The sequence below is a fragment of the Opisthocomus hoazin genome, chromosome 1, assembly GCF_030867145.1.
Source record: "Opisthocomus hoazin isolate bOpiHoa1 chromosome 1, bOpiHoa1.hap1, whole genome shotgun sequence".
Classification (NCBI taxonomy): Eukaryota; Metazoa; Chordata; class Aves; order Opisthocomiformes; family Opisthocomidae; genus Opisthocomus; species Opisthocomus hoazin.
The window spans coordinates 76,208,037-76,263,604 of record NC_134414.1 but is presented as its reverse complement, the minus strand read 5'-3'; the positions used below and the strand labels follow the sequence as shown (position 1 = coordinate 76,263,604).

At 43.9% G+C, this 55,568-nt stretch overlaps 3 protein-coding genes and 1 non-coding gene across 8 annotated transcripts in view; 1 reads left to right on the top strand and 3 right to left on the bottom strand.

Annotated features, from left to right (window-relative positions):
• The window catches only part of CNOT11 (CCR4-NOT transcription complex subunit 11), a 14,393-nt gene extending 10,176 nt beyond the window's left edge, over positions 1 to 4,217 (top strand). Inside the window, exons 6-7 of the mRNA XM_075426592.1 lie at positions 1,102 to 1,198; positions 3,833 to 4,217. Coding sequence (XP_075282707.1) covers positions 1,102 to 1,198; positions 3,833 to 4,030 — 295 coding nt within the window. The 3' untranslated portion in view covers positions 4,031 to 4,217. The remainder of the gene's footprint in view (positions 1 to 1,101; positions 1,199 to 3,832) is intronic.
• Positions 4,218 to 6,438: 2,221 nt separating this feature from the next.
• On the bottom strand, positions 6,439 to 30,274 carry RNF149 (ring finger protein 149). 2 transcript variants are annotated; one of them, XM_075426574.1, is made up of 9 exons: positions 29,724 to 30,258; positions 22,171 to 22,421; positions 19,217 to 19,285; positions 16,278 to 16,360; positions 15,684 to 15,780; positions 15,126 to 15,155; positions 12,749 to 12,944; positions 10,291 to 12,362; positions 6,439 to 7,053 (listed from the first exon to the last, which is right to left on the bottom strand). In XM_075426574.1, the coding sequence occupies exons 1-8, from the start codon at positions 30,181 to 30,183 to the stop codon at positions 12,304 to 12,306; spliced, it is 1,245 nt and encodes a 414-aa protein (XP_075282689.1). In that variant the 5' UTR covers positions 30,184 to 30,258; the 3' UTR covers positions 6,439 to 7,053; positions 10,291 to 12,303. The 2 variants fall into 2 exon arrangements, with proteins under 2 accessions (XP_075282689.1, XP_075282695.1); XM_075426580.1 differs by lacking the exon at positions 15,126 to 15,155 and having other exon boundaries at positions 29,724 to 30,274.
• LOC142364380 (small nucleolar RNA SNORD89) lies at positions 9,837 to 9,952 on the bottom strand. The gene has a single exon (XR_012766270.1). It is a non-coding gene; the product is annotated as a small nucleolar RNA SNORD89 (small nucleolar RNA).
• A 2,988-nt stretch (positions 30,275 to 33,262) lies between the features above and the next one.
• On the bottom strand, positions 33,263 to 53,504 carry CREG2 (cellular repressor of E1A stimulated genes 2). Of its 4 annotated transcripts, none has more exons than XM_075426562.1 (5): positions 53,066 to 53,504; positions 50,813 to 50,982; positions 39,123 to 39,236; positions 36,324 to 36,396; positions 33,263 to 34,119 (listed from the first exon to the last, which is right to left on the bottom strand). In XM_075426562.1, exons 1-4 carry the CDS (start codon positions 53,471 to 53,473, stop codon positions 36,327 to 36,329), a joined length of 762 nt encoding a protein of 253 aa, XP_075282677.1. In that variant the 5' UTR covers positions 53,474 to 53,504; the 3' UTR covers positions 33,263 to 34,119; positions 36,324 to 36,326. The 4 variants fall into 4 exon arrangements, with proteins under 4 accessions (XP_075282677.1, XP_075282652.1, XP_075282668.1 ...); XM_075426546.1 differs by lacking the exon at positions 33,263 to 34,119 and adding an exon at positions 36,730 to 36,893 and having other exon boundaries at positions 36,323 to 36,396; XM_075426537.1 differs by having other exon boundaries at positions 33,263 to 36,893.
• Between the last annotated feature and the right edge of the window lie 2,064 nt (positions 53,505 to 55,568).

Here is a 55,568-nt window from a genome sequence, read left to right as displayed (position 1 = left end):
CCCTGAAGCTGGGCTGATGATCACAACATGGAGAAACAGTGCTAAGAGAAGAGCTTTTACTCCTGTCCGGGATAGCTACGCTGCCAGTCAGGCATGCTGGTTTTCCCACAGTGTAACTACTGTAGGAACAACTTCTCTCAAACTGCAAAATGACTGTCAGCACAAACAGCGAGACACTGATTTTTAAGTGAAATGAGAGAAAAACTTGGAACTGAAATGTCTAAAACATGCACTGGTTTCTCTATTGTCCCCCCTTTCGCTACTTGAGATAGGACTGCAGTTAGTTACTTTGGTGAAATTCTGTTGTAACTTTATAGCAGTTCTACATTTAGCATATGTTTTTATCTGAGAGCTGTATTGCTTTTTGAATTAACAAACAGTGGCAGCTAAAATACTTTAGCAGTCAGTATTGTTAAACCACAAATAGGTGTGCTTTGTTAACCCTTAAAAATACACTAATACCATTCTTTGATCCGATAGTTCTCCAATTCTTCTGTAGTAAGAAGCTTCTGGGATTATTGCACATCATTAATCTCTAGTTACTGTTTTCATCTAGTCAGGGTCTCTTTTGAGCTGTAGAGGTTCGTATTACTACAGTTCCCAGGACTAAAATTTGGATCCGAAGCAACTAAGGAAAGTGATCTTTTGCCCTAATAAAGGAGTTATTCCGGTTTTATACTTAAGGAAGGAGTTCATCATCTAGATTAAGTACCTGAAATTCAAATACTAATGAGCAAAATTGTATTGCAGTGCTTATTGCAGAAGAATCTCGGTACTTGGACAGCTTGGGGGCTTCATCATAAATTAGAAACTGGTATCATTGACTTGTTTGTGTAATATAGCAAATGTTTGTAGGTGTGTCAGATACACTAGAAACCAGTCTGACTCGGCTTCTGTACTGTGTCAGAGTTCACTAAGAGTCCAAAACTTTTTTCAAGAAATTTTAAATTATTAGAAATACGTCTGTGGAAGCTGTCAGAAGTCACCTCTGTATGACGTGACTGGGAATAAACTAATATCACATGTCTAACTCATCTGTTTTGCAGTGGAATCACTAGATTTATGGTTTCATAAACCACTGGATATTTTTAATTTGAACAGGCTTACTACTGCAGTTGATCTCCCACCTGAATTTATTCATCTTTATATCTCCAATTGTATCTCCACCTGTGAACAGATTAAAGACAAATATATGCAGGTGAGTACTTCTGTAAATTGGTTAGGGAAAACATCTATTGCTCTGTGTAATATATGCTGAAATTTTATAAGGCTGATAGCATTAAGTTATTCTTTCTTACCACTTCTTCATTTCAAAGGCACGTTTGGGGTTTTTTTCCCTAACACGCTATGCAGTTCTTCATAGTGTTGAACAGATGTTCCCTATTTTTCTGTAGACCTAATAGACTTCTCCCTGTCAAAACTGCAGTTTTATGTGACTGAGGTCATTGCATGCAAAAGGTTTATCTGTTGCTGAGTGCGCCTTTTCACTCCCAGTATTAGTTGTTTGCCCTCTGCTTAGTTTTAAGTTTCAAGTTTGTTCTTTGTGCAAGTGTGCCCACCACTTCCAGACCTGTGAGGTGATGCTACAAAACTCACTTGGAGGTCTTGCCCTTCAATAGGGACTATTACTGACCTACAACAGCTTGCACATCTCCTCAAAGACCTAAAAAACTTGAGTTTTCTGTCTTCCTAACACTACACTCTCTGCTTCCCAAGCCCATCGTACTTCCTCAGTACCAGCATGCAAGTTGTAGCCACTTCAAGGATCTTTACACCCAGGGGAGGTTTCCATGCCTTTGGCACGCAAGGTTGTCTGTGCTGTGTGAGGTACTTCCTTCTATCCTAAAACCATCTGTTGGTTTCACCAAGTGCCCAGCAGAACTTGTTTTCTTGGGTACGTCATTGGTGAAAAACAGTTCCCTATCTTCAGTTTACGCAAGGCTTCGTGAATGTTGACCAAGTCCTGCCTCGGCGTTTTCCTCTCAGTACTGAAGGACTGCAACCTCTGTAGTCTTTTGCAACAAGGCAGCTGTTCCTTTCCCTGAAGCTTTTTGGGTGTCCTTCTGTAGTGCCTTCTCTAGCTCTGCGATGCCCTTAAGCTGCAGAGAGGAAAATGGCGTGCAGTACACAGGGTATGGTTGCAGTGTGGTTTTAGGTAGCAGCAAAAACCCCTCTGTCGTCTTCTCAGCACCCTTCCAGACAATGACTAACCATTTGTTACCTTTCGGTGGCTGCTGATGTTTTGGGACGATGCCAGGCACACATGGGTGGCTTCATCTGTGTGACCTGCTGAAAAGCTGTGCCTGTTACATCGGGTAGCAGAACAGGGCAGTAGCAGCAGGCCTGGGCTGCAGCCGAGTATGGGCCCACGGAGTGGGGCCCTGCGTGCAGAGGGGCTGCTGAGAGCCTGCAGCAGCTGTGCTTCAGGCACACGGGGACAAAAAGAAACAGAGGGTTGGGGAACACATACTGCTCACCAAGTAGCACGCGAAGCCTGCGAGACCTAACATCTGTTAACACTGCGTGTGAGGCCTCACAGCAGCTGAGACGCGAGATGCTTTGTTTGAAAAGCACGGTGCAAAGCCGCTCCTACTGGAAGCGAGAGAGGCACGATCCTCAGAGACTGGGAGTCAGCCAGCATCTTGCCTTTGTACTGCTGTTCTGAGTTTCACGTTCCTCAATTATTAATGTTACTCTAACTTCATTTGTGTTGCAGAGAAAACGTGATTGATGCCTTTTCATTGCGGTAAAGGAAATAATGTGTTCAGTTTCTGAATTCTCTTGGTATAGGCAGCAAATTTTGCAGTAGTAAGCTCAGTTCCTGTAAAAATAGTTGGTACCTTATTTTCAGTGTCAAATAATCTAAAATACTTTGGACATGTAATCTATCGAGTCCCCTCAGTTCTGTCTGATAAACATCGTTCATGTGTGTAGTTGCTTTTAGAGAAAGGTTTGGTCTCAGCTCCTTCTCACAATGTGAACTATGACACCGCTTTATCATTAAAGTGAAGATCTGCTTTTGTCCTTGAAAAATGTACTCTGTAAAGCAGATGGTTAGTGACTGGATCTCCATGTGACAAACTGTAGGTGCCAGTTCCTAGGTGTCCACTGCCCAGCTCCCACCATGCTCTACAAGGTATTACCTAAGCAGCCCTTAGGAAGGGGAGACATTCTGAGATCCTGTCTTTTCACTGGAGCAGGCGGAAAACCACAGCTCACAGGCGTGAGCTCTGAAGTGTCTTCTTGGATTAGGTGTCCCTGGTACTGTCTTTCCTTCTGAGGTAGAGCAAGAGGGTCGCGTGTGCATTCAGCGATGGGGCGCTTCCCACAAAGCAGCTTTGGGATCAGTTCTGCTGCTGTCACTTCCCTGCTGGAGCACCTTAATCATGTGGCGACTGGCGACTTTGGAGATGTGAAGCTTGTTCACTTTTCTTTATGGTGTTATTGTAGAAAATAAGACTAAGCAAGAGGGGGTGACCCTACTGATGACATCATCTTGGGCTACGACACCTTCTCTCTTATTCAGAGATTGCATAATGAAGACATTAACTACAGTGTGTATGTAGATCTGGTGCTTCATTTGGGCACAGGATTAATCTTGAGAAAGCTCCTGTATCCAAAAGTGAAGTACTACAAAGCAGAGGAGTCGGGTTGTTTAAATACAGTAGCAGTATGGGAAGTGGAGCATGTACAAAGCTTGGGAACAAGATTACTGGTGAAGCTACATTGCTCCTGAAATTCCTCAGTGGTACTGCTGAGGGCCAACAGTCCTTTAACTGACTTGGTTGCCAGCGTTTATTTGGATTACGAAACCGTATCTCTTCTGTTTCAGAACCGCCTGGTACGTCTCGTTTGTGTCTTTCTTCAGTCTTTAATCAGAAACAAAATTATTAATGTACAGGACTTGTTTATAGAAGTGCAAGCATTCTGCATTGAGTTCAGTCGGATACGAGAAGCAGCTGGCCTCTTCAGATTGCTGAAGACACTAGACACTGGGGAAAATCCATCAGAGGCAAAGACATCAAAATAAAACCACTGTGTCACTGGGGGGGGGGAAAAAAACAACAAACAAAAAACCAAAAAAAACCACCAAACCCTGCCATTGTTCTATACCAATTACTTGTATATTTTAAACTTAAATCACTGGACTAATGGTGTAATACATTATAAATAGCATTTTATGCATTTAAACAATAAATAATGTTTTTTCTGATACATATGCTTGAGTTTGTGAAATGTGTTAGGCCTTACACTATTTTTGACTATGGGTTAAGTTCTGTATGTCATACGGGTTCTAATTCTAGCAGGGGTGTAAGTGATACTTGCCCTTTCGCAGCAAATGAACCTGGCACTCCTTGTCTTTGTGTCCAAAAGTCAACTTGTATCAAGGTAAGTAACTTCAATTCCCGTTTGCCCTTTGTTTACCATGTGAGACCTAGAAGCTGGATACAGCTTCTAAAGATGCCTGCTGGTTTCAGTGAGTAAGGGAAAGTCTGTCTTGATGTCTAGGAAGAGCTACAGGCTCATCTTTACACGGCAGAAATAAAGGGTTGGGTGCTGCAGGCTCAGAGTGGTGTTCTCTCTCAAGACCACTGAATTTGTCCAGAATACTGGCCCCATCTATCAGTGGTTGAAGTACTGCACCTATTTCATGCTTGCAAGAATGTTTCACTGAGGAAAGATAGTCCCGTTTCTTCCATAAAAATCCAAGTAATGAGCTGCTTCTCACTTCAAAACTTGTGCAGGCAGTTACTCTGTGGCTACCAAAATCTAAGCCCTGCTAAAGTCTGTAGTTGGTACCATTCAGGTGTTAGAGGCCAGGTGTTGGGGAAACTGGGGTAGGTACCTATTAAACTATTATTCTAAGCTGATAGCAGAATAGCTGCTGCTGTTTAAGCCCTGACACTGAAAAGGAAAAGAACTTGAAAAGCTAGCTACTCCTAGTTTAATGCTGCTTGATAAATGAAAGCTGTTTTAAATCTGCATCTGCTTCTCAAATTTTTATGAGGTGCAAGATCAATAATGCAAGGCCAAGGCTGTCTTTTGGCTTTTTCTTTCCAAGTAATTTGAAGTTGATAAATTGCTTGGATTGAAAATCCAATTGATCTCATCTCATGCAGTATAGTCTTTTGGTAAGAAGTCCTGTGAGCAGTGTTCTCTGGTCATTAGGGGTTAGACTTGTATAGCTTCCCAAAGTTTAGATGTATTAGGCCAACTAAAGTAGCATTTATTTAAGGTCTGTTCCAGTTCTAGACATTCCTTCTGAAGCCCAAGACAGTTGCTGTAAGTTACTGTTAGCAGCAACAGTTAACCTGGCTTGGGCACTGGATTTGTACCTTAATGCTTTACATCTAATAAAAGTTGAAGTACAATCTGAGTATCTTCTATGTACTAATAACACTTTTCAAAACCACGGTTAAAAAACCCCCACTTTATATACAGGCTTTTGTTTGGAGCTTGTAGACAAAGTAATAGGCTCCATCAAAAAAAATGATTACCACTGCTTCAAGGCATTGCAATGTACCCGATGATTTATAGAATTACTTTAATAGAGTTTAGTCCTTGCCAAAAAAGAGGTTGCTACTATGATGCTATAGCAAAAGCCTAGCTGCTCTGCCTCTTCCCAGTATTTGCTTGAGTTGTACTAACATACATAAATCCCTACTCCGTGGATTTGTCCTGTAACTGAAAAAAATTATCAAGAAACAGTCTTACAATTTTTATCACAGGTACTTCTGTAATGTATTTCTGTACTGGGGAGATAGGCACAGTGCATTACTGAAAACACTCACACTTGTTGTTACTGGATCTGCTGTATGCTTCTGCTGGGCTTGCTTGGCAGGAGGGAAGGGGGGGGTTCAGGGTGGCCTTCTGGGAAACAGCAGCCCCTGGGAGGGACCCCACACTGGAGCAGGGGAATAGTGGGAGGAGGGATCAGCGGAAACCAAACGTTGTGCATTGACCCCCAGCTCTCCTTCACCAGCCCCCTGCCACCACACACAGCACAGGGAGGCAGGAGAGGAGGAATAAAGGTGAGCCTAGGGAGACTGGGGGAAAGAAAGGCGGTTTCAGTTTTGTCCTTGTTCTCACCATGCTACTCTATTTTTAAATGGTAATAAATCAAAGTCTTCATCAAGTCTCTTTTGCCTGCAGTAACTGTTTATCTTGACCCATGAGTTCTTCCATCTTATTTTCTCCCCCTGTCCTACAGCAGCAGGGGAGTGAGAGCAGCTGGGTGGGCATGTAGCAGCCAGGCAAGGCTAACCCACCGTACCCAGCTGTGGGTTACACGGAGAAACTCTACCGCATGCAGACAGGGTCTCCCCCTTTGTGACCCAGCATGAAGCTAAGCTTGCTTTGTGCTGTGCTATGCGAGTGGCTCAGATCCATTTACACAAGCATAGCAGAGAAAACAAAACCCTCAAGCTTCTCAGACACTGCTTTTTAAAATGGCTGTATAATTTATTATGGAATTTGGGCTTTTAGCCATTAAGTTACAACAATGCATAACTTGACATTCTTACAGTTGTACATACACAATGGAAAAGACATAGCCCAGTGCTTAATCCAAACAATGCAACCAAGTCAGTATAAGGTTACCATAAAAGACAGTCAATTGTGGATAGTGTTGACAGACTAGCAAGTTCAAATGGTTCTCTGCAGTTATGTTTACACAGGAAGTAACTGGCATCAAAGTTTTGGACTTAAGCTTCAGAGTAACAAAACAATGGAAACTCAAATTATTTTGCTCTTCTGAATTAAATAGGATATGCTCATTTTAAAATGCACTATCATCACTATGTTTCAGATGGTGAAAAGTAGCTTCAGGTCCCATGGGAAGTACAGTGGACATTTTCCAGGCAATGCATTCTTCACACAAACACATGCAATTATAAAGACATTCTACTTTTAAAACTTTCTCAAATCAAGTTTTGCAATACAGCAGGATATGAGGAGAGACATCAGGACCCATACTGAACAAAATCAAAAGCCTTCAGCTTGATTTGTGCATGTTTAATCTAAAATTCCAATTCCCAAATCTTCACACACCACCTATGAGAGAAAAGAACACATCTAGTAAAGGTCACTCTCCAGGACAGAAGAGATGTTACAATTTTTACAACCGTTCTGGTAAAAAAAAAACCAATATACTGCTGCTGTCTTCCATTTCAGGAATTGTAATTCACCATGGCCCTATTTTAAAACTGCATCTCTTCAGCTTACCCAAGGGGAGAGTCTTGCTCTTCCCTCTTCCACCCTACCTCCTCATCCCCTTAGCCCAGCTCCAAAACTCAGCCAATTGCACAGGAAGGATATTCAGTTTCCCAGCTCGTCAAAACACAGCTTTGATAGATTTCATTTTCTGCCACTTCAGCTGAATTAGATTATCCAATACTCTTAATCTGAATGTGAGACAGAGCCAAGTAAATGGAGCAGAGAAGGAAACCAGTAAGGCCTTCTCTCTCTCTCTCTCTCCTTGTAGCAGCAAGGTATTAAGCTGGTCCAAGCCATTGTGCGAAGTCTCGCCCAGCGCAGCGGCTGAAGGGAGATGTACAGAAGAGAATGGTCTCTTGTCAAGCTGCCAACACTGTTTGATTCACCCAGCAGCTCACACTAAGAACTCCCTTTCCTCCAGGTTAACACAACGAGATATTGCCAGCTGACTCCCTAAATAGGTTTCAGCACATTCTTACAGATCTCAGTATCTTCATCCAGCACAAACACTGCATTCAGTGCTGAGCGCTGAAAATCAAACCAATGAAAACTACACATGCAACCTCTCCACTCAAAAAAGCCACCCCACAAAAAAGCCCAACAAAACCAAAACAACCCTCCCCCCAGACACACAAAAAGCGAACAAAACACCTTAGCACCCACCTAACCACCACCACAGTATCACCGTTACTGGCTTGATTCAGGGTGCTGAAGACTCTGTTGAGCAAGAGTTCCCAGTTTTATCAAACACTTGGGATGCTGATGTGTAACAAAACCGTATCTTTATTACACTTTGTGGCAACAACTGAAAAATATTCCACAAATTCAGAATGCCATTCTTAACCTACTGGTGTATACTTCAAAGTACAGTTGGCATTGCTGACAGCAGTTGCCTGTCCAGACTTGTCTAGACAGAAGTCTGTTCTTACAGGGCAGCTAAATAATCAGCCCAACCTGTTGTGTCCTATCTGTTGCCATCATAATGTAAACCCAACACCTTTCGCTTCTGATCGAGCTCATCAGAACCTGCAAGCGTAGGTACCGTCTCTGCCCCAGATGCCCTCTGAGCCACAGGGCAGAGGAAGAGGAGTCACCATCGCTACACCCTTACTGGGCTCCTCTCCACACAACTACGACTGGCTACTCATAGCAAAAGCTTAGCAGGCCAGGCACAAGACCAGGAGAACCACTCCTGAAGCAAGAAGTTATTAATAAAAAAAGCCTTTGCATGTTTGATAAAGTTGTTGCACTGGTGTTTCTCTGTGCCAGTTACAGCCTGGCACAGGACTGGAATTCCCAAAGTATAACAGGCCAGCTTTGGCAGGAATATGCCAGTGCCCAATTTATTAAGTCAGCATGGATTAAAAGCATTCCCACTCACTGTAGTTAAATTATCCTACAACTCCTCTGGCACACCTCCAGAATTCAGCACTAATTACTGGCAACAGGTTACTGGACTACATTCACATGCTCAGGGGATAAGGGGCAGGGGGAAGAAGTTACTGCTATCTAATCAAAATTCCCTAGTACATGCAAAGAATCTCTTCCAAGTATTGCCTAGAGCCAAAGAAGAATCTGGTCTAGGGGTAGTTAACAAAAAAATCCAAATTTTCTAGTTAAACTGGTACTGCGGGTAATTAAGCTCACTATTAACATGCATCTAAACCCAAAATGTCTACGGTCCATTTTTGCTTGCTATCCAGTCTGAAAGCTGAAGCTAGTTTTAAAGAGTTCTTTACTCTCAAATTTATTCCCCAATTTGGCATTTGTAGACTATTATTAATAAACTAAGATTTCTGAACAAAGAGGGCCTCTAGCTTCACTTTAAACACCCATCCATTTTGACATGTTCATAGCTCCTTTTCAAAGTCACTTGAGCTTTACAAATGTCTTCCCTAACAGCAGAGCTAACAAAGCCACAGCGCTGAAGACAATACTCACAAAACTCATTCTACAACATCCCCCAGCCCTGGCTAGAGATCTCCCCCATCTGATTTATTCAGTGTCACCACCGGTGGGCTGTCTGGTTGATGTGGGCACGGGGCCTCAGCTCTGTGCGACCGCACCGCAGGAACACCACCAGTAAGAAGCCCTCTGCCCGATTCCAGCGCAGCTGACAGACAGAGGGCTCGGACAAGCTCCGGCGCATTTTATGCGACACGCGCAGCTAGGAACAGCCAGAGATGGGGCTGAGGGGGTTGGGCAGAAGGAACCCCTGCATTAGGCAGGGCACAGCCTAAACAGAAGAGGCAGATTAAAGATTCTCCAAACAGCAGGGAAGGGAGTCACAAGGCACCTGTTCTGCCAAAACACTCATAGCAGGGAAAGACTCCTTGGTTCTGACCTTCATATAAACTTTGGTTAGTTTAAGTGCTAGAAACTAGAAATACCAGTTTGATCCAATATAGCAGGTCTAGCTCAGAAAAGCCTGGGAAACTCCATTTACCTATAGCTGCTTACACCCATTTACTCTGAAAGTAACTGATCCGAGTTATAACAGTAGGGGATAAGCTTCACATTTCTAATCCTCTCTTGCTACCGTTTCAAGCTCCATAGATTGTCTCTTTCCTGTCCCGCACTTCTTAGCCTACAGCTTTTCACGAACACGTGCCAGCGTTCTGACTGAGGTCAGACTAGTGATTCGCTTCGGAAGATTTTTGTCATGGTGCTCCCAAGGAGAGCAAACTGCATGCTGGAGGCACTGCAATTCGGCCTTTTATTGTCATCATTCCTCAGCCCCACAGCTGGCCTTACGAGACCTCACTCTATCAGAGACGAACTACGCGCAAGCCAGTTCGACTGAAACAACTGTAACTACGCTTGTGAAAGGCTGAAACGAAACTGGTACAGTGCCAGTGCTAGAAACATACTCCAGGCATCTTCATACTTGGGTATTTTTCTAAGTCATTACTTAAGTCATCATGTATTAAGTCATTATGTATGTACTTACACTTCAGATTCTATAAGCACACTTTTCAATCTGCAGGTTCTTAAGCTTTTCTTCCAGCTCTCAGCTCTGATTCTTAAAAAAAGCTTTTGTGTTTACAAGCATTGCGTAAAGGCCGAAGCACTTACCACATTTCTCCCCTCCAGCATGAATATTGCGCTGCAGGTATCAGCAAGACACAATCCACAGACTGACAAGACTTCTCTTGACAACGCCTTTCGGTTCCTCCTTGAGCTAGAGTTTAAACCCTCTCAACAGGTACTACATCAATGTTCAGTTTTGTGTTAAGGAAGAGGGAGAAGACTTAGATTTCAATATTGAAGAGATAGTTAGAAAGGCAGTTCTGGAAGTGTTGATAAGCTTCTTTCGAAGACATAAATGTCCCTATCCATTGTTTGGTTTAGATGTGGGTTGTTTTTTCAGTTGTTCCGTTTTGGAGATGGTTGACCAGTCATATTCCAATCTCATGTGCTTCTTGTAAGATAAAGGCATCACAAAAACTTGCACCTGCTGGTGACATCAGAACTACAACCTGACAATTTTCCAGTAAACCTAAAAGTTACACGCCTACAGGGAAGAGGCAGACTTTTTTTTTTTTAAAGTAGGCATTAATAGGAATATTTTGCAGGAAATTTAGGTGAAACACCTGCTCTGCAAAGTAGAAGTTCAGATATATTTCCCCAGCTGAAACCTCTGTCATTTCTGGAACATTCATTCTAAAATTAAAAAAAGTTATTGCTTCTATTGAAGCTCAATATAAGTTAGAAAAAGAATTGCATATTTTCTTAAAAACATTCCAAATATACATTTTAAAAACAAAATGCACTCTAAAACAAATGTCTAGTAAAAGACACTGTTTTAAGCAACCTGTAATAACAGCTTTACAAAAGAAAATTGAGGAATATAGCATATTATTTATAACATGACAATGCTAAAATCCTAAACAATTCACTTAACACTCTTAATAAGTAGTGTTTTAAATATACATATTTCTTTACAAAACAGTTTAGCAATTCCTTATACCACTTACAGTATATAAATATTTGAATAAGAGGTCATAATGGGAGATGCCAGGGTTTATATTCACTCTCAGATGCTTCAGGTTTCTTAAGTGTTTTACTATAAGGCACAATACTGCTAATCTAAAAGAAAGGAATAAGAGCTAATGGCAAACCCAGCCAAAACGCCTAATGTGGAATAACCAAGAGAAGAATTCCAGCATCTCTATGCAAAGGAGAAGAAAAAAAACAAAACCAGACTTTGTAGATCTTAAGAAACAGTTTCAATTTGTACATAACAAAGTGGGACAGCACGGGAGCAGGACTAAGAAGGAATTAAGTAAATTCTTATAAATAGACTAATAAATACATTTTAGCCATAATTAGCCCTTTACCTCTGTTCTACTGAGTTTAAGATTGAACGAGGTAACCAGTGTGCATATACCTAAATAAGTCTACATGCTCAGCACGTGAAGACCACCTAGCACAACCTATTACTGCCAAATTCAGTATAAAAACTAGCGAGATGGAGGAAGTCGCCTTTTCTCTCAGCATCCACTCTGAGTAGAACACATTACAAGATCAAATCAGTATTCGTTACATGTAAGGAAAGTTACAACTAGCAATTTTTTCATCACACAAAAAAGGATATGCAACATATCCATTAAGTTATTTGGTTCCTTCAAGGTTAGATTTTGTCTTTCCTAAGAACATCCATCTCCAATTACAATAGATCCAGAACATTTTAATACTTGTAGTCTTGTAAGTGTTCTCCATGTGTACATACTGAATGTAAATAGTGCATCCAAAACATTTATCCGTTAGACATTCTACATTGTTTTCACTGCCTAGTCTTCATCTTTGTTACAGCCCTCTGGAACACAACGACATTGTAACAACGCTTACAGAAAAAGGGTTATTGCATCTTTTTTCAGGATGAGACATCCAGAGGAGATTTTATGAAATCCTCCTGCGTACAAAATTCTTAGTTATTAGCCCTTTTGGAACACCAGCTAGAAAAGTTTGAAAGGTAAAATAATTTACATTGTTATTTTTTCTATTAACTAGATGAAAGTCCATACTAATTAAATAAAAAATAACAGTTCTTCAACAGTCTATTCAACATCTCTTCCACGAAGCATTTCAGTGGGAACTTCCATTAGACAGATGTTCTCCATGCCGGTTATTACTGACAGCCACATCTAGAAGCCAGGAATTAGAAAAAAAAATTGCTTGTTGATTTACCAGTTTAATATATTTTATCCGTTCCATTAATCCAAACTTGGGCAACAAATTTCATATCCATATATACCTAAGGTTCTCAAGATTCTCTGTGTAAGTAATCCTCCTAAGACACTGTTTACATCTTTTTTTTTTCTCCCCCCCCATCTCAAGACCAATTTTCTCCAGCTCAACAGAATTCTCTCAAAATCTACCTGCTTGTATTTTCTGAACATCAGTAGTGACACGGCTCGGTCTGGTCCGTAGTGCAATACTAACACCAGTAACATCACTTAGAAAACGGCTTCTTCTAATGCAATGAATGGTGCTAAGGATGGTCAAGTGATAAAACTACAATGTTACTCACCAAGTAATGCTGTGGTTTCACCTGCGTCCTCTTTTAAACTGGTACACTGCAATACAGATTCATTAGTGGAGGAAGCTGACAATTCGCTTACTTCATTTCTGTCATCATCTTGTAAAACGATACTCAGACTTCCGACTGAAACACTGCCACTTATTGATTCAGGTATCGGAACTTCAAGTACATCTTCAGGGTCCCCCTTCAAAATTAAATATATTTAACTGACACTTTTGTCTACCATTAGGCATCAACGCTCCTCCATGTCACCACTTTGCAACCTCACCTCATTGGAAAAGACCATTTCTCTGGCCTGTTGTCCATGCGCTCATGGGTACATCGCTGAGCAGTGTCTACTTTCAGTGTTACTGGCTGACTGCAACCAACCAAAGCCAAGCAAGAGAAAAGCCACTTTTCCAAAGCCACTCCAAAGCCAAGAGCAGCAATGGCAGGAGTCAAACCAGCCAGCCTTTTGGATCGAATATGTCGACACTGAAGCAACAGCACTGCTGCAGCCTGGTTAGGAGCAGGCTTGGCACGCACAAAGTCGTCGCTGAGCAAACCTACTGATCCTTTATGAATTTGTGGAAGCCACTGGTTTTCATGGTAGGGTTGGGCAAGCTTAGACTTTTTCTTTTTTTTACTGGGGTGAACAAACATTTGACATTGGAACAAATGTCCCTCCTCCTCTACCTCCAGCCTAACTAAGTCTGTTCCAAAAATGCAAATCTGCTGGCTTGTCACTTTGCAGGAACAAAACATCTGCAGCAGGCACAGGCATTTATTTCACCTATTGTATAGCATGAGCTATTTCTGATCCGTTCTGTAAGTTAATTACAATTCCTACATGCACAATTCTGTTCCTAAAATTAAACAGACTGCCTTCATTATGCTACTGCCATTGATATACTGACATTATTTATAGGTAAGCAAGTATCCTGCAGTACAAGTGGCTGTTCTGTGGGCTTCATAACAAGTATTCTTCACCTCAAACAATTAGCAAAGGCCCATCTTAAGATTTAAGAGATTCCAGGCTGGTAACCTTTCTTTAGCACCAGAGCAGTATATTTTAAAATGTACTGAATTTTAATAAGCTGTAGAACCCCTACCATCGAACACAAGTTAAGACACATGTGATAATAATCTCTAGGTATGCGGGTGGGGGGAATTAATGATTTTGATTTCCAGAACTTAGGCAGTTAAATAAGCACTAAAACTACAAGATTCAACAATGCTCTAAATCAGTCAGACATGCTGAACTGCAGTTCTTTTCTTGTAATGAGTAGCATAAGGCAGAACCAGACAGCTGAAGTCCACTCTTTACAAGACAAAAGCCAGGTGACAGAACTCAGTGCCTTCCTTCTACTTGGAGCCTTCCAAAATTTTGAAGCACCTGAAGTATTTGTTCTCCATAAAACTGAACTGAGCCTTCAGCCTCGCTGCAGAAGGTTTCGCAGATTTCTGTAACAAGGCTGCATGTTCTCGCCTGCAGTTACGTCACTCAGCAAGCACACTGCTGAAAGGAGCTGCCTTGCTCTTTGCGTTTGTCTTCCTTCACGTCAGCAAAAAATTCACGCTATCACTCTACGAACTAGATTGGGCAACCTGGATCAGGCTGAAAACTAAGCTAGGAAAAAAAAGTACTGAATGATTTTCCACACTACTAACTTCAGTGGGACTTGAATGATTGATGCCTAAGCAAGACACATTTCCCCCATTCCATTAGAAAAAAGAACCAGGCTTCTGTATTTAATATAATCCCTTTCAACCTGCCTTCCAACATTCATTTTGCCTAATAAGCAGAGGAGGTATTACTCTTCCCAGTTAGGCTTGGTGTCAGTATCCTCTGCAACAGCACAAATTCAGGGAATAAAACTGTTGTGAAGGTTCTAGTATTTCAGTTTTCAGACTGCATATAAAAGGATATATCCTTCTGCACGTAACACAAGTTACATCAATGCCAAGAATTGAAAGTGAGCAAAAAATAAGCTGCTAAGATAAAAACATTACAGTAATACTAGCTATTTCACATGACAAAAAGATTGCAACTCTTGAGTAAAGTCTGACTTAATACACAGAAGCACCACACTCTGATGTGTATAAATATATTACACAGCAAGAGTATTGTCACCTCTGACAGAACAAAAAAATAGCTCATAAAAGTCTTCCATAGATCTGCTAAGTCTCTGCAACAAAATAAGATGAAAGTAAGACAAAAGCTAATCAAAGCACAGACCTAGTCTATGAAAGGAAGGTGCCTGAAACCAAGGAACAGCCCTATTTTCTGAAGATCTCGGTAGTTCAGTAGAAGAGAAGTACATTCATGCCTATGCCATCTTAGTGGAACTCAAGGCTATTTATCAACAGTGACCAAGCAACCTACCGCATGTGTCTTCATCTCTCTTTTCTGGTGCTGTCAGAAAGAAATGAGAGCACATCATTTTCTCTACTTAACCAATTTCTGGTGAATGTCTCTAGGAAGGTTCTAAGTACTGGTTTATTTACAGGGATAAAACACTGGGCGTATGTGGAAGTACACAAACACTCAAGATAGAAAAACTGTAATTTCTTCCTTTGAATCACAGTTCTCAACAAGACCAAATATATGCTCTAGATCTACTGAATTTAGTTCTATTTTTGCAGCTTGGGCAAATTGCCTCACCTCTGCTTCAGTTTCCTTACTATCAACAGCTGGAGATAGAAAAAAAATGGTTATCACAGAAGAGTACACAGAGGATTCATAAGCTGCTCAATACACTGTTTAAGCTCTTACCCATAAAATTCCCTTATTTTTCTGGTTCTCACTCAGCTACTCTTGCATCTTTGCCCAGCTTCTTCAGTCTCGTCAAGTAACAACTGTTCTCATTCTGAACAGTTACATGAAGTCTTGCCTCCTGCACTGTACTTCTAACTTGAAGATTAAAGTAAGTGTGCAACATACCCAGTATCCCAAAGCTTTGATAACATCTAGTTTACACATTGGACAAGTACGGTGGTCCAAAAGCCAAGGGTCAATGCACGTTCTATGGAAGATGTGCCTAAAGGAAAGAAATGCCCTTTAGAACTTCTCATGAAAGCGAAACACTATTCCTTCAAATGATGTGCACGTTACTACACTGAAAAATAAACCCATTACTTTATAACCTTGACAATTAGGTACTGCTTAATTTACTAGGACAGACATAGTTCTGGAAGCATTTTCTTTCAAGCTAGCTTTCTTTTTTCATGCTAGCTTTCTGAAATAAGAGATATTACTAGCCACGAGGACACCACGAAGCTACCATTTCAACAGGGTACAGTTCTAACTTAACATTAAGAAAGCTCTACCTCACTCCTACACTTCTCCCAGTTGCTCCTTTTTCGTGCACAGATATGAAGCGCTGCATGGTCTCCCAGTGCCCTTCAACATGTAACAGGCTATACAAATAGCACAGCCCCAGATCTGCCACCAGAGTTTCAGAAATTTCTAGAAAGCTCATGATGTATTTATTAGGGAAAACATGCTAAAGAGGAAAGAATAATTATAGCTACTTACTTGCATGGCAGAATTCGGACAGTGTCTTTCAGTTTATAGTTCTCAATGCACACAGCACAGTTTTCCACATCAACATCTAAACCCTAAAGATGACAACACATTTAAATGCATTACATCCATATTTCATTACAGAATGAGCTTTGTATAATAGCTAGCTTTACAGAATGTAAAATGCATTAACTGGTTCAGCAAATAAAAGCATCTCCCTCATTTAATTCAAGATTACATCAAGAGTTGATTTGATCAAGTGATACCAAATATTAAAAGCAGTCAAACTCAGATTTTCTAATTTAAATAGCTATACACAGTACCTTAAGTAATTTAAGCTTGAAACACGGGCTTTGCTCATGGAAGCACAGTAAAATTTCAGTTTCAAGTAACTATAACACAAAGACATTTTAAAAAAGATCAGCTTAGGTGAAAGCACACAATCTAATTCTTAACGGATGGTCCCAAAGACTTGCAAGTGCTTAAGTACGACAGGATTCTTGGGGCTGAATCCTTCAAAACCCTTCTCCACTTTTTTTTTTTAATACCACATCCTAGCAGATATCCGTTGGTAGCTAGAAGAGAACTGAAGTAAGCAACTTGGGATCGTTTTTAAGACTTCTCTCCAAGCTCACATCAGAGATAAAGTCAACATGCAGTATTTCCCTACCTCCATTTGTTTCTTTCTAAGGGTTAAGTATCTTTCCTAACGAGTCTTACTGCCTTTTTGAAGCCATGCTTATAGTCACAGTGCAAATGTCATGGATATCTCCAGATAGAAGGGAAATAATTCAATGTTAACTGGGTTGTATAAAACGTTAAGTATTAGAAGAACAGACAGTCGGCCAACTTCTTCCCTTTCACCCCCCACAAAATAAATATTTTGTGTTTACTGCTTACTGAAGCAGTTCAATTTCATTACCACAAACACTCAAATGGATTAGCTCTGCAAGCAAACTTTCAAGTTCAAGGCAAGTTTTTCTGTCCTTTGCATGCTACCAATTTACATCATACCTTAACTTCTCAAGTAAACCAAATTAAGACTGTTTTTTTACATAAGCAAAGTTAAGACAAGTATTTATTCTATAACAAATATTTTTTATTCTGTACAAGAGGCAAAGTCCAAGCATACCATATGTAGCACATACCCAAATGAGTGTCCATTTTACAATAATCCCATAAGCTTCTCAGGAAAGATCTACATGACAGCAAATGCACTTTTAAAATATTGACCTATTTTTAGTTAAATACCTCAACCCCAAGTGAAGTGACAATGAAAGACTGTACTGTGCTACAAGAGAAATATACTCCTTCAATCTTAACAGCTGAAAAGTAATAAAGAAAAAAATGCACATTTACAGAGTAGACAGAACTATTTCCAGATAAATTTGCATTAGTTCATGAAAGTACCTCTGCATCAAGTTATATAAAATGTGATAGCAGGCCGATTCAAGTCAAATCAGAAGACATGATTCACCAAGCAGAAAACCTCTATTTTAAAAAAGAGATTTGATCTCATCTCATTCTCCTTCGCTTAACTAACATGTCATTCGTAGTTACAGCCAACATACTACACAATTTAAATTCCCCCATTTTATTTATTTTAGTCAAGGATATATTGACAGGAAGGAACTACCTGCTACGCTACAAAAATCTCATCATACAAATCCTTTCTAGAGGTTTACTGAACATCAACTTAAAAGCGGTTAACAGCTTCCTTGCGGTTCTCACCATAGGTTCCACCATGACCCTATAACATCCATTTCTTCCTATGCTGATACTATGCTTTGATACGGCTTTACACAAGTTTTGGTTTAATTCCATCTTTCTTGATCTCTGATCTCACCCTTGTATGAACAGAAGCATGAACATCCCTCTGTTCACAGCTTGAAATAGATTACTTTTTGATGGAATTTAGAATATAATTAGAAGTAACAAATACTCGTAAAATGCTACTTAAAGATGCTGAATGCATAAGAGGAAAAGAGGCAAGTTCAAAGTCAGCTGGGCTTTTTTCATTTCAAAACTGATTTACTAAATGAAGGACATTCTCTGTAGCATGTGACCTGAGCTCAACAGCTTCTGTTGAACCACTGCTTTTAAAGTTCTTACACACAAATATCCTTTCTTCATGGATTGAAACACTTAATACTTCTTTTTCATCTCTGATCAAATCAGTCCTTAAGTAAAAACTAATAAAGACAGATAAATAAGGCGGGGGGAGGGGGGGGGAATACCTATGTAGAAGTCTAGTCAAACTCATTGAGCATCTGGGATCAGAGCTGCCCAAAACTCCAACTAAAATAAAATTTTCCTTGAAAACCTTGGCTTTTTTTACTTCAGCTATTCTAATACAGCTATGGCTGTATTATGCTGTCAAAGCTAACTTTTTAAAAGCTGTTTTAATTTTTAGAATAGCTTTAATACATAGAAATGTACTTCTAAAAAATTTATGCTTCAAGTAAGTCTATACAGCTCCTGAATGTATTGTATGTCAGAAGATGAAACAAGTGTTTCATTTTTCAAAGCTTTTTAGATTTCTAAGGCCTTCTGATCAATAAAAAGATGGACACTCTTTTAAGAAAAGAAAACATTACATCAGCTATAAGAATTGTGCAATCAATAGGTCCTAGGAAGTATTTTGCAATCCACTTGTTGATTTTTTCAAGTGCTGATATTAGTGTTTACTCATCTTTACAGTATCAGCCCTGTAGTCTCCTGTAACTTTCTGTATAACCAGATATTACTTGCAACAAAAGTCTCACATTTCATAAGTGGTTCAAATTTAACTCTTCAATTTTAAGCTCGGCCTTCTAAGCAAAGGTGCTAAAATGAGCCTAAAATTTGAAGAGTCATACTACAATTACACAGTGAGAATTTTAGTTTAAATTCTATACGGATGTAACAACAGTTTCTAAACCATACAGCAATAACCAGAGACACTCAATTACCTTTTCTCCACGTTTCACAGTATGCAGCTGAAGCTGGCTGATTGCTTTCTTGGTTTCTTTCCTATGCCCCTTGAATAAAGATTTTAAATGTTAACACACAAGTTAGTTTTAAGAGTTGCTTTTTAAAGCTTTGAAATACTTTCCATGTGGATTACTGCATCTTCTGAATGCATTTAAAGACTAATCTCTGGCTAGCCAATTTGCTTACACAACACTTCCAGACAGCAGATGTTGAAGAACTGCAAGTTTTTCATTCTCAGGGCAGAGCAGCAAATGTTACCCATAAGCATAGTGCTCTTACTATTGGCTCAATCCGTGCAGAACTGTGTGGACCAAGCTGGCACACATGGCCTTGTATCGTGACTGCCTGCATAAAGCGTCTTCCCGCACAAGAAAACTGTCAGTACTTTAGGCTTTAGAGGCATCAGAGCTGACGCAGCCGCTTGTCTAACCTGACCTTCTGGTTAGTCAAGCCCATGGTATGTTTGGCACAAACTGGAGAGAAGGTGGAATCCTGCCGGGCAGCCCACAGCCAGCCACCAGGTCAAAAGGCTGCTGGTGGATGCTAATGCTTCCCCACAGTTAAACACTGCCTCGCACATTATACAAAGCTTCGCACTGAAAGGACACATTATGCAAAGGAGATGACAAGAAAGGCTTAACAGACATGAGACACCATACTGGACTTCTATACAGCAACAGTTCTAATTATGCTTAGAGGAGAAGCAAGAAAAGAAAGCAGTACTGTACTCCAATACAAAGTGCTAGCTACTGCTAGAAATCGAGCAACTAAACCCTCCCAGGGAACAGATGTTGATCTGTCGAGCTGCAGCCCCCACTGATGAAATACCATAAAGGAATCAGGAAAACATAATGGCAGCTTTTCTCTGTAATGAGCATTACAATGACCTCTATAATTTTACAAACTTCTAGGATTTAAAATGGGGACTTTTAAAATTTTTTTATGGCATTAAAAATATTAGTCTGAAAGTTCTCCTGGAAATGGTCAGACAACCAGCAGTAGTCATCTATTCCATCTTCTCAGCTCAGGGTTTTCTGCACAGTCCTGTTTCATCTTCAGTTGCAAGGAGGCCTTCCAAAGTTTTACTGCTAAACTGACATTAAAATAAATGTTAAGATACCCACCTTCACTTAGCAGCTACACAGTAAATTCCTTTAAAGCATGGCATACTTAACTCCCAAGTTTTAATTGTACTGGAGTCAATAAGCCAAGCAAAATAACATTTGGGTTAGAAAAGTGGCTTTTTGTTTCCAAAATTCTTTTAAGACTTCTAATGATATATCTTGACCAAGATACTCACAACATTTTCAACCTTTACACAGCTATATAAGTTTTTGTTTTCAATGGCCGTTTTAAAAGCAGCAGCATTGAGGAAAGCAGTATAACCTTCTAATGCTACACAGTTTCATTTAATAAGCACTTCGATGTCAAGCCCAATGGCAAAATCTATTAAGAGTCTGTGGTACATATTTCTGGGAAACATCACATTCAACCTACAAAAAACGCTCTTAAAACTACTTAAAAAGCATTCAAACTTCCCTTAGCATGAACCATCCTACAGCCAACATATGGGGAGAAGCAACTTTCTTCAAGCAGCTGTTACAACACAAAGCCACACTCCTTTTTCCATAAATACTTCTCAAATGTTATTTTCTTGAAAGTATTCTAATAAGTTCTAAGACTTAAAGCTTAGTAAAAAAGATTCTAGGGAACCAACGCTTCAAGTAGACTGCAAGTTTAACCAATACAGAAGCACCATGTGTTACCCTCAGTTACTGACATGAGAAATTAAGTATTTTCCTAGAAGAATCCTGTAAGTCCTAATCAGAGCTCAGATTCCTGAAGGCAAACAAAAGTTCCCTTCCCTCTTCCCCAAAGCTAGAATCTACATGTTCAAACAGAAGGCAGGGGAAGTCCACGCGATAAGCAGTCATTTGAAACAATTTGTTGTTGTTGTTCTGAACTGAGGATGAGTAAAACCCAAAACAGAGAACTGCTTGCAAAGAAAAACAAATGCAACTTTCTTTTTCACTGTTAGTGGAGAACCGTGGCAAAACTGCTGATGACCATGGAAAGAACTCAACCTACTTGCAAGAGCGGAAAAGCACAGGAAAGTGCCACCCTAAGACGTTTTAAAAACTCAGATGGACTAGGTCCTCAACAGCTCCCTGTAAGTTGCTCTCTTCATTGTGGGGGTTTGAACCAGATCGCCTCCAAAGGTCCCTTCCAGCCTAAATTATTCTCCCATTAAGTACCTCCCTCAGCGGAAAAAAGTAAAGCTGACTTTTTTTTTTAACCTATCGAAGCATAACAAGGATCTGGAAGGGGTAATTAAGGAGCAAAGTTATTCCTTCCAGATCTTCCCAGTACTCCCACCGCTCCCAGGACTTCACCCCATCCAAAAGAGCTGAATCTCACCACACGTGCTCCTTCTAGTCTGCTGCCATTTGGTAGGCTACAGCGGAGTGGTGGGATTGCGAGTATCAGAAGTAGTTTTCATATAGCTTCATACCAAAAATTCTAGCCATAACTACTTGTGGGTCTTATTGAGACAAAAAAAAGCTTACCACAGTCTCTCTCAGAGTCTGGTTAGGGAAGTTAGTACTTTCAGGATGAAAATTACTAAAGAATGAAAATAATTTTTAATGTCAAAAGGAAGGAAGTTAAGTTAGGTGACAAATCACACAAAGCTGCCTTTACTCAGTTGTTGACAAGTGGCTAAATACATTTCCCACAACTTCATATGAGCATCTAATAATTATAACTAGCATACTGCTTATGAGCCTCACCAACCATTACTGAGTAGCGTTCACAGATAGTCAAGTAGCAAGAATGCACAAATCTTCAAGAATGCTTCAATAAGCAAGCAAAGTTGGGCAACTAGTTTGACATCAGATGGTAAATACTCTAAAGCATCATCATCTCCAATTACCTGGTTTCCAAACTGCGATCCTGTATACAAGAAACGTTGTATATAGTAAAATATGAGCCAAGCAAGCGATATAATCATCATGGTGATAAAAGCAATGGCTACGAACACAACCGACTGGCCACTAATATATTCCTGCACGTGTCGCGTGCCAACAACAATAGCCATTTTAACTGGAATCCCTCTTCGTACTGGCTCCAATATCTCTATTCCTTTTGGATAGCCAACCATTATCACCACTGTATTTCCTGTTCCTGTTGGAGAGGGAAAAAAGAAAGTCAGTCAGTCATCACAGTAAAAATTTCGGCTTGCTAGTAATTTGGACCTCTTCAGTCAAGATCAGGGAGCAAAGTTATATGAAAATGACCAAGTGTTTAAGGCATAGCAGCCCCTACGTCAAGTTTAATAGTAAAGAAGTCTTTATTTACTTTATGAAACTCCTGAATACAAGAAACTTCAACAGACACATCTTTGCTGTTCACGATCCTATGCTCCTCATTCCACACAGTGAGGTGCGATGTGGACACCAAGCAAAAAAAGACAAGCTACAGACATCTCATCCTGAAGTTGCTGAAGTTCTAATATGCAACTCGGGAATAGCTGGCCTTTTATTTGGCAGTGCAGGAACTCCAGCTGCAGCTGAGGACAGTGTGTAAATACCACGAAGGGGCACTTTCAATTAAGTCTGAATCCATAGCACAATTACACTGAATGTGTGAACCAAAAGAGAAAAAAAGATTCAGGTATTTAATATTAAATTACATTAAACTTTGAAATACTTAGAGATTCTTAAATACTCAATATTCAAAATATAACGAGACTTCATGACAAGGACTTGTCAAGAAATACTTTGGGACTCTCTTGGGAGCATGGAACCAAAGGATTTTTCTATTATATTACAACTTGAAAGCACTCAATCCATATGAAAAAGCACCCAATTGCAAAAAAACCTTTTAAGCACCATACTGCTACCAAAACCATTACGATACTGTCAAGACTGACCAGCAGAAACCAAAGATCCTCTGTGACTACAGTTTTACTCAGTTTTGTCTGGAAACATCTCCAGCATTGTCTCAGAAATATCTAACCTAAGCATTACAAAATAAATTACAAACATACTTGTTAAAAATGTCACCTTTTCACTGTTATTTCTATTTTAATAGTTCTTACTTTGTGCATACCAACACTACTATACACCCTTCATACGTCACGACTTTATAGCTTACTTTGCACTCCTGCCTCTGAGAAAAAAGTGAAACTAAGCTTGACTCAGAGAGAAAGTAGAGCAAGAAGAAAGAAGAGAGGGGTTTTCCTAGCTGGAAAGGTAAAGCTGTAAGGTCCCAGCTACCTTTTTAGATTCACAAGATTACCGACCTGCAACAAGACCTCCCACTGAAGACTTCCAGCCTTTTTCCCTCCTGGCTGTGTTAGATCCACTACTGACAAGCTGTGCCAAAAGAAATGGTTGCCTCACTTATAACATTACATCAAGCGGGGAGTTTTCAAAACCTGAAGCAGCATTCCGGACTCACCCACCTCTGTGCCTACTAAGAAAATAAGTTATCTCCCTGAAATAGTTAAAACTCCCTCCTTTAGCTGAGACTGTTCTGGCTGCGACACCTTGCCAACATGGCCACTCCACTACCACACCAAGGAGAATGTGCAGAAGTTTCACTTCTGTATACAGCAGCTCCTCCCTCTGTAAGGCGCAGATGGTCTGCTGGGGATGAAGAACTACAGCTTCCATTTATCATTTGAACAACCCTCCTATCTCAATGCCAGCCACCCTTTTCAGCTTCACCTTACACAACCACCCCACTTCTGGTCACCTGTTGTAAGAGCCATGGTACCCCTCTGCCAGGCCCAGCAAGAGAGCAGGTTTTCCAAACGGGGCTGCATTTCTGGACGTTGTGAGGACAGTGTGGAGAGACAAAGGAAAAGATGCTGCTGGGGAAAGGTCCAAGTGGTGCCTCTCCTAAGGCACCCTGCGGGTGGGCCAGCAGCGCCCACACAGCTCCCAGCACACGTTGCCTTGCCTGCTGGGTGCACTGGGAGACACAAAGCAGCAGAGCTGAACACCAACAGGACAAATCCCCAAGCAACGAGGCTCCACTAATTAGTTCAACTCACCAGCAATGTGCCCATCCACATGATACCACAAGTCCAAGCATATTAAGAATTCGTTAATTAATATTATTCTCCTCTCTGAACCAGCGTTACCAGAGAGACTCAAGAATCTCATAGAGAGGAGAGCGTGTGAAACACTCCTTGCTTTCTGACCCTGCACAACCCCACAGGGGCTTAACAAGAAAAGAACGTGTGAAGGTAGAAATTTATCTCACATTGCTGAGAACTGTTATCCACATACCTAAATCAGGAGGTTAGGTCCTATGTCCTTAATCTCAACTGCATGAAGGAAGGGTGGCTAAGGATGGATTGTGAACGGTACAGCAGTGGAAAGATTTAGGTTCATTCAGGCTTAGGGAAGAAAGGAAAATTTCAAGATTAGAGGCAGCCTGGATTTTTCAATCAATGGAAGTTTCCTCCCCAATCCCAAAGCTGAGTCAGTTTAATCCTGCCATCTAGTTCTCTGAATGATTTTTAAGAAAACAGTATTTAAAAACCCCACAACAACCAGTAACGCCCTTCTCTGTTTTGTCATCAGCACGTCCAACCATCAGCCAGTTACTTCCTCAAAATGGAAGTCAAGACACTGTTGTGCAATGGCTGCTAGACACCGTGACACCTTCTAGTTTTAGAACTAACACAAGTACGACCTACATTTCTAAATAAGTGTACAGTAAAACATTTTAACAGTTTTAAAGACTTAGTGATGAACCTGACATTAAAAATACATGTAACTAAACATGATGGCCTTGAAGGTCACGAGACAGAAGGAAGGGAAGGAAAAAAAAAATAATTGCAATCCACTATTACAAAAGGAACAAGAGCAGCCTCAGAGAGGCAGTTGCCCTGAGCAGCCTGTAAGACTAAGGGCTTTAACTCATTCCTCACTAATTTTAGACTTCTGTTCTGAAACACATTATTCAAAGACTGAGATGCTGTTGAGTCATTCCAGCTTCTCCAACTGCAACACAACTCCGAGACTTCAAATCACACTTATAAAAGAACTCCAAGTGTCACATACACATATCTACTGAGAGTATCTTTTGTTGGCTTTACCTTTCTAGAACTTTCTAATTTTGCAATAAATAACCACATTTTTAATCTGGTAAACTTGTTTTCTTTTCTACATTTGATTGATGCTTCCATGGAATCAGGTAGATTTGAAATCAGATATGCGCCTTTTTTTTTTTAACAGTCATCCAAATAAAGCAGTGAGAACTGGCAGAGGATACCTGGAAAGGGGGCCAAATCTGAAACTGAAAAGGAAGGTATGTTTTCTGCCAGTGTGCCAAGGTCGGTTTTACTGCTACTGTTGCTAGTCTTCTCTTGCAAAAGGAAACCAGCACTCTCCTGATGAGGAAAAAGTAGTACAGATACAGGTCTTGATTCCAGGCATCTCAAACCATCACATTTATTCCCATTCAGGCCTACAGATAAAGACAATTTTCTATCATCCGGAACACAACTGCAGACATACTCTAGTTTTTTTCCTCATGAGAAACACCAGAAAGCTCCCTCTGGGAGCACCTTGGTAAAAAAATGTTTGAGGTAAGTCCTTAGATCTATTTAAGCATAGGCATCCTACGAATATTGCCATAATTAACACTGAATGTTCTCTTTAGCTCCCGGTCCAAACCAATATCTCTGCTCTTTACCAAACACAGAACAGTACACTAACGATGCAGTGATAAGCTTTGTCTCAACCATCTACCCCAGCCTCACCTCACCAAGTCCCTGGCGTGTGTATTGCGTTTTCACCTGCCTCAAGGAGGATGCGTAACCAGAAGAGTCAAGCAGTCAAGTAACCAACATGGGTACACATCTCCTTCCACACGGGTTTCCAGGCATGCATGCACTCTTACATATAAAATAGATATAAGCATTCTGACATTAGTCCTGCTTCTTAGAACAACACAGCAACTCAACATCATGCAGTAACTGTCCGAGTTCGACAAGCCACTGACTTCACTTTTGTCCTTTCAGTAGTACAGCACCAGAAACTTTTGGTAGAAAGCATCAGTAACACAGCAGTTATGCACCACTTGAGAATCCCAAGTAGTGCTGAAAGCAACGTAGCAAAGAGCTGAACTACATGCCAAAATAACCCTAACTCTGCCGCTCTGGCACTGGCAAGAGCTTATAGTATCATGAGTACAAAGTCGTTCACATCTGTTTTGTTCAATATACGTGCATAAAAAAAAAAGGACAACAACGAAGGAAAGAATTAATTGGGTGTGTCTTGGCAAAGCTGCACCAAACCAAAAGACTATTTTCTTCATGTAGCCAGAGTCACACACTCAGGTTATGTCCCGAGCTTCCCTTAAACCCATACGCCATGCACCAAAGCTTCACTCCAGACCTATCTCAAACTATTGTAGCCAGTCCTCCTTCCTCCCGTCCCCATTTGTCAAGCACAATCATACTTTATTCTGTAGTCTTCAAAGTAGCAAACTTATGTTCTGATCAGGATCACCAAATCCTAGCTTGAGAGACGATTCAGAGATGGCTGGATGCCCAGCATAAAGTATAACAGGAAAAATACAGAACCAGAAGACCCTTTTTTCTTTCCACTGCAGTATATCTCTGCCTCCCCCCAATTTCTCGATCAGCAGTGAGTCTCTAGCTCTCCTTAGTCTGCTCTCCACAACACTCCACACCTTGCCACTCCAGACTCTGCTCCAACCCACTCCCAGCTAATATTCACCTACAATATTTATTCCGGTTTTGGAAAGGAATTTGAAGCCTCTGTATTGTATCAAGTTCCCAACTGCCACCAAAAATGAACCGAGTTAAGACTGCCTGCAAAGTCTATATTGCTGTAAAACTGAAGTTTAAGTTTATACTATTTAGGTTCAGTCACTGAAGTACAACTCCTTGAGTCACTCGGGTCAAATGAGTATCTTCCACTGGAAAAAACCTCCTCGGCCTCGTGTGAAGTTGTTTCACTATTACTTCCCACGAGGTGGGAAGTCATCCAGCATTCTGAACAACATAATTCAGGCTGAGAGCAAAGGCCTGAAAAACATGAGACATCAGTAGAGTCATATTTGAAGAACCTTCTTTTGGAAGGAGGGACAGTACTCGCAAGGCTACATATTCAAACTCTCAACTCTCCTGTTCCAAAACTTTAAATAAAATCTCTACTTACTACACTCACAAAGAAACAAAAAACTGAACTGCAGAGTATTTGTAATATTTGTCCTTTATCAAATACTTTGACACCAGCTAGAGGAAATAACTTATTTGCCTAATCAAGAATCGTTTTTTTACTCAGGTTAGAGTAAGTCTAAAAACAACAAAAAAACCACCACCAACAATAGCACATATGCATCACATGCACAGCAGAAAGCTCAAAGGCCATATTTTCAGAAGGAGAATGAAAAGATGAAACTTGGAGATCAGAAAAGTTACCCATTTATCACCCTCACATAATTTAGGCTGTGCCTCTATCAGCCATAACTGTTGTTCCATCTCACATCATTTTCAGTACCACTAACTGCAAATCCATTAAGTGGAGGTTTCTTATGCATACAACTCCACTCCTTAGTTACAGCACTGCAGATTTCCTAGAGTATTTATTCTCAGCACTCCTCCCAGAAGCAAGGTTTGTTTCCTCATGTGTCTGTTCACAGATCCCTTCACAGGAATGGCAAAATTGGATCCTGTAAAATACACCTTTACCTTTCACGTTCTTCCTTGCCTGTCTTCCACAGACGTTTTTTCATCCCTTCAAAAAATCCGAGATTAAAAACACTAACAGTAATTCTTCCCTATATTACCAAAGTGCATTGAAAGATGTAAATATTTACATGTTTGAAAGTTTTGACCATGAAACAAAGACTTATGACTCCAGCAGAGCTAGTGATTATACTGTGATATATTACTATATTCCTGCCCCATCCAAACCATCCTGAGGTCCAACCTGCATTTCCCAAGCCAGACTAAATACCAAATTTATTCTTGTATATATACTATGCTAAATCACACTCTTTACATAGGTAGAGCTTTTATCAGCAAACATTCTGCCAGTTTAAGAAGAGAAAACCAACCAGCAGTCAGGGAGCACTTCTCTTTATACCACTGATAGATGTAACTATATCAAAGTCCAAACCTGAGCATAAGCCCAAGAAGGTCTTTTGCAGCACAGAGACGACAGCAGAAAAGAGAAAAAACATAAAAATTTGGTAAAATAAGAAAGGTGAGAAAAAGAGAAAGAGATTCCACAAAAGAGCAAATAGTATTTATGAGAGACTACAACAGGGCATGGAGAGGAACATGAGAAAATTTCTACAAGGAGGAAAAAAAAAAAAATTGTACTGCCTGGCCAATACAGAGTGACAGCCACAAAAAGAAACTGAGGGCTGATAAAGCGGGAAGAATTATTACCTGACAAAGTACTTTAACTGCCACATGGGATCAAAACCAAAGGTACATCTCACATAGCATCCCACCCCCACTTTCACAGTGGGGTAAGAACACACGAGATGGGCCAGGCTGATCTACCCAAGCAAGCAGCAGGCTAAGGGGAACAGTAATCACACTTGCAGCCTCCGTGTTGGTGCCGCTTGGTATTCTGAGAAGAGATACTTGTTTTTCACCCAATATATCATACGTGCTATGAAGCAACAGCTCCTTAATTGAGATTTTCAGCTCACTACATTAAAGAAAGTAAGTTTGTTCTCTTTAGAAACTCATTATGGTTCCACTTCAACCATTCCCTGATCTTCCACCTCGTCACCACCAAGAACGATGGCCTGGGCATTAACAAGCTCATTGTACCGGGACCACGTGAAACACATTTGCAGCATTTTTTACTTCGTTTGCTTTGCCTTTACACCCCCCTCAGAAGGCCTTCCAATTCCTCAGCAGTCTGCAAACGCAAACAGATTTTACAGCAGAGTTTTGAGGGTTTTTTTCTTCCCCTTCGGTTTAAGCATTTGCTATTGTCACGTTCATAAAAACCCAGCTACGTGCTTCGGTGCCACAGGCCGAGCAGAGACCGCAGCGACGGAACACCTGGGTTCTTCTCCCGGCAAGAGCCACAGACCCCTTCCGCAGGCTGCGGATTCAGCGGTTGGCCTCGATCCTCTCGGAGGTCTCTTCCAACCCGGACGACTCCGCGACGACCAGCAGCACGCTCCGGCCAGCCCAGCCAACCTCCTCCCCCGGCCTTCCCACCGCGACCCAGGAGCGCTTCAGCGCTACCTGGCGCTCGCAGCTCTCTCCCACCCCTCGCAGACCCGCGCAGAGGGGACCACCAAGCCACAGGCAGGCCTGGGGAAGGGAGCCAGCCCGCCACCGCTGCAGCCGCCCTGCCGGGGGGCACGGGCAAACCCCCGGCCCCCCGCGGCGTTTTCGGGGGGGGGGGGGTTCCTCCCACCGCCGCCCCTCGCCGCCAGCCAGAGCCCCCCCGCCCCGTCCCCGCTCACCCAGGTGGGACATGGAGACGGTGCTGTTGCCGAAGCGGGCCTCGTTGTAGATGACGACGGCGGCCGCCCGCTTCCGCGCCGCGTTGGTGACCTTGTCCTTGAAGGTGCAGCCGCCGCGGGCCACCAGCGCGATCCAGGGCGGCGGGTCGCCCTCGGGGGGCCCGCGGCCGCCGGCCGGCAGCGGCACGTCGTAGTCGGTGTCGGCGGCGCAGCCTTCCATGTGGCGGGGGGAGGCGCCGCGGGGGATGCCCACCAGGCCCTGGGCGCTCTCCTTGGGCGAGCTGTCCCCGTAGCGGCCGCTCTCCGTGTTGCCCTGCACCGTGCGGTTGCTGAGCGGCTCCACGTAGGCCGTGCTCACCCACGCCGTGTACCACTCCAGCGCCCGCGCGCCCTCGCCCGCCGGCGCCCCCAGCGCCACCAGCGCCGCCGCCACCAGCGCCAGCCGGGCGCGACGCACCATGGCCCGGCCGCCACCGCCGTGACGCGGCCCGCCGACACCGGGAGGAGCAGGAGGAAGAGGCCGCTCCGCCGTCGCCGCGCCTGGCTCTGCCCCGCGGCCGCCCGGCGCCGCGCAGGTAACCCCGCGCCGCCCGCTGCCCGCCCCGGGCGGACCCCGCCCGCCGCCGCCGCCGCTGCTAATGGCGAGGCGGAGGAGGCCGCGCCGCCCCGCCCCGCCCGGCCGGCTGCGCATGCGCGGCACCGCCCCGGCGGAGGGGTCCGCCCGCCCCCCCCCCGGGCGGTGCTGGGAGGCGGGCGGGGCGGGGCCAGGCGGGGCGGGGGGCACAGGCCGGGGGACCTCTGCCGGTATTAACGAGCCCTCTGAGGCAGCTCGGCCTTTCACCCCGGCGACGGGCGGCCGCCTCCAGCCCGGGCCTCCAGCTCGGCCCGCGGCGGCCGCGGGAATTTAAATTCGCCGCTACGGCACCGCCCGGGCACCCGCACCTCACGGCCGGGAGAGCGGCAGCCGGGGAGGCGGGGGGAGAGCCCCTCGGCTGCGGGGGGCGAGGAGCCCGCCCCGGTGTGCTGGGGGCAGCTCCTTGCGGGGGAACGAGAAACGGTAAGAAGGGCAGTGGTGTGTAAACGAAAGAAAACCAGAGAAATGAGCCAGCAGTGTGCCCTGGCTGCCAAGAAGGCCAATGGGATCCTGGGGTGCATCAAGAAGAGTGTGGCCAGCAGGACAAGGGAGGTTCTCCTTCCCCTCTACACTACCCTGGTGAGGCCTCATCTGGAGTACTGTGTCCAGTTCTGGGCTCCCCAGTTCAAGAAGGATGAAGAGCTACTGGAGAGAGTCCAGCGGAGGGCTACAAGGATGGTGAGGGGACTGGAGCATCTCCACTACGAGGAGAGGTTGAGGGAACTGGGCTTGTTCAGCCTGAAGAAGAGAAGGCTGCGAGGGGACCTTATAAATGCCTACAAATATCTGAAGGGTGGGTGTCAGGAGGATGGGGCCAAGCTCTTTTCAGTGGTGCCCAGTGACAGGACAAGGGGTAATGGGCACAAACTGAGGCACAGGAAGTTCCGTCTGAACATGAGGAGGAACTTCTTCTCTCTGAGGGTGACGGAGCACTGGAACAGGCTGCCCAGGGAGGTTGTGGAGTCTCCTTCTCTGGAGATATTCAAGACCCGCCTGGACAAGGTCCTGTGCAGCCTGCTGTAGGTGACCCTGCTTCGGCGGGGGGGTTGGACTAGATGACCCACAGAGGTCACTTCCAACCCCTACTATTCTGTGATTCTGTGATTCTGTGAAAAACGTATTGAAATGAGAGATAAAGGTGCTGAAGAAACGTAGCCGTTTTATGGACTGGTTTTCCATTAAATAGAATTATTTCCCATATACCTCTTCTTAAATCAGCACGTTGAGAGCCTTACTTTAGGTCCTTACCAGACCTGTGCGCCTTTGCCCAGCTCCAGGTATGGATCGCGTGTTTTCACTGGCTGCCAGCCTTCCCGGAGCGGCCTCGTACGCCTGTTTCTCCTTCAGAAGGCGACGGCGTGCGATCGCACGCTGCTAACCTGCGCTGTCGTCAGCATTGTCGGGGTTAGGCGCCACGTCCTTGTCTTCTGACTCAGGGGTACACGTCATGGCTGCTGGCGCGGGCAGGGTCTCCTGGAGCCTGGAACAGTTGGTGCTGGAGCAAAAGCCATGAGCTCGGTGAGCCGCCCAGCTCCGTGTCGACACCAAGTCCAGTACGCTCCCACTTCTGTTCCAGAGTCGGCATGTAAGTAAGTAAATAAATAAATAAATACATTTCAAACCCAAAGTATTCTTTAAAGTCACTCTTCAGCGCTCTCCCAAAATGCCTGGCGGTGTTAGGACTCTCTCCAAAGGCAATGGGCATCCTGAGAACAAGATTAAAGTAGCAAAATGGAGAAGACAGCCAAGACCGAGCAGACAAAGTAATGTGGAAGGGGCAGTGGAGAAGGAATTAGAAGCTGACGGGAGAACACAGGAAAACTAGTTAACGAAGAAAAAATAGGAAAAAGAGGATAGGCAACAGAGCAGCAGGAGAACATCGGATGGGAGATGGCGTGTGGAGGTGGTTGCAGAGCGGCGGCAGCTGAAGGATGAGCTGTGTCAAAGGACGGCAAGTGACGGGCAATTCGGAAGGAGCACGAATTCAGCATTTGGTAAAAAGCAGATCAAAAAAAAGCGACAGTGCTTGAGCATCAAAAAATGTTATTCAAATGGGAATTTTTTGGTAAAAAAAGTGAAAGTGTAATAGAAATAGACACCACTCCAGAAATCGGATAAAAGTAGGAAGAGTCAGTACAAAGGAAAAGAGCAGCTGCAGGAAATGTTCTTTTCAGAATATGGAGTCACTGGAAATGGGAAACTGATGCCGACTGTGATTTGTACAGGTTAGGAAACTGTTGTCGCGGTCCTCACAGCCAATGCAGTCCAGCCCGTGGCCAGACAAAGACTGTGAGGCGTAAATAGGAAACACAGGCCGTTTCCTATAACCTTTATCAGATCCTAAGTGGGAATTTTAGTGGGAGAGATTGAATTTTGTTGAAAGGAGATGGTGCAGGAAAGCAGGATGAAAAGGTAAGTTGTCAGCCGTGGCGTAAGAAGACATGCCAGAGGGAAGCAGACAGCCGAGAACAAGCTGTAACAAGAACTTGTAAGAGCAAGGGTAGCAAGGGGAGAAATAGCACTGAGGCAACTTCCAAAACACCACTAATGCACACCTGAGAGGCGAGTGCTCAGTCCCCATGTGCAGAAAAACAGAGCAAACGTTGTTAAGAGTGACATTTAACTGCCACGTTGAAAGCAAATCTGACAGTAATGAGAAGACGAAGGGAAGATGAAAGGTGCTTGGCTAGACTTTTCTCCGCAGAGAAAAGCGAGGCTGTACCAGAGCAGATCTGAGTCTCAATTCCCAGATGTATTTTGAGAGAAATTAGCTTGGTTCAGTAAAACTGGAAAAAAAAAAAACAAATGTTCAGATCAGATAGAAATCCTAACGGCTATCAGCAAAAGGTCAGTTACTCTGGCTAATGCTGTGCTGCAGAATCAATATTCTAACTGCAGATTCCACTTTGAAATTTGTTTTATTTGCATTTCTTCTCAATAAGCATTTTGTTAACAACATTCAGTGTCTTTAGAAGTCAAAATACATTGCAAATTGCCATACGCATCCAGAAATGAGACAGATTGCATTTCATCCACTGAAGTGATGAACATTTCATCAGAAATGGAACATTCTTTGGTTAAATAAGAACAGCAGTTCAAACTAGCTGTGTTTAAATCCTGTACATGCACTATGTTTCCACAAATTAGCAAAAAGTGAGAACCCAAGTTTAGAAGTTTGTCTTCCTTTTTTCAGCAAGTATACAGACATGACTAAATGCATCTCTGAAATATTGCAAAACCAGAGTCAAAGTTTTAAATAATACACGTTGCACAACAAGCATTTTGGGGAAAGCTACAGAAATAACTAAAGTACAGAACACATGGAAATAAATTACACATCAGCTAGTTGAAATGCTTAACAAATTCATAAGGGATTATCAAGACCTTTTATAAAAGTGCCTATTTGATCTAATAATTAAAGCACAACATATAAATAGGATTTTTGCTGTTGACTAGAACTGAAGCAAGATCAGATCCTTTACAGTCTCAAGGAACTGTGATTTTATTATGATATCTCAGTAACACTCTTTGGGCTAAAAGCTTTAACAAACATCACTTACTACGTGATGACCAAAGTCACTTGAGACATTTGTCAGTTTAAACAAAAATTGGAACTAGTATACAATTAATAACATAAAGTCCAATTAAGCAAACTACCATCTCCTTTTTTTTTTTCTCCTCCAGAAAATCCCACTCAAAACCTGCAGGTCATAGTTTTGATGAATTTCCACAGACATTCAAGGACTTTTATGGTAGCTGTTCCTTTGGAGAAGAAAGCATGAAATGAGAACAGGTGATTTAAGATGGCATTTCTTCATGAAGCCCCTTTTGTCACTTTACATGCCATCGCAGTTTCATGTTTTGAGGTTCTGTCAAGAGCCTCATGGCAGGTCCACATAAAAAAGCTTCTTGATGAATGTGTCAATTTACCATACAGAAGCTACTCCAATTAATCTAGGTGTGCAGGCAGGCAGCCGATAGCAAGTAGGGTATTGTAAATTCAAAATCTTTCTTAGTCCACACTGACTTCTTAAACATTTAAAGCTCTACGGAACATCGTTGATACAATCCCTTGCTGCTTTAAGGCAAGAGCGTTAGTAAGTTAACGGATAGGACATCGGACCATGTCACTGTTACCAGGCTGTCTAAGGGTGTAAGTGAAACTGAGAGTATAGTAACAGCAGCATTTCTAAAACTCTTCCTCTCTTCTCCAGCTTGCTTAAACATTAAGCTTCTACACTGGATTTGCTTAATCTGTGTGTGCGTGTGTGTTTAGGGGCAGGGGAGAGAACAGGCAGTTCAGGCTTCTCTGGGAATAGTGGTGAACTGGGATAATGAAACATGTAATTAAAGTTGCGCAGAAATGTTGGACCCATGGATTCCATTACAGGGTCTAGTGCTCTGCCTGTTGAACTCAGTTTTTAAATTCCCATTAATCCTAATGGGAAAAATATCAAATTTGTAGTGGGCAAAACCTCTCCACGACAAAATGATACAAATCAAGGATTTCACTTGTTGGTATTCTATAAACCTGCACAGGATGGGCTGTTTTGCTTCAGTACTACACAGTGCAAGATTCGGGGGCAAACTCAAATGGGAAAATGCTGCTCATCTGCCAAAAAAAAAGGGAAATGGATTCAGGCAGGACGCTTCCTCTTTTTGCGTAATTACCTCTGCAAAAGATCTGCCCTGCTAACAGAGTCTCTGGCAATGAGACAAGAAAAAAAAACTATGTAGAAGTGTCTAAACAAAGTTGTTCCCCTGCATTTGTCTTTGATTTGTATAGAATATCAAGGATGGTGGTGATGCCCAGACCCTTGAACTTGCCCGAGGGCTAAGTGGTCCCTGGTAGTTAAACCAGCATGGTGCCCAGCTCCGCTCCGGGAATGACTCCCTCTCCGTGCCAGAACCAAAACAAGCTCAGCTACACTTCGTTGCCTTCCAGCTGGCCACAGCTCCTGCAGCCGCCTCTGAGCTCTGCCGGGGGATCAACCTGCACAAGCTCAGGTCACTCGCCCAGGGTCCCCGGCTCCTCCTCAGCCCAGCCGCGGTGCAGGCTGGTGTCCAGAGCTCGGGTGCCCTCCGCGGGCTGCTGGAAGACCTTCCCGGCAGGTACAGAAACCCCATCTCCACGTGTCTTCTTAATGTAATGGGGAGAACAGCCATATAATTTGCAAGCGGTGTAATGACTTAGCTGGTTAGCCATGGGACCTGTCTTTCTGTGACATCCTTGGGAAATGCAGAGTAAGTTTACCAGGACATCTAGAGAAAGCGCTGAAGGTGAATAAAATACCTTTGAACTATTTTGCTATTATCACACGAGATGCCTATTCATAATGTTTTTGCAACAAAATTTGCACTTTCCACACTAGGAAAATGAGTTTTTCATGGCCTGAATTATCTACCTAACTTTAGGCTTCTTTGAAAAATAAATTCATGAACAAGCCCTTTAAAGCTTAGTGAGGAAAGAGTTAAGGGACTGGCTCCGCCCCTAGGTGAGTTAGTGATGTCTCACAAAAATCAGTTGCACAAACGAGTTAAAAATAAAGCGGTGGCTGGAGAAGGGATGCAAAAAAATCTGGGCTACAGGCTATTAAAAATACTCTTCCTGTCTCGTAATACGAACAGGCTAGCTGAGAACATTTACTTAAATTCTTCTTATGAGAATGTTTATATTTGGAATAATCCTTGTGGGGCTGATTTGGTTTGGGCCCTTAACGTGTTTAACCAGCTTTGTGTCAGTGAGAGACAAGTTATACTGGAGCCATGTTGTTTGAGCTGCTTGCATTTTTTCTAGTAGAAAAGAGATTTTCTACTCAATTTCCAAGTGAAATATTAAAATAGATAACTAGGGAAAATGCACATGTAGAAAATACAAATTAGGAAATGAGTACAGCTTTAGCAAAACTTTTTTTTAACTTACATATCTAAATTTGCAGCTATTAAGTTTATCTTAGAGTACTTACAAATCAAGGGACACCAAGCAGAAGTAATATCTCCACAATGTATAGAGGGTTCTGAGTAGGCAATTTGCTTTTTCTGTAAATCAGAACATTATATTTAGCACATACTGTAGTTTCCCTGTGGGTCCACAGCAATACAAGTCAAAACAAACAGATACAAAGCATTTTTAAGCAGCATTCAAGATGATGCATTGCCTGTTTGAAATGACACTTTTGTACATTGCAGGGTAGGGCTAGTATCCACCTCTCCTTTATAATTTGAAAGTCTGTGTTGGCTTATTTTCACTCAGCTCCATGTAAGACAGGGCTATTTGGAAGCCTTTTGGTGAAAAAAAAAAAATCACTGTAAAGTAACCATTTAGCATGAAATTTTGAAAGTGTTTGGAAAGGAAACTCAGAAGATCTCTACCTCGAAGCCCACTCAGTCATCCTTTACTTGGAACTGCTTTTAAATACTCTTCTACTGCAATGGCAGAAACTTCTCCATACCAGCTTTGAAGCCAGATGTGTTCAATGTTCATTTTCATGAAGAACCACTCATAGCTGCGAGGCCACTTTCTTACCACTGGGTGCCTTGAAGGACAAGGAAAAGAAAGAAAAAAAAAAAGATGTGCCGAAGCATACCTGCAGTCTTGCTTTTTAATTCGGCCTAGTATGCTCAGCCAGAGTGAAACCTGAGATCTGAGAACCACCACCCTTCATCTTTTTTGCCCTCCCTTGCAGTGAGTTTTCCGATCTTCCACACCCCAGTCTGGTGAGAACTGCAACGAAGGCAGCCAGCAAACACCACCTTCCCTCATTACAGAACCCCATCTCTAAAGGCAGATGTTGTCTGGTCTCTAAGTCAGTGAAAAACAGTTAGAAGAGGTTCTCTGAACGTGTGTCAGCGTTGTGCTTGTATCTCTTCAAAGGAAATGGTGTTCTGAAAATACTGCATCTGTGGTAGCAGTTGTCGTACGTCAGGAGTGCTAGCCGGCAGAGCACAGCCTCTTCAAGCTGTCGCCTGCTAAAGCCTTCTCGTCCTGCATTTCCATCTCATTTCTTGGGCCTGCCCTCACAGCTAGCTTGAAGAGGCCACCCTGCCAGCAACACTGGGTGCAAACCTCAGGTCCCCAAGCCGCCGTGGGTGCCCCTGCAGCGGATGCTGTGGGATGCTCCGCAGCGGTGCACGGAGCAGATACAACAGCTCGAGCTGCAGCGTTCCTGGGAGCGCGGGGGCAGGGCTGGCCCCGTGTCCCTCTGCCCCTGCAGAAGACCCTGCAGAGGAGGCAGTTGGTTTGGCAATCTCTGGGCTGAGCTGGGATTTCCCACTGTTTTCTGAGTTGTCTCTTTGAGCACCCACAACTGTGGCATTTAGAAGTGGCTCCAGCTGCTGCTGGCGTTAGATGCCTTGGCAGCCCTCACCGTGTTGGTCTAGGTTTTGCTCCCTGACAGTGGAGCATCCTCTGCCAAGGTGCTGGTGGACTCTGGCTCGTGTAGGAGTCTGACTTCTAAAAAGTTTGTGAAAAAAGCTTGTGTGCCAATATAGCCCCCATCTATCCCATTTTTCATAGAATCATAGAATCATTAAAGTTGGAAAAGACCTCTAAGATCATCAAGTCCAACCATCCACCCAGCACCACCATGCCTGCTAAACCATGTCCTGAAGTGCCATGTCTACATATTTTTTGAACACCTCCAGGGATGGTGACTCCACCACCTCCCTGGGCAGCCTGTTCCAATGCCTGACCACTCCTTCAGTAAAGAAATTTTTCCTAATATCCAATCTAAATCTCCCCTGGTGCAACTTGAGGCCATTTCCTCTCGTCCTATCGCTAGTTAGTTGGGAGAAGAGACCAACACTCACCTCACTACAACCTCCTTTCAGGTAGTTGTAGAGAGTGATAAGGTCTCCCTTCAGCCTTCTCTTCTTCAGACTAAACAGCTCCAGTTCCCTCAGCTGCTCCTCACAAGACTTGTTCTCTAGACCCTTCACCAGCCTCATTGCCCTTCTCTGGACACACTCCAGCCCCTCAATGTCCTTCTTGTAGTGAGGGCCTACCAAAGGGAACCGACTTGCAGGGTCCCCCCCTAACCCCTTCCAGCAGGCCAGAGAGAGTATTGCCTCTGAGCTGTTTCAGACCCCAGCTTGCCCTGGTTTCCCAGCAGTTTGTGGTCGATCAGGCTGGGTGCGCCTGCAGCACCATCCCTGGCAGCCTGCGCGGGAGGTGCATGCCCCAGCTAAGGCTCGGGCTTTTCACACCCGTTACTCTGAAAACCGACTGGAGGGCACAGGGGCACACCCTGGGTGTGTGCGGATGCGTCAGGTTTGTGCTTGCATCTGTTCAAAGGAAACAGCTGGAGAGGCAACAAAACCCGTAAGCTCCAGCCTGCAAACGGGCACAAGCCCAAAAGCAGCAGAGCTCTGCTCTGTCCCTTAGCAGGGGGCTGTGGCTAAAAAGCACTACTTGTCCTAAGGTGGGGAAGAATTATTCAAGGTAAAAAATACACCCTGGATTTATGGAATGTCTCCTCAGAGCCAGATGAAATATTTTCCTAATCCCCAGATTATAAATCATGTGCTTTACCAGAGCCCAACACTGACTAATTGCATTTCCATATTTTGTTACCTGAAGAGTTAAGAGGGGGTTGCACAGCTCTGCCTGTCCTTCCAAGCCACACAGGAGCCAACACGCTTCGTGGCCCCAAAGTAAAGATCACAGGCTTATTACTTCTCAGATTTTTCCGTACCAAGCGGCCACATCCGTATATTTGTCTCAAGCCTGCGGGTTGCACTCTGCTACGTGCTCATTACACACAGACCTGGAAAACATTGCTTGCTTGGCAAATTCCACTTCCTCCGGAGGCACCGTGACCATCTGTCCCGTGAGAGTCAGCCTGGCACACCTTGGATCCTCCGGATCAATTACGTTTTTTCTGCACAGAGAGAAGAATGCTCATGTGTAATAGCTTTGTTTCTTTGTTAAAGGTTTTGGAGAAATATGGATTCCTGCTCGCATATAAAAAACTTCAGTATTTTGTCAAGCCTTGCAGGTCTTTCCTACACCCAGCTGTAACATTTGAGGGGGGCTCTTGGAGGAATACTCACCTGAAACAGATCTCTGCGGTAGATATTTGCTTAATCTTAATTTATACTTTTAAAAACTGCATTGATATATGTTAGATTGTAAAAAATGTGAAAATGGCAGTTTTCCCAGACATATGTACAGACCTGAATTCAGGATTCTGAAGAGAACTAGAGAGATGGTTAGTCTGTGCCTATGCCTACAAAATAAGTATGCATACATGTGTTTGTGTGTAAAACTTAAGGTTTTTCCTTGTGCCTATTCTAGAAACTCAATCCATTCTTACCAATTTTTCAACCGCTTTACACCAAAGAAACAAGTAAGATCTATTAAAAAAAATTCTCCAACTGTCTTCATCCTTCAGACCAAGACAGGGAAGGTACTTGTTGCTTTTTGGCTCTTTCTATACAGTAATAATAAATAACTCCTATTAGCAGCTGTGGGGCAATTGCTGACTCTGACATATACAATACAATGATATAAATCATAAGGAAATTGACCAGTCACAAAAAAATAGTTGTATGAAATGACGGCAAAGGCCTAATCCTGGCAAGCGCTGGGCAGCCCCAAGTCCCTTTGCCAGCAGTTTGAGACTGCTTAGTATCTGGCAGGACTGTCTCCCTGCATAAGCACAAAAGCCCGAAAAACTACAATAGGAAACGAAGCCTGCATTTCTTCTTCTCTGTGTTTTAATCTGAAGCAGCGAATCACAGTAAATTACATCTCATCTGTGTGCGATTTTACTTAAAGATCTTGGCTTGAGCCCTTTAGACTTAACTGCATACAATCTGCAATGGCTTTTGGGGTTTTTTTGGTTATAATTCTCAATATGTGTCTATTGCATGCAGGAAGCATATGGGCATCCTCCTGCAGCTAATTTAACACCTGCAGATTCCCCACAGATGATTACGAAAGACTGTGTATCTCACGACATAAAGTATTTGCTTTTATAGCCACGGCCATGAACAGAGATAGGCAGGGGAGCGTTGCGGGCTGATGGACACTCAGCTGTGCCCAGTAAGCACTTGGCACCGTCTGTAGCCTGAGCTCCAAAGAGCCATTTGCAGTCACATCATCTCTGGGATGTTTTTTCAGCATCCTGTTCCGTCTGGAGCAGCAGTTGTCTGAAGGGGGTGTTCAGCTTAATGACCTCTGGACAAACTCCACTTGTACTCTGTTTCCTCTACTGTGCTTTCTGCATGAGGGGAAGGGCAGCTGCCAAAGATCAAGCTCAGACTTTCTGTTCACATCAATAAATAACGGTCTAATTTTCTCTGGGACTTTTTTTATTATTATTATTATTATGATGAAGTCATAAATGAATGGTGTTCTCAGCACCTGAAAAATCTGCATTCCCTACCCAGACACTGGGTTTATTTCTATCAGTGTGTATTCAGAGTACAAACCTGTCTATGTGGTCACCTTGGCATGCTGCGGATCCTCAAGGGTAACCCCTGCGGCATGCTGAAGGTGCCTTTCCCCAGCTGGCTTACAGCAGCCTGCGAGCGTCCTGTCCCTATGCCGTGCAGCTTCGTGCCCCAGGGACAGCCGTCGCTCCTGGCTTTGCTTTTGCATAGGCTTTGGGTGCTGTGTGGGTGTCCAGCGTCCACGGTCCCATGAGATGCGCACCAACCACAGCACGAATAAATGCAGGCAAACACAGCGTATAGAGCTGCGGAGAGAGGAGCTGAATCCCACATACAAAGGGTGCCAGCTGACACCCCTGCGGCTGTTGGCCCCGGATAGCAGAGTCTTAAAGTCCATCTGAAGTGGTCTCCTGATCTATTGTTATCTTTTGTGCTTAATCTTAATACTGTATCAACACTCTTTACATATTTAACTAGATGATTCTTAAAAATGTGGAAGGGAAGGGCCTTCTCACTAGCAAAATTTCAGTTAAGAACTTTGCTTTAAACTAGTAACTCTGTATCTGTGTGTATGAAACAATTTCCTCCAGAGCCTAACAGTATTGTAAAACAACTGAAGAGCTGGGAAAACCAGACGTATTTGCAAGTCCCTTTCTTGGGCATAGCTCCTAGGTAAGACGTTGTTACTTACTTTCAGAGAGGAATCAGAAAGGGATTGTTATTCAAGGATGTCTGCATTTCACCGAGTAGATGAAGGTGATAGATTTGGGTGTGATCGGGAACAGTGAGGCATTTTGGTCCGACACCTTCTCAAATTACAATTATTTGATATTTTTTGTGCAAGTACATATTTGTTCTAAAAGTGTACTTGGTGATTTTGAGTAGGCAATAGACCTGACTTTGCTGTGGTTAAGCAGTGAACCCTGCCTGCCTTTGCTGAGATGGGTTTTGCCTGACAGGACTAGTGTCAGATGTGACTCTTCCCCCATTTACAGAAAAAACTGCTCCCCGCGTATTTGGCTGACAACAAACCCCACACACTGTACATCCATAGCTGGAATGGTTTTATTTCTGTTTTTTTCCCTGGCTCCTTCTTCTGTTTGCAGTTTTCTCTAAGTTCTGCTCTTGTGAGTCAGGGTGTTACACTAAGCAACACACACAATACTATCATTCTCAGTAAAAGTGATTCAACCTGAATTTTGCACATTGGAATAATACTCTGGAGGGTCGGTTTGTTTTTCAGGGAAATGAGGCAACCAAATTCTTTGTTAAGATTATGTTAGATGAAGTTTTGGAGGAGCTGAACAGGACAATGATACATTTGAGTTCAGTACGCTATGTTATGACTTCGTTGGCTTTGCTTTTAGCGCTGCCTCTTATCATAGGTTTTCTGTTTCAGAATAGGAACCTTGTATTCTAATCTTACTAGCATTAGTATTTTCTTCATCAAAGGAGCCCTTCATATTCTGAAGTAAATCTGGTTCTGCATCGTTTTTGGCATAGTATTTCCCTAATAATGCATGATTAGTTTTATACTTTTTAAATCATCAAAAATCACAAAACTCACAGCTACCACTTCTAACTCCATGGTGAACAGGTCTTGAATTTTCAGCGGTGCTACCAGTGCAACTAAAAAAATAAATGCAGGCTTTGCTTCCTAGGAGTAAAGGGATATAGCCAGGGTTATATCTCATATTTTTACTAAAGATAATAGAGGGATACCAGGGATAAATAGGTGTATTTACTAAAATATTCCTCCCTCACATCTGTGGAGGTCTAGTCATGCATTGACTAGTCACTTCTTGCCTTCTGTATAAATAAACGCATATTCAGCTCTCAGGCCTTGCGTTCCTTTTATCTTTGCTGGCCCAAGAACAAGCAGGTGCGGAGGAGCGGCTTTATGTAATGTTTGTGTGCTGCTGGCTGGGGGCAAGGGGAAGGCAGAGCCAGGGGAGAGACGGCATGCCAGTGATGCCATCGCTCTGTCGAGCATACCCAAGGTGGCTTTGCAGCCCTCGCCTTTACCAGAATCAGGTCCTCTGTCTCCCTGGAGAGGATTTCATGAAGGCTGTGATAAAATATGAATGGAGGGGAAGAGAAAGCAGGTAACTGTGGAAGGAGACCAAACGCTAAGAAACACATTTATTTGTTTATGCTTACGTAAAGTATATACACCTTGTTGCAGAAACGGAGGGAAGCCAGATTAAAATGGAAAAAGATTCGGTTTAGGCATTTCATAAGAACATGGTGCATTAAGAGATATTTTCTTAGTTATTAATCTGATTTGTGAAGAGAGAAGAACTGAGTGTGTCCGTTCCTCTGCTTGCGGTGAGCAAACCAGGTATGCAGAGTTTGACCCAGTCCAGGCAGTTGTCTCTTCCAAGCATGTGAGATGAGAGCATGAGCTGCATTCACTTACAAAGGTACCAGCTTTACTGACCTTAAGAAGAAGTCGTGTCCAAGTGAAATATGTTTCCCAACAAGGATGCAATGCCACGCAGCACCCTGCTTATGAATACGTCCCACTTATTTTACTGCGTACCTCTTCCGCACTTTCTGAGTCATGGTTCGAGAGCGGTTCAGAGTAAAGAGTGCCACCTACTCATTAAATTGTTTACTACACTAGCCATCTCTCGGATTTTAATTAGAAGGCTCCTATACAACAACTAGTCAAGTCCATATCTGATGAACCTATAGTTCAGGCTGATGCAGTTATATCGGCACACAAGGTGATGACTTTGTTAGGATTCCCTCTGGCAGCTGAGATCTCTGCTTTGACTGACAATGCTCTGTCTCCTGGTTTCTGACCAAAACTATCCCTGGGGTAGCAGCTTGATTCTCAGCCTCTGCAGTCCGCTAGTGAGGTGAAACAGATCTGGCACAGATCAGCAGGAAAGGCAAGAGAGGAGTTTGGGAGGCACTTGGGAAGGAGAGCCAGGTGTCCCCAAGAAGGAATCGGTAGAAGGAACGTGAGAGGGTTCAGTAATGTTCCAGGGACGGGGGGAGGAAGCAGGATCTATGGAGGGGAATCTCTCTTTTTCTTCTTCCCCAGCCTCCTTTTCCCACAGAGGAGCTGCCATCCTTCTCCTCCATGCCCCTGCCACCCACAGGACCTGCCATCCTTCCTGTTAGGATGCATAAATCCTCCCCATCTCCCCTGAACACAGTTCTCTGCCCTGTGAGAAAGCGTTGCTTTTACCCCTCTATTTCTTGAGCAGAATGGAAGAGAAAAGAAGTTGGGAAAGCGCTTTCTGCTATCGCAGAAAAGGAGAGCCAGAGAGTCAAGAAGAAAGCCTCAGAGAACTGTTTTCCTACTTTTTTTTCTACTTTAGAGCATGCAGCTGGCATGTGGCATAAAGGAAATGTGGCAATGACTGTCTCCACACACCCTAACCTTCCTATAGCGGCAGCAGCAGCCCCACAAAGCCATACAATTAGGAGGTGGGGACGGGCTGCTGGAACAGCTTGTCCCTTTCCACCTCCCATGGATGCAAGGTAGGCACCCTGCCGCCCTGCGCAGGGCTCCTGCCATTTGTCTAGCCCCAAACTGGGCACGAGGTGAAGACTCAGAGTTCTTTTCTAGTATATACAATACATCATAGTAATTTTTGTCCCTTAAAATCTACAGAAAGGAAGGGAGGAAATGCTATGTCCTCAGAGAATTATTGTAAAGTACATATAATTTTGATTCATGAACGTGATTAATTTTGAAAAGCAAGTTATCCCCCTCATACATTTCATTTGCTCACCACTAACTACCAGAGTCTCTGAAGCAGAAAGAATGTATTGGTGCTGCTAATCTGCATGGCATGAACGTCAAACAAAATCTCTGCTGAAAGCAGTTTCATAATCTGAAAAGCTGTTGCCGGCCTTCAGCTGGATACGGCTGGGCAGTTTTACCCTGCCCTGCTCTGATTTTCACACGAATTTCTTTATCAGCCGTGTCTGAGAGCCAGCAAAGATAGCTAAAAGACGTCTTCGCTTTTGCTTTTGGAAGAGCAGTCTTCTGTTCTGAATCTGAAGTCCAGCTTCAGACCTGAAGAGTATTGGTACAATGGCTATTCTGCATCTAAGTGAGCCTGTATTCATAGTATACCTGTTTTCGTGCTTTACATAATTTCACTCTTCCTAGAAGATAACCCTTCCTAGGATGTTTCAATTAGAATTTGTTAAGTGAAGCCTGTCCGTCTGTCTGTCTGCATTGACAATGACAACTCATTTCTTCAGCTGAACTCTGTTTCAGACAGGAAACTTTTATATAGTTTAACCATAGACAATTCACAGGGAAAAAAAAAGAATCACAGCATCAACTATTTCTGTAAACAGAGTCAGAGAAACACATAGTACTTTGCTAGAAAGGGATTTTGGGAAGTTGGTTATTTAAGAATACAGGAAAAAATAGTAATTTAGAGCTATATTGTGTGCATTGGGTCATGATGATAGTAGGTTTCATATTTGACTTTCTAATTTGGTATCTTCCTGATTTTTTTAAATACAGATTTTTCAGGAACAGCTACTGACATAATTATTTGCATATGACTAAAAAGGGCCAATATAAATACCAGAACTAGAAATGTGTCTGTGCCACAGGACCAGGAGGTGGATCTCAAAAATTGAGGGATGTCTGGATTCAGCTTTTTCCTTCTGCGTGCGTCATTTCTCCATGTGTGAAGGTGCGGTGCCAATTTTCTTTGCTATATTCACCCTCATATTAACAGACAGTGACCATGTAAACCCAGAGGCAGCTATGTGTTGGATGGCCAAGTGACATCCCAGAAGTTGTGTCTGCCACCCATGGCAGGCTTATCATCTCTCAGGATTGCCCAGGAATGAAGTCGTCAGCAGTTTATGCATGCTGCCGATCCACCACGCAGCAGGGACCCTAACCCACCGAATTACTCTCCTCTTCCTGTGGCCTGGTGGTATCCAGAAGCGCTGGAGATGCTCAGCCTTCCCGTCAGCCTTTTCAATGCAGAGTTTAGGAAACCTACAGAGCCAGCTTATATCCACTGAAGACGTCTGCCCGGTCGTGCCAATCTGCTACCTCAAGCAGTAGACGAGCATGGTGGGTAAAATGGCTCTAATGGAGCCACCTCCCATGCGGGTCATAAACCAGCAGAGGAATCTGAGTCCCTCAAAATCACTTGCAGTCTGCAGAGTGGATTTGAAACACCATATTCCAAACTAACAGCAAAGGAAAACCAACCGGCGGACTGACCCCAAAGCTCGCTGCTTTTCTTTCATTTTCCCTTACGTGAAAACCAGTTCACAGCAGCTGTGTAACTGCTTCTTCTCTAAGAAAGCTGCACTTGGTCCCTATGAATGTGCCGAACCTGATGTCAAGGAGGCGACGCACATTTAAAATTAATTGCCTGTTTTCCAGACTGCAGCTGTAATGAGGCAGGCCCAGGAGCTTACTTGGAAAGAGGGATCCTCTGAGCAGGCTGTGTGTTGGGAAATGCATTTAGGACAATAGCTGCTCTATTCTTTAATGTCGGGCTCCCTCTGAAAGCTGCAAGAATGGGACTCAATCTTTTCAGATTGTCTGTGGCATAGACATGCCAGCTTAGTCTATTTATAGCCCTGAACCATTTAATTTTTCTTGTCTCTATTATCCATTTATCAGCCTTCAGATAGGATGCGGTGTAGTTGCTAACGAATGCTTTCTGTAGCCTGGCCATCAGAGAGCCTCCTCAGAGAAGTGCAGCCTGTCTCCCCCCGGGAAATGGCAGTCTCTAGGTCAGAGATGAGGAATCCAGACTGTAGCTGCAACATTATAATGTCTTGCAATTAGTGCCTATTCAGATGCATCGCAGCTCTCTTTCTTTCATTATTAAACGTTATTTATTTCTCTTATTAGTTTAGGCTTTTCAGGTTTTCTCTCCAGCTGACTAAAACTAAGGCTGGAGCCCCAAAAAGGCCACTATGTATTCCTCACATTCCCAAAAGTGAAAATATTTATTGCCATGGTTTGAAACTTGGAGTCTCTTCTGAAACAAAACAAATTAAATTCACTACTAAATAAATTTAATATCAAACTGATGTACATGCACACAAGTCACTTGATACTCATTAGATACAAGAAGACTATTGAAATGTCAGCTATGTTTTCTTTCTAAACGCCAGAGATTTCTTTTGCGTGCAATAGGTCAGAAGCATTTTTCAGGAGAGAGTCAGATACTCCCAGGAGCATTGACTACAGGCATTGACCAGCTTTCACATTTATTTTAATTCTTACAACTCAGAGTAGGTTAATAATGAAATTTGAGTAAAATTCCACATGGAAACAAGCTACAAATACATTGCTGGCATACAAGGACATGAACTTTCTCACGTAGAGCGTTATTCATTTAGCTAGTTTGTATAATTATTTTGAAACCAAAACAATGATGCCCTCAGCTGAGAGAGCTTCTGGTATTAAAACCATCTATAAAGGACACTTTCCTTTGCAAAGGAAATCCCACAGATGCCATCTTTATACTAGCAGGACTTCAGGTCTTTCAGAGTAAAAGGTCTTGCCTCTCACATAGAGTGAGCAAAGAAGAGGCAGAAACCAGCTGTACAAAACCTGAGCCACCACATAAAGCCCTGCCCCAAGGATGCTACGTGCTGTTTACATGGCACAGCCCGGCCACCTCAGCAGGTAGGGTGCACCCCGAAGGGGTGCTTGGGCTGCCCACGGCAGAGGTGGCAAGCTGGCTGTGTCACGGGCAGCACATCCAGAGCTGCAGGCAGTGCTGGAGACAGGCAGCCCCAGGCACTGGCAGTGGGACACGGGAACACTTGGTATTTTCCTCACTGCTGCTCTGGCCCCAGTAGCCCTCTCTCTGGGGTAACTGTAGGGTGCTGTACACAGCTGCAGTTTAAAATGTTACTAGTTTAAAATGTGGAATTCACTCACAGGTTGCTACTTTTAAAATGTAAATTCATTTCTGACCCTGGTTACAGGGGAAAGGGAAAGAAGAAAGTCAAAGTCCCGGTGCCCACATGCGTCCTGGCTGTGAGACAGCCCCAGAGCTTGCTCACATTTTCCTAGCTATCATCAAAAAGACAAATTGCAGCTCAACAAATGTCCCAGCTTTTCATTCTCTGTATCGCTTGTTCTTTGCACTAATGCCAGCCAACATCTGTTCCAGATGAGAACGCCAGAAGTAATGAAAAACAAACTGAATGTAAGAACAAAATAAATCACGCAAGGAGCACTGGTCAGGCTCTGAATCTGTGTACTCAGTTCAGTAGTAAGCTCAATATTTAGAGTATGGTTACATGCTAAAATGGGGATGTCCTGTTTTCCTCCACCTTCTGCTTTCCTCTCTCCTTTGCACTCCTCTGCCTTTTGGGGAACCAATTGAAGTTACTAAACCAGTAGAAATCTCATCTAGCAAAAAAAGAAAAAAAAAGGGGGAAGAGGTTTCTGCTGGGTTACTGAGCTAAAATAGGCCCACCATATGGTCAGCTGAAGGGAGGGGGTGGGATTGCATGGCCAGGAGCAGCAGCAGCCATGGGAAGAAAGCAAGAAGGACCAGCAGAAAACCTTATTCTCATCATTGCATTAATTTTCTTCAGATTTACGTTTGAACTCAGAGTCAGGCAAAGCCCAGAGCTGATGTGAGAGGCGGGGGGGGAAACCACGTGACTGGTGGTAGGGAGGGAGAGTAGGGATGTGGCAACTGGTAATTAATTTGGCCTAAGCTGTCTTGGAAATTCAGGCTTAGTTCCTTGGCAGTGCCCAGAGAGCTCTTGTTGCCAGAGAGAGCGGTCTTGGGCTGCAGAGGGGACTAGAGAGTTGGGTGGCACAATCCAGATTGCCCTGGCTGCAAGACAAACAGCAGCACATTGTGGCGCACAGAACAAAAGGGTAGTGGTTTGGTTTGCAAATTAGTAGTTACTTAATAGAAAGACAGTGAATATATGTTCTCGAAGGGTTGTGACGTATACGAATTTCATATTTCCATAAATAGAATTAGGGTGGTGAAACACTGGCACGGGTTGCCCAGAGAGGTAGTGGAGGCCCCACCCCTGGAAATGTTCAAGGTCAGGCTGGATGGGGCTCTGAGCAACCTGGTCTAGTTGAAGATGTCCCTGCTCACGGCAGGGGGGCTGGGCTAGGTGACCTCTAAAGGTCCCTTCCAACCCAAAGCATTCTATGACTATATAATTCTATGATAAATCATGCAGCATTTCTCTTTTGTTGGTGAACTGGCACTTCCCAAACAGGTAAATTGGGCAGTGACATTGTTAAAACATAAAAGGCAAAGACTTTCAAGAGTGGCTGTTTAAAGTCAGGGATGAAAGCTCACGCTTAAATACCTAAATAGGTGTGTAGTTTTCAGAAGTGCCCAACTCCAGCAGTTACCATCAATGGAAGCTGCTCTGAGTCTTGAGCCTCTGAAAATAGGACATTGGGTAGGTGCTAGGACATAGGACTTAACATACATCTTTAAGCACTTGGTCTAGATATTCAGCTCACTATGTGATTGAATGAGAAAGCTTAGAAAGCGGATTAAGCTCGACTAGCCTGTTACGAAAGAACGGATACATTTATTTATTAAATGATTAATTCAAAATATTTAATGAAATAATTTCAAGGAACAAGCAGAACCATTCCAGTGTTAACTTCGCCACCCTGTTGACCTTCTCAAGTATTTAAAGCTAAATTACGTTAACAAATGTTGCGATGGAAGGTTCCTATTAGGTGTTTGACGTTGCAAGAGGAAGCCATGATTTGCATTCTTTGGGAATACCATGTCAGCCTGAAATCACTGCTTAGATCTAAGAAACATTGCATTTTGCCACCATGTAACTCTTAAGAAAACAGTATGTTCTAGAGGCAAAACCACACAAGTGCAAGAGTAATGTGCTTTATATTTGCCATTCACTGCTTTTTCCAGTGTTGTTCTCAGCTAACAGGGTTGAGAGGCGGGGTGACACCCAAGGCAATCCCCAGCTGGGGAAATCCGGCATCCAGTTCTTAAGAGAAACCTCTCCTCCTACAAAAGAGAACCTTAAGTAAAAACTTTCAGTCCTGTTTCTTTCTGAAGCAGCCTGTAATTTCCAGTTCTCTCTCTATCCTTGGAATATCAGCTAAGATCTGCTTTGGTAATGGAGTCCTGTCTGACACGATTTCAGTGTCGTGTACCGCATCACGTAAAGAGGCTTTTGGAAGTAACACTTCACACAAGGCTGACCCAGCCAAGTTTGCCACGTTTGAATGTAAACAAACATATGGCAGAGATACGTCTTTTTCAAGGACACAAGAATGAAGGGGAAAATTGAATCATCTTTGAGTTTACATACATCCATTATACATACATAAAGCTTCAGTGATCTGGAGTTATTTATTGTACACAATTAGGAAGAGAGAAGGCAACTCACTGCTGTCTCTGGAGAGGTGAGCCTGGGGCCGGCTGTAGATCAGCAAATCTCAGACCCAGCTTCCTTTATGTGGGGGATCATTTGCCAACCGTTCATAATACACAAGGCACCAAAAATTTGCAATGATACCATATGCAATCGTACCCTCTGAAGAGGTGGAAATCTGACTGAGTGGCATGGTGCTGAGCACATAACTTGTGAACCAAGAGCTGGAGATCCCCTTACAGATCCTGGAGAGCTAAAGCCCTGTCAACGCAAGCAGCAGGGCCTCCAGAGCTGTTCAGCAGAGCTGTTCAGCAGAGCAAGGGTGTCTGCTTTACTGTGACTTGGACAGCCCCTGAAGCAATATGGACTTTACTGACTGGACTGCTATGGGCTATCAGGGCATCTCGAACACCTAGATTTTATCTGGCACCTCTGAGAGGAGATCAAAATTTAAGTATGTTCATGTGCCAGCTGAAAGCCACTGTAGCTGTTGATGCTACAGTATACTTCAATGACAATTCTGCTTTTCTTTACCATGCTTTACTGGGGCAACTTACTGCAAACCAAAGCTAAGGAGGAGTGTGTAGCTGATGATGAGAGCCAGAAATAAAGGCAAGACACTGAAGGTGGGGACCCAGCATTTTGTTCTGAGGACTCTGTTCCCACTGAAGGTCGTAGTAGGCTGATAAAACTGTGTTACCTGCAGAAATTTCCATCTACCTCTGGCAGGGTCAGAGAAGCCACGGGATTCTTCAGGAGATCTGCCACAGTGTTATCCTTCGGCGTCACATAAAAGAAAGGGATTCCAGTGCTGTTATTGACGGGACCATCGCTGAGAAGTAAACAGTTCCCATAGGGCATACCTTGGATCTGCAAAATCCAAATAAAATGGTTACCTCTTTGCACATAGACAGTTTACAGTATCGGGGATTCCCTACAGGGCTCCAGCAGAGAGGACAGCAACCCCCAGTTGCTCCTACTTTCTGTTGTCATCGTGAGACAGACCTTCTTCTAAACTAGATCTATCATGCTTCTATGAAAACAGACCCCTCCTCCATTTCTTCTTTCCAGCCCTGTCCATGACACTATAGAGAACATTTTCTCTTCCACTGAGCTTAAAGGAACTACCAAATTAAAAAATGTTTAAGTGCATTAAAATCAATGCCATCAGAGTCAAGAAACGTTTACTCTAAACCAGTGCTGATGCCTTTTCTCAAACCCAAGAGGATATAGAGCCTAATTTAGCCTTGATTCAGTCTGCTTTGTATGGTAATTTTGCCTCCCCTTTCGGCCTCATTTGCAAAGTGATTGCATCAGTTTGCCAGGAGAGAGAGGGAGGCATTTTAGCCTGAGTTGTGTTGGAAGTCAAGCTGGATGTCAGCTCAGCTGCCTGAGCAGCAACCTCAGCGGCGGGAGGGTGTTTCAGCCACCAAGAGCAAACCTCCCTCCCATGCCAGAGGAGGGGCACCAGGGAGCCAAGTTTTTTTTCAAAAAGTTTTCCCCCATACACTGACCTGCATATGGACAGTGGATATAATGCATGCAAAAATGTCCTTGCCTAGTAGTGACACACATCAATGTTCTCCATGATGATTTATACTCCTACTATGCTTTTCATCCCATTATAAATGACAATGACAAATACTTCATGAATTACTGTTTTTTCATGTCTTCAGACATTTCTTTCCTCATGGTCAATTAGATGTTAAATAGTAAACTTATCAGACAATACATTAATTCAAGGTAACTGGTAAATCCTTTTCAGCAAAATCAAATTAAGTATGAATAGTTAATAAGAAAACCCTGGATGATGTTATTACCTGGATTGCATGCTTTCTGATTTCGAATGTTTATATGCCTTTAAAATTTTAATGCTTATAGTGCTTATAAATGGACCTTGTTAGCATTCCTTAGAAGGAATGGTTTAATGAAGTTGCATAATTTAGAAACTAAAAATACTTGTTTATTATTAAGAGTTACAATGTAAAAAAAATAGTACCTGTCAGTAATATTGCAGGACATGTTCCCACTGCCTAGAATGCTCAGTCTGTCATGCATGGTTAACTTTACAGTGGATTCTCAAAAAGAACTGGGATCACGGGGAGCATAACTCAGCATTCATAGCAGTAGCACCCCGCTCGTCAGTTCCAAATTTTATTACGAATTCGATTTTTCTGTATTACTTCTGTGTTGTAACCAGAGACAGCTAACTGCAGACTGTATTATGGCTGTAATTCCACCGAGGGTTTCTAGTGAGACCATAAACCAGAACAGTTAAGATCATACGATTTAATGGGATTTCTGACAAACTGATGTAGAATTACAGGCCTCTCGTGTGTACGTATATATTTATTTAATGGCATCTTTCTTTAACCTGTTACTTTCTATTTCACAATAACATAAACTGCCACTAACTCAGCCGAGCTTTCTGAAGATGAATGTGCTTCTATTTTTTAAATTGTAAGTTTATTAATCTGTGAATACTTTCAAAAGTTAAATCTGATTTGGGGGGAGTGGGGGTGGTGAGGTGTGTGTGTCTTTGTTTTTCTTCTCCTCCTCCTCCTCCTCCTCCTCCTCCTCCCCCCCCCTCCTCCTCCTCCTCCCCCCCCCCCCCCCCCCCCCCTCCGGGCTGCTCGCCGGTGGCGGCCGGAGTCCGGGGGAGGCAGAGGGGGCCCGGGCAGGGGCAGGGGCAGGCGGCGGGGTCGAGGGTGCTGCCCGGAGTCTCTCCAAAACCGACCCTGTAGCTCCGGTTCTGGCTTAAAGATTTGGCTGTTCCTGCGCCCCAGACACGGTCCCTCTTCCTCGAAAGAGTTTCTACCGCTATTTTCTCGAAGGGACAGAAACGCCGCTCCCGGAGGGCGCGGGGGTCCGGCGCTCGCCGGGCCGGCGGGCAAGGCGTGGCCGCGGCGGCCCGCGGGAGTGGGGCAGCAGGATGGGGGGGGGGGCACCGTACCTTTCCATGGGCGGCCCGCGTCGCCACGAAGCCCCAGGCGTTGTGGCGGGCGAGGGAGCGGGCGGTCCCTGCGCGGCCCGGCGGCCCGGCGCCCTCCCGGCGGTAGGAGAACATCCTGGAGGGGGCGGTCCCCTGTCCCGGCCGCCGCCCCGCCGGCCCCGGGCCCAGGGCCGCGTCCTCCCGGTAAGCCGAGGCCGGGTAGCTTTGCTTCCAGAGGCCGCCCGCCTCCTCCAGCAGCGCGGGGAGGGCCTCCTCGGTGGAGGAGCTGTGCAGCTCGTCCGCCGCCGCTCCCGCCTCCGGCAGCGGCCAGGACACCGAGCTGACCACCACGTAGCCCCCCGCGCCGCCCCGCAGCAGCAGCGCCGGCAGCCACCACCACCACGGCGGCAGCCGCCGCCCCGCCGACATCTTCCGAGGCAGCGCGCGCCGCGCCCGCAGCACCCTCCCGCGGCCGCCGATCGCCCCGCACCCCCCCACCCACCCCGTCCCAAATAATTGCAGCAGCCTCCCCCCCAGTTCGGCTCGTTTCGTGCCCCCTCCCCACCCCCGTGCGGCGAAGGGTGGCTGCGGGGGTGGCTCTGCCCACGCCTGCCGGTGACACCCGCGGGACAGGGCGCCCAGGAGCTGGGCAGAGGCGCCGCGACCGCGCCGCGGGCTCGGAGAGAGAGTCCGCGAGGGCCTGACGGGTAGACCTGATGGCCTTAGAGGTCTTGGGGGGGGGGGGGGGGGGGGGGGGGGGGGGTGTGTCTTTTCCAACCTTAATGATTCTATGATTCTGTGAACGCTCCCATTGCAGGGAAAGCTTCATCTGGGCACCGGCGTCGAGCAACAGCACGGCCCAGGGCCCCAGAAGGCAGACATCGTTGGGCCCGGTGCTCATCGGATTCACAGAATCACAGAATGTTCGGGGCTGGAAGGGACCTCTGTGGGTCATCTAGTCCAACCCCCTGCCAAAGCAGGGTCACCTACAGCAGGCTGCACAGGACCTTGTCCAGGCGGGTCTTGAATATCTCCAGAGAAGGAGACTCCACAACCTCCCTGGGCAGCCTGTTCCAGGGCTCCGTCACCCTCAGAGGGAAGAAGTTCTTCCCCATGTTCAGGTGGAACTTCCTCTGCTTCAGTTTGTGCCCGTTGCCCCTTGTCCTGTTGCTGGGCACTACTGAAGAGAGTTTGGCCTCATCCTCCTGACACCCACCCTTCAGATATTTATAAGCATTTATAAGGTCCCCTGTCAGCCATCTCTTCTCCAGGCTAAATAAGCCCAGCTCCCTCAGCCTTTCCTTGTAGGAGAGATGCTCCAGTCCCCTCATCATCCTCATAGTCCTCCGCTGGACTCTCTCCAGTAGCTCTTCATCTTTCTTGAAGTGGGGAGCCCAGAACTGGACAGAGTACTCCAGATGGGGATTCACTAGGGCAGTGTAGAGGGGGAGGAGAACCTCCCTCGACCTGCTGGCCACACTCCTCTTGATGCACCCCAGGATCCCATTGGCCTTCTTGGCAACTAGGGCACACTGCTGGCTCATGGTCAACGTGTCGTCCATGAGGACACCCAGGTCCCTCTCCGCAGAGCTGGTCTCCAGCAAGTAAGTACGTGGAGCTTCTGTGAAATGATATGTCTCCCAGGCAAGGTTTTGATTAGGCAGAGATTTGAATGTATGCTTGGATTTGTATCGATGGCCCTATTTAGTAAAGGCGCATGTGTCCTACTTCTTTTCTGTTCTTAGCGGTAGACCCCTTCAGTACGGCATATATTAAAATATCTGCTTGTGAACTTTCACTGCATCCATGCAGGTTATGTAAGGAGTACAGGTTCAATAGATGGCAGGGAGGAATGAATCTCACAGGAGCCTTTGCCTTTCGCAAGGTGCTCAGATACATCTAACAGACCTTGCCTTGCTGTAGCTGTGAAGAACAGATCACAAGGTCAGTCGGCTGTTACAACTTCTGCTTAATTGCTCCATGAGAATATACTGCATAACTGATCTAGAATATAAACATTTATAAACAGAAGTGGACTGTAAAATATTGAGTATTTTTAGCTTATATTTTTCCTGGACCTCCTGTTTTGATTTTTATCTTCACCATAAAAAACTGAAGGATAGTGAAAATGGGTATAATGGGCCTTAAGGCCCAAATGAATTTTTTTCAGCTGTGAAGATACTTCCCCAGAGTAAGTAATTTCACCACCAAACAATCTTACCAGCAAAATTGAATACATTACTATCTTTTCCTTTAGCACATGGCCCTGTCTACGTCTGCTGTAATACCACCCTTTTGAATATTGATTCCACTTCAGTGCTTGAGTTGAGACAGAAGAATGTAGATGCAAGTGGAAAATAAATGTAGATTTCCACAGCCAAAATGAGTGAAAGCTTGCTAAGCTCATGACAAGTGCTTTTCTCTAGTTTGGGAAATGTCCCTTCTTAAAATAACGAAGCAGTTGTCCCTTCTTGAAATAACAACCAGGCCCAGTCAACTCCCTGCAGACGTGCTCTGCAAAAAT

Coding starts and splice junctions, on each gene's coding strand:
- RNF149 (XM_075426574.1), bottom strand. CDS start 30,183: ATGGTGCGTCGCGCCCGGCTGGCGCTGGTGGCGGCGGCGCTGGTGGCG. Junction 15,781..16,277: donor GTCCGAATTCTGCCATGCAA/GTAAGTAGCTAT, acceptor TCTTTCCTTTAG/GCACATCTTCCATAGAACGT. Junction 15,156..15,683: donor TCAAAGCTTTGGGATACTGG/GTATGTTGCACA, acceptor TCTTTCTGACAG/CACCAGAAAAGAGAGATGAA.
- CREG2 (XM_075426537.1), bottom strand. CDS start 53,473: ATGTCGGCGGGGCGGCGGCTGCCGCCGTGGTGGTGGTGGCTGCCGGCG. Junction 39,237..50,812: donor GTAGATGGAAATTTCTGCAG/GTAACACAGTTT, acceptor CTCTCTGTGCAG/AAAAAACGTAATTGATCCGG. Junction 36,894..39,122: donor AAGCAAGCAATGTTTTCCAG/GTCTGTGTGTAA, acceptor TTGTCCTTCAAG/GCACCCAGTGGTAAGAAAGT.